Source organism: Strix aluco, chromosome Z (assembly GCF_031877795.1).
Source record: "Strix aluco isolate bStrAlu1 chromosome Z, bStrAlu1.hap1, whole genome shotgun sequence".
Lineage (NCBI taxonomy): Eukaryota > Metazoa > Chordata > Aves > Strigiformes > Strigidae > Strix > Strix aluco.
In genome coordinates this window covers 47,447,798-47,498,614 of record NC_133971.1, presented here as the reverse complement: position 1 = coordinate 47,498,614, position 50,817 = coordinate 47,447,798, and the positions used below count along the sequence as shown (strand labels likewise).

Here is a 50,817-nt window from a genome sequence, read left to right as displayed (position 1 = left end):
TCCCATGTAATTTAATTGTCTATTTTAGTAGGATTGTTGATTTAAATTGCCTATATTGTCTATTTAAATTAGGATTTTAATTGTCTGCTACTTTGTTTTCACTGAAGAATATGTACACAATAAACAACAACAAAACCCCCCACATATCTTTGCATGAGAGAATGTTTTAGAGGTATCAAGGACATTAGAAATACAGTTTGCATTTTGTATTCAAAAATAAATGAGGGAAGAATAGAAACAGATTGATGGGCCAACTTCTCCACAGTGAGATCTACCTCTAGCAGAAGACAGAAACCTACCTGACAAAAGGTATTCTGATAGAGATGCAGGTTCAGATGTATAAAGTACCGTATATTAGCCAAGTTCCCATAGAAAACCAGTATAATTTAGGCATCTATCAGCCCTTAATCCCTCCTAGATGTCCCCATCTGTGTTTTGCTGTATCTGAAGTTGTCAAGGTTTTTTGTGTGGATTACTTAAACAGATGTGTGCATCCTCCTGGACGCTATGTCAACATATATGGATGAGAGAGAGATAATTAAAGACAGCCAACGTGGCTTCACCAAGGGCAAAATCCAAAGAGTTGCAGTCAACAGCTCAATGTCCAAATGGAGATCAGTAACAAGGGGTGACTCTCAGTGGTCTATACTGGAACAAGTACTGTTTAGTATCTTTATTAATGACACAGACAGTGGGATTGAGTTCACCCTCAGAACATGTGGATGACACCAAGCTGAGTGGTGCAGTTGATTTGCTCAAGGGAAGGGATGCCACCCAGAGAGACCTTGGCAGGCTTGAGGAGTAGGCCCATGGGAATCTTGTGAAGTTGAGCAAGGCCAAATGCAAGGGTCAGGGCAAGCCCCAGTATCAGTACAGACTCAGGGATGAATGGATTTAGAGCAGCGCCATGAAGAAGGACATTGGGATAGTGGTACATGGAAAATTGGACATGACCCAGCAACATGCACTTGCAGCCCAGAAAGCCAACCATATCTTGGGCTGCATAAGAAGAAGCATTGCCAGCAGGTCACAGGAGGTGATTCTCCCCTTCTACTCTGCTCTCATGAGACCCTACCTGGAGTACTGTGTTCAGCTCTGGAGTCCCCAGTACAAGAAACACATGGACCTGCTCGAGCAGGTCCAGAGGAGGGCCACGAAAATGATCAGAGGGATGAAACACCTCTCCTATGAGGACAGGCTGACAGAGTAGGCGTTGTTCAGCCTGGAGAAGAGAAAGCTCCAGGGAGACCTTATTGCAGCCTTTGGGTATATAAAGGCAGCTTATAAGAAAGATGGAGAGAGACTTTTTGCTAGGGCTTGTAGTGACAGGACAAGGGGCAATGGTTTTACACTGAAAGAGGGTAGATTTAGGTTAGAAATAAGGAAGAAATTTTTTATGATGGGGGTGGTGAGACAATGGAACAGGTGGCCCAAAGAAGCTGCAGATGCCCCCTCCCTGGAAGTGTTCAAGGCCAAGTTGGACGGGGGCTTTGAGCAACCTGCCCTAGTGAAAGATGTCCCTGCCCGTGTCAGGAACATTGGAACTAGATGACCTTTAAAAGTCACATCAAACCTGAACCATTCTATGATTCTGTGAAGACAGGTATATTTCCAGCCCTGAAACAAATCAGCATACATACAGTATGTCAATACATACATACAGTGGAGATATGCCAGTTTGCCTAAATTGATGGTCTGGACTGGTGAGCATTTCTTGCCTGCTGAGCATTTCTTTCTCTAGGCATAACTAAGTATAACTATTCTAGGAAGACTGAAAAAAAGTAGTGTCTAATTGAATGAGTCTTGGGAAGAACTGACTTTATTTATTTACCTTCCTTATAAGATAAAGAGAACACTAAACCTATTGAGAAATTGTTTGTTGTTCATATTCTCATCTTATCCAAGCACATGATCTTGGTCCCGTTATCTTTCCTCCTTACTACTCTCTTGGTTTTTTCCAATTGTTATGTCCTTTCGCAAGCCAGGTTGTAAACTCTTTAGGGCAAGGACCATGGCTTCCTATGTATAGGTTCAGTGATGCTCACAGCAGGGCACTGAGTCTGACTATTACTTTTGGCCACTGCTGCAATATGAAGAGCAGCAGTGAATACAGAAAGTTGTATTGAACAGATGCAACATTTAGAACATGGGAAAGCCCTCATGCAGCTGTGTTTATTATTGAAAAAAGTTGACAGTAGTTTTGACTCAAGTGAAACACCCATGATGGTTTTCCCTTTGGTCTAAATTTCATATTTTGTCTTACATACCAATATTATGAATGCTTTTACTATACTGCTCTATAGTAATACTTTTTGAAACACATTTCTAATTTAATTCCTATTTTCATCCATAGGTAATTATCAGATTTTACTGTAGGTCTTCTCATTGCTCAGATGATTGGAGAAATTATTTGAAGTAAAACATTAAGTCATGCAGTTAGATTAAAAGGAATGTTTATAAAAAGATGTTGAAGGTATATCAGGGCAATGACTGTAATATTTGCTTCACCACTAAGAGTAGAAGAAACGAGATATAGTTAGAAAGTGGTTGTTTGGCTTTAATGAGCTGAAATAAAAGTTGATTGTAAATATTTTCTCCTCACAGTGAACAGACTCAAGAAGCTACTAACTGAAGACCAGTCTTTGAAGGTAAGCTCGGAAACTGTCATGGTATACCAGGTTGATTTCATTTGGTTTATTCTATCTGAGTTGAAGACTAACACAGTAATTGGTCTAAACTTCACTGCATGTGTGTCATTTCAAAGCATTCAAAATTATCTCAACATTTGATGTCATGTAGCCAAACAGAAACTTTCATGAAAATAGATCCATTATTCAGAAATGTATACACTGAGTTGTGCTAATTTCACTTGAATACTGAGTGACAGAGGTGGCTGCTGCCTTTATCTGAGAAAGTGAGGGGCTCCTTCCCCATCCCTCCAGCTGACCTGTGTTGTGCCCTGTGATATATGTCTGGGCTGTGTGGCTGCATCAGGTCAGGCAATGGGGTGATGCTGCCAATAGGATCTACAAGGGATAGGCAATGGGATGAGGGAGAGAACAGATAACAAACTGTCTTGACCCTGGTGCAACACTGATTTCTCAGTAACTTTGGAGGCACTAGGGAAAAGTTGGGGCCACACAGTGGCTGGGTTTGTATAAGTTATCTGTGTGGTGGCATGGGAGCAGGACATGAAACATGAGATGGGGAAAACCAGGAGCAATTAAACCACTTATCTTCCCCAGTAAATCTACAGCTAAACCCACAGTAGTTTTTCTTTTAGTCTAGTTTTACCATACTAATTTCTTTCCATAATTGTTCTTTTTAGCGCAACTTCCTGTATGTATCTATCTATATATCCTGTATGTATGTATCTATATAATATGGTATATAGCTACAAGCACGATATTCCTGCATAACTTGAACAAAATCAAACTCTTGGATCTATACAAATACACAGATCATCATAAACAAATACATACAATCCTAAGCTTTAGGAGATTTTATATTTCACTGTCCATGCATTGCTATGGGGAACTCAACAGGGGGATAGCTGTTCTGCAGAATGGGGTGTCTCATCAGTCACAGTAGGACAAAAGTACAACTTCTAGCACAAAAATCTGAAAGAACTGTAGGGAGGTGTGCCTGCTCCTAGGTTTTCTGCTTTTCCTAGTGGAAGATTACTGTGACTGCTCCACTGAAGTCAAGATTCATAGAGGAAGCCAGAAAGAGTTTCTCCAATAAGCCCTGAGAAATCAATAAGGAATAAGAAAGTCTTGACTTAGTGGCATTGTTTTACTCAGTGTTATGGACCCCTTGAGAAATAAAGAGCAGAACCTATAGGACTGCTATAGGGCTTCTCTAGGAATTATATCAGTAGAAGACACCCTGTAGGAAGACAGAACCCGAATGAGCATTGGCAAGTTTAAGAAGCAGAGATGCTGCTTGAGGAGGATGAAGCTTACTCAGTGTCTGGCTTCAGAAGCAGCTGTTTCTGTCAGACACGCAAGGAATACGGTGTGTCTGGATTCCCCTTTATTTTGTCGACAATACTCAATTCTAGTGAATGACTCCCATGGAAATCAGCTGAGTTACACCAGCATGGGACTTTTCATCTTGAGAGTAGAGCATTTAACATGTTTGTGTATGTCCTGTGATGTATTTTTTAAAGAATGAAAATTCCTTCAGGTACTGTATTTTTCACATTTTTAATTGCAGCTCTGGCTTCGCATTTCACTTTGCATTAAAATTAGAATGGTTTCCAGCACAACTCCCCTGTTGTAAAACTTTGGTTAGTTAAAACTTAAATTTGACTGTGGTAGGAGGTAGGAGCAGAGCACAATTTAAAATGCATGAGTTAATTAAAAAGGGCAATATACTGTCTTTCTCAAACTGCCATTTGCCTTTCCATCTTTACTGTCCTTACAGGCTGATATTTGCCAGAGACTAAACAATAACAAGTAGTAGCTTTAGTTTGCATTACATCATGGAAGATTCAAAAGAACGTTATAGAAATCTCCCCCATCACTGTTCTTTGCACACCACTAAGGAAGAGCATGTCAGCTGTTAAAGTATTGTTAATGAGTAGTGTTGGACAGGAAGAAAATGAAATATTCTTTTATAGAAACCTCTGGAAATCTGTAAGTAAGATTACATGTGTTAGAATTTGGATTGTAATTTGGATTTACAAAATTTTAAAGCCAAGAAGGACCTACACAGTCTGATCTTCTGCATAGCACAGGCAATGGAATTTCACCCAGTAATTTCTGCATAAAGATCATAATTAGTTGCTGAGCTAAAATATCATTTTTAGAAAGACAGTCTTGGATTAAAGAGGTCAAATGACAGAGAGCTCACCACATCCCAAAGTCAGCTGATGCAATAGTTTTTTCCCTTCACTTCAAACCAAACCAAACCAAACCAAAACTGTGCATTATTTATAATTTGAATTTAACACCTCCACTGAAATTGTCATTCAGGACAGCGCCTGTAGTAAGAAAGCGCCTGCTAACACAAGCATGAACATGTTTTAGTCATGAAAAGCAGTAACTGGAGAAGTAAGAAAATAAAGCACAGTTTTGTTCACTGTCCTTGTTCACTCACCTTTGTAAGGTCCCTCACTTTTCCCTTCTGACAAAGAGGGCCAGGGTTTTGCTGAAGAGCTGCAGCAGCTTTGAAGCACCTTTTGAAATGAACCCTATCATTTTTTGGTCTTTGGAGTGACTGTCCTTCACTGGTTTTCTACCTGTGAGAAAGGAGCATGTTGCTGTAAAGGAGCAGTTTTGGATGCAGCATCTGGTGTGCTGAAGATGTATTTATCTAACTTTGCATTCTTCATGCCAAACAATGGAGTGCTACTGAACTGAGAAAACCACCAGTGAGTGTCAGCTGCATGGGAAGAGACCCGCTTACCCCCCAGAAGCATTTTGGGAAATTTTGATATCCAAGCACCTGAAGACAGTCTGATGCCTTTTTCTCAAGGCTTTGTCAAACACATTAATAAAGAGAAATTGCTAAGTTTTCTCTTTTGTTACATGTTTTTTGCTTTCTACACACTGGGATCAGAATTAATACTGCATCACTTGAAAAAATTCAATTTCCTTCACCACTCAAAATTTATGTTCAGAACACATGATCATAGCTGTGGTTTATAAAACTACATTTAAAATCCACATTCTAAGGAAAAGGTATACTGGGTGGAGGGATTGCTCAAAAAAAGCCTGGTAGCTGGGGACCACATTGCTCCACATAGTCAGTCCTACCTCATGAGTTGCAACTTCTGCTCAGACTTAAAACGTATCAGGTAAACTATATCCCATACCTGAAGAAACTGGACAGGTTCTTTCCTTTGGTGTTAAAAGATATCAGAAGTCAGAAAGAAAAGACAGATTTCCACTGTGGTTACTGTGACCCAGTCAGTCCTGTCTCACCTGTGCAGTCCCAGTGAGTCCTGTGCACTCCAGACTGGTGCACCTCCATGCTCTACATGATCAAATCCTTACCAAGACATACTTCTCCTAAGAAACCTGCAAACAAAATGAGACTACTGGAACATTCATTCCTGTTCTTTTGAACCATTGGTGACTATATAGCATCTATTATCTCTTTAGGTTTTAAAATACCATCGAGATAAATTTGCCTTCATTTTCATTTTGCTTACTGTTGCAGCACCCCGATTATAAAACTAATGCTCTCATAAATAATAATGTTTGTTCTGTTTAAGAATATAAGACTTAATTCAGTTATTTTCTGTGACAGGAAATGGTCATGTTGTTATTCATATCACATGAAATCATGTTTTCATAAACTATGCAGATATTTAAAATATATTATTTCAGAAAGATATTCCAAGCAGTGAACAATGTATGTTAAGTGTGAGACAGTGATATCCTTGAGAAACACAAACTCAACTCATTTGAACCCATAAAAAAACAAGCGCTGAGGTTAAACCATAAAATGCGGTGTGCAGTTTCTCACTACGGTAAACCACTAGTCTATTAGGTATGCAGGCAATATGTGTTTGTTTGCTCCTGTGGATACTGAAAGTATTCTGAAGTCCTCATGACTTTAAATATTATGTTATAAAATGTTAAATCAATACCTTTAGGACAAAAACAGAATCCAACACAGGCCACCTAATTACTAAGGTTGAAAAATAAAAAATCAGGACCTAAGCTTCTGAAGATTTTTTTTTTATGGAACATATTTCCACTGCAGCTATTAAAAAACTCCAGTTTAAACCCCTGCACTTGTTTACACCTGAGAATAATGATGTACCTTATTCAATTGCTTTTGGAAAAGGCTATTTTTGTTTCAGTAAAAGCAACAAGCAACTTTTTTTTCCCTTTTTTTTTTTTTTTTTTGTATTACAGCATCTTTGAAGTTAGAAGTTACCCTGTCTTTTTAAAGGGAGTTTCCTGTTAAAGAAAACTAAGCAAATTATATGCTTCAATCCAGCAGGACAATTTATTGTTGTTTATGTCTGCAGAGGACCTAACAGCAACACATATAGCAGCAAGCTTTCTTTCTGGGAAAACCAAACAAATGCTGTCCTCATTTTGTTAATTGAACAGATAGATTTCTCAGAGTTCACCAAAAGTTAAACATTCTGAAAGAGACCAAAAACACTAAATAGGCTTCTTAAAAATAGTATTCTTTGGGAAAGAAACAACTCAGAGAGAGCATTCATGTGAAGACTGTTGTGAAAGCAATTTCTTAGAACAGATCTTTGCAATGTTTTTTCCACTTATAAATGCTGATTGTTGTGTTTTTTTAATGCAAATTTCTGTGGCATTAATTCTGGGAATTTGTCCAGTTAAACACATTCTTCCATTTAGCCCAAGAGGAAACTCTCAGCAGCAATTCTGAATTGTTTTTTATTTTAGCAAGATTGATGTGGAAACCTTTGTTTTGTCTTGAGAGACCCTCAGACCTATCGTGTGCAATGTGATGATATTTGATCTCAGAAATGCAGCTGCTTCAAAGCTAATGATGGGGCAAATAAATATTTACCCCTTGATTAAAAAGAGGAAAATACCATACCATTCAGAAGCTTGGGACTTTCTAGCTATCAACAATATTCTGTGTGTCCATTGCCCTCTCCTGGTTTCATCTGGTAATTTTTCAGGTTTAAAATATCCAAAACGGATCTCCTAAGAACATTATGCATTCCTCCAACAGTTTTTTTTTTCCTTTTCCACTCCAATATATCACTTGTGAACATGGCTTTTAAGGTAGTACAAACGACTTCTCTCATCAGTGTACTGGAAACAGGCTAAGAGGCAGCAGTCGAGTCAGACCTGGTGAACTACTCCTTGCGGTGTTTGTCTGCAACACATAGAGCAATCCAGGCAATGCCTGAATTTAAAAACCATGCTTTTGACAACGTACTGCCTTAAATACTAAAAAAAAAAAAAAAGGTGTTATGAGATAATAGATCTTTACAGGTAAGGATCTCTCAGAGGGCAGAAGTGTATACTTCTTCATGAAATACATGAGGCCCAGTTAAGCAGTTTGTTCAGGGCAATGCCCAGACAAGTTCTGAATATCTCCAGGAATGAAGATCCCCCATGCTTTCTGGGCCCATTCAACTGTTTCACCACTCTCACGGTATATTATTTTTTTTAATCTGAAGTCAGAGTTTCCCATGTTCTAATTTGATGAGCTTGTTTCTTAGAATAGGACCCTTCATTTCTTAAAGGAGAAGACTGATGAAGGCAGAGGAATGCTAGAGGTTAAAAATCATGACTGGTGCAGAGAAGTGGAATAGGGGTAAATTTTTTTAATACTCAAAAATATAACCACTGCCAAGTTTACATTAAAAAAATTTAAAAAGATAAAATCTTTTTTTCCCCAGGGTATAATTACCTTGTGGACTAACTACTGCTGAACAATCTAGAGGGCACAATGCAGGAGTTCTGACCCAAACTGAGAAAATAATGGAAGACAACCCATAAGCATCTATTAAACCCAGCGGTCTGAAAGCAGCTGTGCTCAGGAAGGCTACAGCCTTCTGACGTCTTCAGGTTAAGAATGTGTTCCCAAGGTGGGTCACCCCCACACAGCCTGTTGGTATATGCTCCTCTGGCCATCCTGTACTGGGTACTAGCAGGGGCATGATACATTGTACAGGTGACATATGTGGCACAGGATTTTGAATTAGGAACCCTATGGCCTGCATTTATTGTCCAGAAGAATGCAAAATTTAAAGTGCAGCTTTAATGGCATGAGACGGAAAAGACATTGAAAGGAGAAGTAGCAGAGTCTGACTCCACGTAAACAGTCTTATGTGGGAACGTGGGATCTGATTTCCCATGTTCATAAGTTTGAAGGAAATCATGTTGGATCCCCATATAGACTGAAGCTTCTTACTGGTATGTATAACCTGTTGTTTGTATCACATGTTTGTCTTCACCTGCACTGCAAACAGATACTATCATGTGGATATTTTTTATATATATATATATAGTGTGTGTGTGTGTGTGTGTGCATGCATGCATGTGTATATGTATGTATAAAATGTAAATAGAATTACTACATTTCATTTAGAAAGCTATTCTCTGACGTGCTGTCCTCTGTTTTTGTGAAATGAGAATGCTGGTGTATTAAAAGAGACTTTAAATGCCCACACCTCAGGAAAGACTCTCCCAGCCAAGGAAGCAGGAGGGACAGCCAGCTAGCCAAGTGTCTTGCAAGGACACCTTCATAAGGGTCACATCAGCAGTAAGCCTGGGGATGCAACTGAGACATAGTACTGAATCATCACAGATTTTCCTGCTTTGAATGTAAGGCCCTGTGTTTTATAATGCAAAATCTAATTCCTCATATATGGCATTTTTAATTTACCAAATCCCCAGTTACTCGATCTGTTAGAACAATTACATGAAGATGTGCAATTATTTAAGCAAAATTTGTAGATTCTCACAAACGTGACCATACAGTGTTGTCCTAAAAGCCATAATACTAGGACATTCTTAAAACTTCACTTTTCCTTTAGCTATGTTATTTATTAATCTTCTACACTGAAGATAATTCCATTCAGATCCCAAATTGTCCAGGAGGAATGCTGGTGGTTCTGGGACTTCCCAGGCATAAGAGAAGTCTTTAACTTGTGATGGGATAAGGCTTAAACTGAATGTTTAGACTAAAGAATTTGTCTAAAATAAATTCATAGTGCTCCCAAAATAATCTGTCTGCCAGATTTAGCAGAATTTCCAGTAGTTTTTAGTGGAAATGTCCACATCCTGGAATATGGCTTTTATATAACACGGTAACACTGAAAGGAGTTAGAACTTTTGGTTGTCCTTACAGCTAAAGAAATAAAAGTGACTGTTAGTATACTGCGTAACATACACTAGTCACTCAGCTTCATATGCTATGGGGTTCTAGGTAGATCTGCAACCAGATTATAAAAGAGGTTACATCATGTATCAGGTAGAGGGAGTGAATATCTAAGGCACATCATTGCTTTTTCCCTTACATATGGGCAAAAGAGGTATAGAGACAGGAAAGCCAGAAAAGCTGAAATGGTCAGTTTTCTTTAAAAGTAGGTGCCACATTATGTCTAAGGCAAGTGAATAAATCATATGGTTTCCCACAGCCAATACAGTTTCCCCACAGCCTCTTTCTAGAGAAACTGATGTGTTACAGTCTAGACAAGTGGTTTGTGCGGTGGGTGGGGAACTGGCTGACAGGCTGCACCCAGAGCATGGTGGTAAATAGCTCCTTTTCAAACTGGCAACCTGTCACAAGTGGAGTCCCCCAGGGATTGATACTGGGCCAAACACTGTTTAATATCTTCATAAGTGATCTGTATGATGGGATCAAGTGTACCTGATGAAATTTGATGATGATACCGAACTGAGTGGGGAAGTGGTCACCTCAGAAGGGAGAGCCACCCTGCAGGAAGACGTGGATAAGCTGGAAGAGTGGGCTAAGAAGAACCTTATGAAATTCCACCAGGACAAGTGTAAGGTCTTGCACCTGGGAAAAAATAATCCAAGAGTGCAGCACAGACTGGGATCTACTCGGCTGGAGAGCAGCTCTGTGAAAAGGGACCTGGGTGTCCTGGTGGACAACAAACTCTATATGAGTGAGCAGTGTGCTGCAGCAGCAAAGAAAGCCAATAGGATGCAGAGATAAAGAAGTCATTATCCCACTTAGCACTTGTCTGCCCACACCTGGAATACTGTGTTCAGTTTTGGTCCCCGCTATACAAAAAAAATTTGGACAGGCTGGAGAGGGTCCAGAGGAGGGCCACAAATATGATCAAAGGACTGAGAAGCCTGCCATATGAGGAAAGGCTGAGAGAACAGCTTTGTTCAGCCTTGAGAAAAGAAGAGTTAAGGGAGACCTTATCACCATCTTCCAGTATTTAAAGGTGGCTACAAAGAAGATGGAGACTCCCTTCTGACAAGGAATTACACAGAAAAGACAAGGGGTGATGGGTACAAGTTACTCCTGGGGAGATTCTGACTGGACACAAGAGGAAAATTTTTCACAGTGAGAACAATCAATCATTGGAATAATCTCCCCAGGGAAGTGGTGGATTCCCCACATTGGACACTTTTAAGATCTGGCTGGACAGGGTGCTGTGCCGTCTGTCCAAACCTTGCTTTTGCCAAGAAAGGTTGGACCAGATGAGCCTTGAAGTCCCTTCCAACCTGGTATTCTATGATTCTATGATCATTCTATACAATACATAGTAATTCAGTTGCTAAGTAAAAGTACTACTTAGAAATTTAATTATTTGTATGTATTTGGAAAGTGTTTCTGTTACGGTTTCAGTAAGAGTTGAAGGCACAAAAATGCCTGACCTAAGGATTGTCACTGTATTTTAATAAAGTAAATTCTTTTGATTGTAAACATTCTGGCAAAACAGACAAATAGCAACTGTACTGCTATGAAATGTAAAATGTTGACAGCCATACAAATTGTTTTTTCCTCCAGTAGAAGAACTCATAGCAGCATCCTCTCAATGCTTAGGCTATTCACCCCTGTCCTGACCTGCAGACACTCTCTAAATCTGAATTAAAATAGTTTGTACTTGATTGACTGCATCTCTCTTTGTGTGCCAATAAGTACTAAAAATGGGGGAGGTTTTATTTCATATATACATTGAGTGACCCCATACAAATCATGGGTCAGTAGGAAACTGTCAGACAAATTTCTCTAGGGTGGCACCACTCTTGAAACATATCAGCTACAAATATCCCCTTTTTTTCTTTCAAAAATACCTTTTTCTCATTTCTTCCTAACAGTAATTTTTACTCTAGACATGTTCTGAGAAATAATGAAGTTTTGAAAAGGCAATAAAAAAAGAGACTAGGTAAAATAAATATATCCTAGAATCTAATAGATGAGGACTGGAAGCCGCTTCTTATGAAAGCATTAATGTGCTTCAAAAAAGCAATTAAATGTGAAAGCATTTCCCTGTTTACTTCACCATACTTCATGGTCCAGTGCAGCCACAATGTGTTTGCATTGCGTATATGATTTTTAACTTTCAGAAGTTTCCCAATAGCAGATTTTTCTGCTTCCTTGCCCACATGATACACTGCATTTTATTGCTCATAGTTTATGTAAAGCTCAGGCCATTAAGTATTAAGGGGCTGTTACAGGAAGGATTACTAGTCCCAAGAGTTCAGAACTTGTTTTAAAGTCTGTAGTTTCTGTAGCTGCCTTCAGAATCCCTTTCTTTAAAATAACTTGTTATAGGTGTAATCTCAAACAGATGCTGATTTTTCTGTCATGTGTTATAACAGATTGAATCCAATATGCTTTAACCACCACTGTCCACAACCGATTGCTTTTTTTCAGCCAGGATCTGACACTGTAAATTGCCTTCCATGCCTGAAATGCAGTACAACTCCCTTAATCCTTTTTATTTTACCTCTATGTTCCTTCCAGTTTTGGCACTCCAGAAGAGAAATGGAGGGATCTTTTATGGTATAGATTGACTGGTTAAGTTACAGGCAGGTGACCACTGTGTAAGCCTAGGTCAGTCTGCACCAATGCATATATTTTCTTTTGCCATAAATAACTGCACCTGTGGCTGTTTGCATTGCCTTGTAATGTCAGGAGCGTGCAAGTTCCCAAGTTACCCTTCCTCCTTCTCCTCATGCTCTTACCCTCTCCCGTTTTTTTTCTTCATCTTTCTCTTCTTCATATACACAAGCGCACACACATGCATATCCATACATATCTGGCTGCCATCTTTGTTTAGATTATTAAATTGCTGTAGATACGGTATTTGTTTTCTTTATATTTCCTTTCTAGTTTAATCTTCACACCTGGTTCAATCTATGAGTTTGCATAATGTTTTCTGGAAGGTGAGATAGGGATGCGGAGAAATTTGCTGGAAAAGAACATGAAGAGTATCTTTACAAATCTTCAGCACTAGTAAACTGTAAGTTTTATACCACATCCCAATCACAAATTGTTGTCACTTTGCATGACATACTGTCACAGCACACAGTAAAATAACCAAATGGGCATTATGGCAAGGACTTCTTTGTACAGGCAGGAAATATAATAGTGTACATTTATACGGGGTGTCCCTGGCAAGGTTTTTGCAAGGACAGGGCTGCAGGGGTGGCCTCTGCGTGAAGAGACCAGGGGCTGCCCCATGCTGGCCACAGCCATTCCAGCCAGCTCCAATGGGCCCACCACAGGACACAGTTGAGACCCTCAACCATGCCGGTGGTGCCTCTGGGAAACTGTACTTAAGAAAGGGCAGTAGATGCCAGAGAGAGAAAAGGAGAGGAAAAAAAGATTGAGCAACAGCACAGGCAAACACCAGGGTCAGACAAGGAGGAGGAGGTGCTCCATGGCAGAGTAGATATTCGTCACAGCCCATGGAGAATGCATGCTGGAGCAAGTTTACCCTGAAGAACTGGAGCCTATGAAGAGAACCCACACTGGAGCAGGGGAACAGTGTGAGGAGGAAGAAGCAGCAGAGAGGCAACTGCTGTGTACTGACTGCAACCCCCCTGCGCCACTCAGTGTGAGATAGAGGAGTCAGGAATGAAGGAGTGAATGTAGGCCTGGGAAAGAGGGTAGAAAGGTTTTATCGACTGTTTCTCACCATCTGCATATATTTTACTTAGCAATAAAATAAATTAATTTTCCTCAAGGCAAGTCTGTTTTGCCCATGGCAGCAACTAGTAAGCCGTCCCCCTGCCTTTATCTCAACCCATGAATTTTCTCAACCTATTTTCTCTCCCAGTCCTGCTGGAGGCAGGTGGTGAGCAGCTGGGTGGGAGTTTGGCTGTTAGCCAAGGCTAACCCACCGCAACATGTTACTGTGTTATGGTGGCATGCAGAGGTCTCAGTTGTCATTTGGCAAGGAATGACCCTTGACTGTAAAGATTATACAGGAAGACCACCCAGGAGCAAGACCCAGAACTCCTGTGCCACACACTTACAAACCAGCTACAAAGTCAACCAGTCTTTCTGATGGTCTAACACATGTCATTGGGGAAAAGTGAAACCTTGACATAAAGAAATATGAAAGTTTAATTGACACTTCATGTAAGGAGTAATTACTGATTTACACTGCAGCTTTCAAAAAACTGGACTCCATAGAGTTTCTGTGGTGAGACACTGCAGTCAAGATAACTTTGGCAGAAATGAGCATTCATCAGTGTGTTTAAAAATCAGTGCAGGGAGGGTTCCTTTCTCTTCAATTTTCTCTAGTGAATAGCAGCACATCACAAGAAAATTTGATTCCACTGAGATCATGACAATGTGAGTGAAAGCTGGATTTGGTTTGAAGAGGATTTCAGGGCTATGCAACAAGTCAAATGAGGTCTTTCCTCTGTATTGTCAACTTATTTTCAGCTTTATGTTCTTAAAAAAGAGGGGGGGGAACCTGAGCTTCTGAGGCCAATCCATAAACAGCAGCACTCTTCCCATGCCCACCCTGCCACACATCTTGGTCAGGAACAGGGTTTCTTTTCCTTAACATCAAATGGAGTCCAATTCAGCTTTAAACAAAATCTACTTAAAGCACCAAAGAAAGAAGAATGGCTCATACTGAGTTTGTTTCCTTGGATTTTATGTTTCTAATTAAAAAAAACCAAAAACCCAAAGTCTATGCTTAAAGCTTCATTCTAAGCGTATTCAAAGTGCATGCCCTCAACAGCTGGGGATGAAAAGAGTTTTCTCTTAGGGGGCACTGGGTTGGCTGCCTATGTTGCTACTTGTTTGGAAATAGCTGTGCACTCAGGAAATCTGGTCATTGACTTTGGTAATGATTTGTGTTTAATCTGCTGAAAAAGAGAACAAGATAAGATACCATGTACTCTCATCTTTCTGACAGGTGTATCAGCATGAGAAGTTCATCTTTTTGTTCAATCAGTATTTATTGTATCAGAGACATGTTGCCTTGTAAGTCCATTAAACTGTGTTGCATATTAATACCCTATTTTCATATGACCTTGCAAGTTCATTACCCCAGGATGTTTTTTTTTTTAACTTCTGCTGTGACAGTAAGAGCACCTATACCTCAGTTTAAGTATGTAAATAATTATTCGTCTGAGTAGTGATGAGTTTTGGCAAGAGGTGTTGCGTTAATATTTCACGATAAAAAAGTAAAAAATGCTCAATGAAATATATGTAAAATCTTTTTGTTTACCCAGCTGGACAAGGCCTTTGTTAGAAATTGTTTGAAGTGGATGGATACTGATGTAATTTTGGAAAATGCATTAAGCAGGGAAAAATGTTTTTCTTTTATTATAAGTCAATACCAGGAGGGAAGGAAACACAGTAAAATTTGCCGTAAGCAGTCTCTTAGGGGAACAACAAAAATTGACTGCTTAATGGCCACAGTCTTCTAATAAATTTGGAGAAGAATTTATTGGATTTTTTAAGGGATATTCAGAGGCTGTTTGTTGACAGAGCTGTCTGATAAAGTTTGCATTCTGTGTAGGTCTTATGTGTAATTTTATTAAGGAGAACATTTAGTCATAAAAGAAGTTTCTCTCTTAATAATCAACACTTTGATTTAGTAATTGTTCTGTAACAAAAAATCTTGCATAGAGTAATGTGCTGAAATATGTGGTTTCCCATGTGATTAGTTACTGTTTTCGAAATATGTTTGTTATTAAACCTTCAGTATACTTTTCCCTTCAGCTGTAGTTCACAGTGAGGCTACTTGAAGGGACTACTAGGGTCTCTGCTTGTACTTTGAATAGCCAAGTGTTTTCCAAAACAGGAAAATGTTTTATTAAGCAATAGTGAAGTCAGGCATAAAATGACAGTGCCTTCTGACTGACTGGCTTTATGTGGTTGAGGGAAACTGGACCCTATTCTTCATGAGAAGAAGATGTGGAAGTGATAACCTACACAAAAGTTTTCCTGTAGAGTATTGCCAGGAGCTATCATGCTGCACTCTGTAGGATAAATAGCTCAAAGATACTGAGTATAATTAATCTTAAACTGTGGATTTTGATCTGTTAATAATATGGAATATGTTTGTAAATAAAACTCTCCATAGTTACACAGTATATGTCAGGTTCCCCCATGATGCATGGGTGGATTAGGCTTCCAGAGGATCCGTGATGCACCAAAGTGAGTCCAGATTTCATGGATTTAGTCAGGCAGACAATTGCACAGGAGGTTGCCCTTACTGATAGCCTTTTAATATTTTACTAATCTGCAGTATATCACTACCATCAGCAAGTTTCAACTGAGGAATAGGTCCCTGTATGCCCTGGTCATAGCAGAGAGAAAACTTGCCCTGTCAAGCTTATAGTTCAGGTGTGTGATTAGAGACAAAAGGTATGAGCAGAGGATTCTCATCAGAGGTAATGTTCTTCTTAAAACTCCAGCTATCTGAGTGTGTGAGGATCTCTGCTTGTATTGAAAAATCATATAACTTCTGACCCTAGCACTCTGCTGAATCTGGCCTGTTAGCTCACTGTAGGCCTGCAAAATGCTGAAGCAATAGGGAGTATGAAACAATGACCGTTGCTTGAATTTACACAGTGAATCTGGGACTGTATTTGTACCTCCCCTTAGTGGCCAGCAAGGAGTGCTCTTCCACTCAGAAGGCAAGTAAGGAGAGCTCAACACTGATACTTTGCTAGAGTTAAATCCCATGATTTTTAAACTATGAAGGGAAGTCATCACATTGAGATAAAAATGGCACTAACTAGAGTAAGAAGTTATTTTCAAATGTTTGCCTCCAGCAAGGAGTTGCCCTCTGTAAAAACAGTGAAGATGTTTTTGTGCAGCTGGTTCTGCGGGGAGGTTGCACCTTACATGGACTCAACATTTAATAAATGTGATGTTTTATGTTTAGGCTTTAGACAGTTGCTGTATGTCAGGGGGTACATGAAAGGAGAAAAAAGGCTGTCATTTAACAAGAGCTGATTGGGAATCGGAGGAGGTAGGATATAGCAAGTGGCAGGAAGTTATGGCCCAGTGTTGCTTTAGACACTAATACAACATGTTCATTACATTGGGTTTGACTTCAAGCAAGATTTCTTGTGTGTATTTCACTATTCTGTTTGCAACCATGCAGTTATGGATTACATATAGGAAATCCAGACTCTGAAACAGCTTGACTTTCAGAAATCAACTGTGGAAAGATTATGAAAACAGGATATAATGCAAAACTGAAATTAGCATGAGAAAAGAACTCCTAAGAAACAGTGTGAAACCCGTGGTGCCGTTAAGTACCTCCAGTGGCTACACTGGAGCTGCAGCAGTTTGACCCATGGAGGATAGTGCCCACAACTTTTAACTTGGTAATTTTCCTTTAAGGATCAGATAAACAAAAATGTCAATGACCTTGGCAACATGACGCGAGTGTCTTAGTTTCACTAGGATGAACTGTTCTTGGAAAAAATTCTCCCATCTGAGTCACAATCAGGTTTTTCCTTCTAGAGTAGGAATGTGTGCTGTTCTTCCCCTTCTCCCTTCCCAGTCAGCAACACAGGCAAATTCCAGCTCGCTAGTCTGGCATTTCAGTTTCTGTAGGGTCCTCTCATGTTATGCCAGTGTAGAAGGTTTCACATTTTTTGTAGCATTCTTTTGAAACAGAACTGCTCCAGAGCGCCTTGCTAGAATCCAGTGGCTTGACATTGGAAAGGGTGAATTTTGCCTTTGTTCACAAAATGGATGAAAGAAGTCATTATATGTAGGCTTAAGAATACACTCACATGGGTTTTCATGTGAGAAAAAAAGATGATGGCTACCGTGCCATTTAAATATTAATAATATTGTGAACAATAGATGTTTTTACCTTCTGTTGAACAAAAGAATTAAAAATGTATGTATTGTTCAGTTCAAACTGCATTTAGTGACTTTCTGTTTGTTTCTTTTTCTTTCCACAGGCATATAAACTCGCCACCAGGAAAGAAATCATGCAGGCCTTTTACATACTTTTGAGACAGTGAATGTGGATGGCAGTGCATTTAATCATTAGTGAAGTGTCCAGAGCAGTCAGTGATATGGAAGATGCAGATCTGATGCCTCCCTCAGGTTACAGGAGCTGTGGTTTGAACACTCTGAAGCAAAGAAGAGCTCCCTGCTTAGCAGGCTAGGAAGTATTGAACTGGATCTGCTCTCAACCCCTTGTCTTGACACTGCTTTTTTACAGAAGCTAATCATGTTCATTGCCAGGGTGGAAAGTCCTTCTGTCCCAGTAGTTGTTGATGCATTTTGAGCAGAGTAGGTTAAGTGCGAATAGACAGAGGTCCTTCAGATTTGTCTGCCCCAGTGGCAGGACACTGGTGTGACAAGTAGATAACGTTGTTTCAAGCTTTTGTTCTGCATCAGGGTGAAAGGATTTTTACTGGGGTTTCTGATCTCTTAGTCTGACCTTCAGCAACACTATTTTCTCCAGAACAAAGAAACCATACACTGGCATGAGCCTATTCTGTATTACACCACTTTGAAATAGCTCTTAGCAGCAGTACACCAGCCAAAAATAATTACGGTGAATTCACCATTATCTGATGGAAAGAAACAAGCATTTTCCCAATAGCAGAAACACATGGATGATGCAAGTACTGGGAGCAGTCATGGAACCACTTCTCATAAGACTGGCCAGACCTAGGAGTATCTCTGCACGGCAACCCCCTGACACTCCAAACTGGAGGAGGATTTACTCATTCAGATACAGCACCCAGCCTGAACTGACTTTCTGAGTTTACCACATTGCAACAGAGCTATCAAGCTTTCTAGGAATCCAGAGTGCTTTGCAGCATAGCAGGAACCAGATCATGCTTGATATGACATGAACACGAGTGCATAAAATCTGCTGGCCTTGTGCTGGCAAAGAGAGGCCCCTTGGATGCACCTCCAGAGGGTTCCACAGTACTGGCTCAGCATGCATGGTACAGAGACAACAGGTCTAGCTCTCTTATCTCTCAACTGAGATAATCCCAGTCCAAGCCTATGCTATATTCTGTGTAAAAAATGCTACACTACTCCTGCATTCTGCCTCAAGATAATAACTCAAGGAGACTGGATAAGTTCTTGCAGGACCAGCTGCACTGTTTTGTCTTCTGTGGCACAGTTAATTAGTGGTACAGATCCATTACTCACCAATAGTCAAGTGAGTAATATATGGAGAAATGTGTTATGCTTATGCCACTTGGTTTCTTGATGGCTTGCTATCTTGCCACCTGCAAGGATGATATGGGAGTCAAACAGCACTGTGGTGTCCATGAAACATTGATACGATGCTATTGCTCTCTTTTTACCTGTTACAACATCCTCAAGCATCTTGAAAGCAAAGTTGCAAGAGTCTACAACTGGCAATCCATGCTCAAAGAGAAGTAGCAGAGAGAATGATAGGAGGTGAGAAGAAGAAAACAGATGTGAAAGGAAGGTAAAAGTAATCTAGCTTGAGTGTATACCCAAAAGTGCCAAACTTACACACTGTCTTTAGCATTCAAAGAACTTCCATGTTTTATTAATAGACTCAAAACTTTTCATCATGGTATTGTACTTGTAGTATAACTGATGCCAAGCCAATAAGAACACAAACCTTATTCTCACCTCTAAAAAAATACTGAAGTTGAAAATGTAAATAAGTCATAGTCTTTTCACAGTTGGCAGCTACCTATTACAAGGTGGTTATTAATATTTTTGTTCTTTGTAATACAAACAACCTCAACATGAAGTAATAGTAATGAGTTACAATGAGGTCTGAGCTATGCTGCAAGTTTCTTTAGTCACACAATTAAAAGAAAAAAACAAATGCAGTATTTGCCATTTAAAAATTATAAAACAAACCATGGAGATATGATTTGCAAAATTTTCAGCTGGATTTCTAAACAGTGTAAACTTTTCTACATTATTTGAACACACATGCTGTTTAATCTGTATTGACAGCAATCAGATTACAGTGCACAGTGAACCTAAAATGAAATTGTGGAGCAAACAACTCATATTCTCAGTTCTCAGAAAACAGAAGGATTGAGCACAGTCTTGCATTTTTCCTGAATATATGTAATTGTAAAAAATAAGTTTCATTTATAGGCAGTATCTCCCTTTTCCTTTCTGAAGCCGGTAAGAAAAATTCCACTCTTCTAAGGGCTCATGGAAGTTTCTGTTTAATTCTGGTAATACCCGAAAGTACTGTTCATATACGGTCAGAAGCAGAGTGTAGAAGCCTGCCATAGAGTTAAGGATGAGAAAAACTGCAAGGAGATAAAGACACTCAGAAATATGGGGTCCATACAGCTTGTGAACAATTCAACAAAAGGCAACTATAAATTCCTGTCTGGAGTGTCTAGATAATACTACAGGTACCTGGAGCCAAGTCCAGAAAAAAAGAAGAGAAAACAAACAAAATACCCAAACCGCCTGCAAAGTGAAGTGAAATACTGTTCTAAATCCTTTATTTTTTATTATTAATATTACTGTTTGTGTCTCCCTCCTGCAGCTCTTGGCAAACACTGAACTTAAAATATTTGGAAAAACAGTTGGTTCTTCCCACCTCATCCGTGCCTTTTCTTAACCCCCCGAAATCATTAAGCATTGTGGTGTTCACTGAAATCCTGTTTACTAATGCTGCTTTGTTACGTGGGTATTTTCAAGTTTTTAAAGGAACTTTTTGTTCCTGCAGAGTGAAATCTCCTCCTGTCATGCTGCAGCCAAGTTAGCCAAGGTGCTGATAGCCCCCTGCAGTGAAGGAACATGAGCAGAGAGAAAAACTGGGGGAAACAGAGCAGTCTTTTCAACCGTCAACATTTATTTAAATGTAATCATGAAATCTGGCTGTTCCTTGGGCCATGTGGTGTCTGCCCATTCTGCAGGGTGGGGCTGGAATTACTGCTGGCATGAATTTGTTTGGCCTCTTATTTTCATAACCCTTCAGAGCCACACAAGGGGAAAACAAGAGGCCACATAAGTACATTCAAGGGCTAAATGTTTGTCTGGCATGCTTGCATCATACAGGACTTAGAGGGCCAAGGAAATCCTCTGAGTTTAGGGAATGTGAAGTTAGCTGCTGAGCTTGATATTCAGACAGAGGGCTGAGTAGGACACAGGAAGGGAAAATATTCATGCAGGTACTGAGAGGGGTCAGTATGTGGGGATCAGCTTCAGAGGAGAGAGTGGGTAAAAGATTAACTTTGTTGACTTCCATTATTACAGCTTTAAATCCACTTACAGTAAGAAGATTAAGGGCGCTCTTTGTACCCTCTTTCAGGGATGAACGAGGCTTCCCCTCTTTCATGACAGGGTTGTGCCCCTTCATTTCATCCAGCTCTCTGATTTTCAGAAGACTTTTGTGGCCACTTTTATTCCCCTGCAGACCCTCTGGTTTCTCCTGTAGTATCTTGGCCCCTACCTTCTCAGAAACCTCATTGTGCTTTCCTTACCACATCTCCTTACAGCTCCCTTCCTCATGCTCAGCCAAATCTGTCATGTTCCCCACTTCTCCTGATCAGGCTGTAAGAAACAGGGGGATGCAGCTACTGTCCCTGCCTCTCAGCAGGCAGGAAGGATGCCTTAAGCAGGTGATGCCAATGGGAAATGGTTCCCATCTGTCTCTTCAACTCCTCTGCTTCTCTCCTGCAGCAAAAAGTGAGTACAAAATCATGAAAAGGATGAAAAATCCTAGAGAATTTGGGTTGTGGTGGTATCTAGAGAGGCTGAGAGAAATCTAGAAGATGACTGAGAGGAAATAACAGAAATACTGAAGGAGAACTGGAAGTGGTTTTTGCATGGGTGAATTAGGAGCTCAACACAGTGCTTCCAGTTACAGGTTACTCACAATATATTGAATAATAAATGGATATGTGCCTGAAGAAAACAGGCATCGAGAAGAGCATCCCTGACAAAGATGGATGGTAAGCGTAGATGTTTGGGAACATGAACATAAGACTGAAACAGATGAGTGGCTGAGAAAGGAGAGAGAAAATGCTCAAGTACAGCTCGGTAATGAAGACAAAAGGGAGAGCGTGCTGAAAAGTGAAATGAAAGGGAAGGCAAACTGGGGGAAAAGAGAAAAGAAGATGAAGAAATAAGTTGGCACTGGCAGGTTTGCCATGGGAGAAGAAAACAGCATTAGAAAAGTCAAGTGTTAGGAGAATATGGAGTATAAACAGAAAGTGATACAGAAAAAAGTAAGAGACAAGGAAAGATTACAAAATGGAAAAGGAAAGTGGAGGCAGACAGAATAAAGGGAGTTAGTGACCAGTGTGACAGTGACAGATGCTTACACTTAATACAAAGGGACTGCTGATCTTGCAGTGCCCTCTGTATGCTTCTCAGACCAAGACTTTGCTTGGTCTCTTTCAGAATATAAATCCATGTTCTCAGGAAGGGCCTCCATGGATCTTTTACATGTTTAGTGTATGTTTACTCCGATGCTTTGACAGACTGTACACTGGAGGACTTCAAGTGTTTTAGAGACCCATCTCAAGACTGAAGCATTTCTTCACTGCTTGGTTGAGTGCAGAGAGATTTTAGATCCCATGTCACATTTATAATATGCAGCTGTTTTAGTGACATCTTGGCTTAGAAGTACATGATAAAAACTGGTCTAAGTGCAGTTCTTGTCTTTTTTGGCTGTAATTAAATTCTGGATCTTGTTTAAGAGGGATTTTTAAGGAAGAACTGGAAATCAGTCCTTTCTGCTGGCATTATTCCTGGCTTATTTAATTTCCAATGCAGTTAATGGATGGAAAAAGGCAATGGATAGGGAATCACTTGTGACTGTTCCACTTGGAGACCTATTTTGGGGGGGATACTGTGAAGAAATTGGAAGTGAGAGGCTGGTAGGTAAAAAAAATAAAATTCTTTTAACATGTAACTGCGAATAGAAATTACTTAAAAATTTAAGTTATTGAGGCTTAAATCCCTGTGGGGACTACTTAGGAAGAATTACTTGACTCATAGATTTTAGAGCCAGAAGGGATCAACAGATTGTTAGTTTGACCTACTGTTTAACATGAGCCATAGTAATTTATCCAGCTAATTTTGCAGCTGGCCTAAAGCTTGTCTTTCCTAAAGTCAGGTGGACTTGATTTGGAGATTTGAAGGGATGAAGAACTCAATGCATCAGTTAAGAGTTTGTCCTCTGGTAGTTTATTCCTTGTTGTTTTTAAATCTGTTGGGTTTACATTTAACTCCACTTTATACAGCTTCAGCCTCTTTTTTGTTGTTGTTTTGTTAAGCTTTTTCTGCTTTATTGGAAGCCTTCATTACCTATTATTATCTTGATGTGAAATATGCTTATGAAGTGAATGATGTATGCTAGGTACAAAAGATGTGTGAAAGACAGGACGTCCTCTGTCTGGATTGTAGTAATAGCAGTGACTGGAAGGCTGAATATCTGTTCTCAAGAAAATTGCCTCATTTTGAAGTATACTGTGTGTAGCTGGACTCCCCTGCAGCTGATGTGTTACTGTTCCAGTCTGCATCTAGGTACTGGTGCTAGTAGGCTAGGGTCACTGCATCAATAGCCCTGCAGTACGACAGCAGGGTAGAGCAGGCTGCCGCAGAGACAAGGTGATTCCAGCTCTTGGGACAGCTTTTGGCAATGGTGACTGCCTGTGTGGGATGTAATGAGAAGTAAGAGAGTGAAATGGCAGACTGCGTGAGGCTGCAATGAGTCAACCACTCCGAGGATGCTGGAAGAAATGTATAGTCTGTATAGAGGAGCATTGGGCTGCCCTGAGCTGGAGGCAAGGAGTTTGTATTTCTGCAAATCCAACTCGTCTGATGTTCTTGGCAGTCAGGGGAGGAAACTCACAGCAGAGAGCTCTGGTGCGTGAGGAGTGATGACTCTCAGACTGTCTTCTGGGAAGGCAGGCCAATAAATGTGGTTACCATGTACTGCAACAACAGTACTGAAGAGGGAGCATAAACTAATAGTAGTATCCAAGGCAATAGAAATTGCCTCCTTTGTGATGAAGTGAGCAGCCTATGACTAAAGGCTAAAGAACTGCACAACCATTCACAGGAAAATTTTACATATGGGTGTCTCACATAACTAATGATTTTACCCCTTTTTGCCAAAAGAGAGAAATTCAATGCGTTAATTAAAATTCTTCTTCAAGCAAGATTTTTTCCATTAAGTTCATCATCTCAGGATCTTCATACTGCAATTTATTCTTCTGTTGCTTCTGCTAAATACTGGGTTTGTTCTTCTTCTGTCCAAACATGAGGATCTTTTCCACACCCTTATTGCATTTTAGAGTTTCAAAATTCAGTCTCAGAATTTGTCTTTTCTTTTGTTAATGGTACTAATTCAGAGGGTTTGACATTTCTCCTACCAATCTCTGCTGCTGAGAAGTATTATCAGAGGTATTGTAGAAGCGAAACTATGAAGTAATAGTTTTGGGGAAAAAATCCACTAGGTATTTTCAGGTAGTCACACAGTGAAATGTCATTAACGCTGTGTAATTTGCTTGGAGTAGTCCAGCCTTGGAACGTCTGGCAGTATTTCACTGCATGAAAAACTATTGTTGCTTCAGCTGCAGCCATATCCATCTCCCCGGGAAGACTTCCAGCTTCAAAGGAAATCTGGTTGTACATGTCTGAACTGTGTTTTTAGCTGCAACATAATCTTTTCTGTCTTCTGGCTGTCCATTAGAAATGGCAATGAAAATATGGCATGCGGTCCTTTCAGCCTCGGTGTAACCTTTCTTTTTCTCAGGAAAGAGAAGTTCCTCAACCCAGAGGGTATTTCAGTTACTGACATCCTTTCAGATGCTTTGAAGGTATGCTTTTGTTGGGTGTCTGCATGCTAATCTGTAAAGCAAAAGGATGGCACCTACCAAGGCAATGTCAAAAAATAAATACATTGGTCTTCTAACTAATGCCTTCATAACAACTGAATTATATTAAACATTGGTTGATTTCATGACCTGAATGGTCAAGTTCTTAGATCTTCAGTTACCGCAACATAAGAAAGTCTTCAGTGAACCTAACATTACTGCTTAACATACAGGAGAAAAGAAACACATATAACATACATTTCTGAACTTTCAGAAAAGCAAGCTAAAAAGTAAAAATGATGTATAATGAAATGAACTTCCCTCATTTATTTTCTCTCCATGAGCAAATGAGCTACATTAAACAGTAAAAATAAAGAAGTCCTAGCAATTAACGACCTCTCGCCTTCACCCCATCCAAGATACTTTTTAAGGCACTTTTCATATTCTTGGTTTGCTTATTTTTCCTCTGCTGCTTCCAAGTTGACCTTCAGATAGGATCCCACCCAGTTATTCAGGAAGCAAAATAGGGCAACAGAAGGAAAGAGTTATTAGCTGGAATGATGGTTACAAAAATATGTGCAAAGTAATTATATCAGGGCTGTTCCTGTCTTGCTCAGATACAAATATTTTCATTGATGTTTGTTTCAGACCCTTTGGGAAATTTTCAGACACATTGATATCCTATGATAAATTTCTGCATTTCTTATATTTTCTCATGGCTTCTCTATGACCCTTCATGTTGTTCCAGGAAAATACGTTTGGAAAATATTAAGACCATCCTCATTATTATTGATTAAGTAATAAGGAAAAATTAAAAAACAAAAGAGTAGACTATATTCTTCTCCATATAAAATCTCCCTTATTGCATATATACATGAAATGTAAATTACTTCATATAATAAAGCCTGTCTAGAGACTATCTTCTCCATTGTGTAATTTAGTCTGGCTTAAAGAAAATAAAGATACACAATGGAAAGTAATTCACTTCTGCTGTTTTTCTTCCTCTGGCAAAAGTAATTCCTGTGTGTTTTGTTTGTATTTTATCTAGTCAGCAAGTTGATGATGGAGTACTGAAAACTTACAAACCAAAAGAGATTAAAGGCAATTCGGTACCATGTAATTTCAAGTAGCACACAGATCTGTACCAGTCAGCAGCAGTAAAGCACATGTATGGCATATGTAATATAGCAAACATTTTTCAGGGTTGTCCATTTATATTTATAAAATATCTAAACATCTACACACATACAAGCATGCATACATACATAAAATGCCAGCCAGGAGTTTACCTGGAACACTGTCATAAACTTTTAATGTATTGTTGGTATGAGTGGATTTATGCAAAAATCTACCAAGTTTTATATCCATAGTAACTTATTCAAAGATTAGTCTATTTTATTGACTGTTTTTGCAACATAAAATATATTTCATCACCTTGATAACTTTTTTAAGGTTGGGTGGGGGGCTGTTAAATTGGAGTTGAAGTATTGCTTAATTTGTTTCATATTTCTAATGATCTGAAGAGACTTTTGGTTTTTTAAAGGGAAAAAAATGGTAAATTGGTGTTTTTCTTCCTAATAATCTTGTACTGTGAATACTTCCCTTGCCACTTCCAGACATTTGCACTGATATCTGGGACAGCTCATGTGGAAACAATAGTCTTATCTGTCTACCACTAACACAGGTTCCAATGAAAATCTTACAATGGTGAAACATGTTTTTGTATCTCCTGAAGACACATAGGTAAATGTGTTTACAAAATTCAATCATACTTTATTTCTTTTTATTACTTTTTTGTTAGATCTATGAAGCAAAGGGTAACTTTAACCTTAGTGCTTCCTGAATTTCCAATCTATAACTGCAGTATTATTCTTTAATATTTATTTACCTGTCTGTCACATGTAGTCATCACAGTTTTGTATACCTCAAATAACTTGAAGCTAATGGTCTTGGGTGACAGAATCAATGCTGAAGGCAAAATATTTTTTCATGTATTTTTCCAGGCATCAAAGCATCCTGCAAATATTGGTAAAAAGCCAGTCTGCATCTAAATTGCATTAAAAGGTGGGAGCTCTGTGTCATGCTGAGAATAAAATTTGTGCAATACGAATTGTGTTTAACCCCTAAGGCTAGGTGAAGGTTAAATGCCATTTGCTTGCAATCCAAGTGTTACTCATTTGATAAATACCTTTTGCCATATGATGAAGGGAAAATGTTAATAACTAATCTGTACCTTTAAGACTTTGAGCCCTTTTGCCTACCTAGCTGCAGAGAACTGATAAAAACAGCAGGTCCTCGAAGATAAGGAAAATATAGCCAGTTTAGAAGACAATGGGATTATAGAGACGGGTTCTGACCACCTGAAGCACACAGCTCAGCAGAAACGAGCAAAAGGTCAGAAGTTTACCTGCGAGGAAGACTTCGAGGCTTCATCAAACGACCATCAGAGAACACGCAATGACCACCACCACATTTTACAGAGCATAGTGGTTGGGGCGGGAACTATGTAAATGATTTCTGGGAAACTATTTGAATACTCTGGCCTTTTCTCAGAAAACTCATGCATATGTATGTATACTGTCTATATAGCCTGAGGGCTTTTAACTCTTGTGTGTGTGCATTAGGAGGAGAGATCACACACACACCTGGTGCCGTACTAAAGGAATACTTGCTTAATAACTCTGGTTATTGAGCTTTCATTACGTCAATATATAGCATAAAGTTTGAACTGATTGTTTGACACACTGGTACTGCAGTGTCAGAAGGCCTAGGCTACTATCACTTTTCTTGTTTACACACTGGTGTTTTGCAATGCAACTTGTTCAGATTGGACAACACAATTTTACTTCTCTGAAAGCCTTTTGTCATTTTCCTTTTTGTATCTCAGACTTAGGAATTAATGTGATTTAGGGAACTTGATAAAACTGCTAGGGGAGATGGTCAAAGAATGCGATGTTGTAAAAACCCATTTGACAGGTTTGCTTCATGTCTGCCTTAGCGGTATACCTGTCACACCAAAAATTTCAGTGTGAAACAGACACTAGAGTTTGTTTGCAGTACTTGTCTGTTGCTTAGCAGAATACAAGACATTGCACTTGCCAGGACTCTAAGCAGATGATGCCCATTGTGCATTTTAAGGTTTCCAGTAACTGACAACTGAAGTGCAATAAAAGGGGTAGAATGGAAGCAGCATTGAGTTTGGGGCTTGCACTTGAGGCTGCCAGCAGAGAATGCTTGCTATGGGAATGTTTGAACCAGTGGTGTTTTCTGGTAGATTTATCATTTTTTCTGTAGAATCAATTTACATGGAAAATATGAAGCTTGAAAAAATGTTGAAACAATCTGGCCAAAAACTGTGAATTTTTGAACGGCAGCAGTGCCTATGTAGGAGATGGAATTATGACTCCTTATGCTCTTATTCTTCCCTGTGGCTTGGGCTGCCCAACGAGGCCATTTGTCGCTTTTCACCTGGACAAGAGAGGAAAAGGTTTGAGAGAGAAGACCCTGCCCATAGATGCAGAGCCTGACTGGAGACCCTTCCTACACAACAACTCGCAAGTGTTAGGTTGATCAAATAGATTCCCCCCGCTGCCCCCCATACTTCTGCTGCTTGCCCGGCAGGAAAAGACACGTTTTGCCCCAAAAGCTGGCCAGTCGAGGAGCTCCCCATGGCCTTCCAAAACAGCCAGGAGCGGGGGGACAGGGGCCCGCCCGCCCCTCGCGGCCCGAACAATGGCGTCGGGGGATGGGCGCCCGCGCGGCCGGCAGCCTATTGGCATGTGTTCAAGCGTTGCCGTGGCAACGGTGGGGCGCTGGGGCCGACGGGTGCCGCTGCCCTGGGCCGGTCCCCAGCGAGACCCCTGCAGGGCTCCGGCCGGGAGGGCGGGGGGAAACCCGGATTAAGAAGTAAAGCAAGGGGGGGGGAAATACGGTGGGGCGGGGAAATGTGATCCAGGGGTGTGCGCCTAACTTTGCTGTTCAACTCTTTTCTTCCATAAAGGGCAAACTGAATCAAAAGGCAACATCAGAGGAGCCCAGGTCTTGTGAAAATTAGGAATTTTCGAGCTACACTTTGGAGCAAAGGTAATGTTTAGGAAGACATTAATAATGCAGTGCCTTGCACGGTCTCTTGAGCGTTGAATCTGAATAAGCCAGTGAACTTTCTTAAGACAGGAAGGTGGAGGAATGGTTGGGTGAGGACGCACTGTGGTTTTCCTTCAGTCCTGAAGCCCAAGCACCTCTTCTGCCAAGCCAACAGGCACGGGCAGTTGGGATCCTCAGAGTTTGGATCCCAGTGTTTCTGTTTTTCACCTGATTTCATTGTGAAACTCAGGTGGTGGTACTGTTAACACACCTGGCTTGAACCTTAGTAAGCCAAGGATAAAATAATGCAGTCCTGTGTCCGGTTCTCATCCCATTGCATCAGTGCTTGACACTGAACTACCAGATGGCCAGATTCCTGCAGAGTTTAGGCACCCAGTTATACATAAGTAAAAAGATCCATGAGCAAAACTTTGAGTGACTTTCTCCCCTCAGACCAGCTAGCTGGTAATAAATGAGTGTGAAATAGTGCTTACTGCAAGGATAATGCATCTATTCTCTAGAATTTGTTTCTGTGTTGCATGGCAAAAACAGTGTATAACTAAACAGCACTTACCAGGTGAGATGTTCTGATTTTCTAATTCCCCACTTCACTCTTCTTGGGAAGTGGGCTGAGGTGTTTTATGTGTGTGTTTCAAGGGGTGGGAGAATACAATTGAAATCATCGTGGGAAACTATTTGGATATTGAAAGCTAGAAATGTTACTCTGTGTAGAAGATAACACTTCCTGGCACATAATTACTTATTGTTCTATATAACAGAAATTACCCCTTTCAGTTCTATTCCTGGAAATTATGTGGTCCTCAACAGTAATGAGAAGATTTACTCTAAAAGCCAGAATTTTTCTGGGGGGTTGGAAAGCACAAGGGAAACAGAAAACTGTTGTCGCTTCCAAGCGGTTTATCTTCAAGATGATTACAAAATTTCTTCTTAAGATACTCTCAGTGAACTGATTGTTCAAGTTATAAATTAACATCATTGAGTTCACTACAAATTTATTTTTTACATTAAATTTACTTTTCTACTTACTTAATTCCCCAGGACATTGACCTATAATAGGATGTACTGGTTTCTAGCCAGGTGAAATTACAGTTGCACAGTAAAAAGCTCAGACATACATGAGTTATTACATGTTTCTTCATTTAACTCACATTATCTGGGAATATTTTGGGCTTCTATTCCATATGTATTTCTATTGGCTCATGGAATTTAATAATATTCCATTAACTGAAGAATTATAAAACAGGAAACAGGACAATATAGACAGATACATAGATAACAACTTCAAATGTAAAGTGAGAAAAAGACCACCATTAAGCATAACAAATTACAGAATCACCAGGGCCCAGTGGTACCAGGTAAAACTTCATCAAGCCTGTCCTCTCACACCAATTAGAAATTACTATTGATCTAGTCTGGAGGACAAAAAAAATAATGTAAAATAATAATGTTTTTAAGATTTGTTGCCAACAAGACCCTTAAAAATGAGTGTTCTCCTACCAGTAGTCATCATCAGCCTTGTGCTATAATGCCCTCAAAGTCTCATGCTGGATATGATGAGTGTTTTGATAGTCCTTCTAGCACACTGATTTCTGTAACAGAGATTTAGTAAGTGGTCGTTTTCTTTTTTTGTGTCACTACATCATGAATATTCTGCAAAGTATTAGGATGTGCTGTATTGTTCATGCAAGATACAACAATAAGTATGTAATAACTTCTTGTTAGGTTTACCAACATTTCACAAAAGAAATGGGATGTCCAGAGTTTTGTTCTAGCCATTTTCCACTTCAGTTCATTTCATCTGCTTGTCCAGTTTCCCTCTGTTGGTTTTCTGTTATTGTGGTTTTCTTCTTATCCTTTAGTTTCCATATTACTTTTAATAGCTGGTGTATCTTACTGAGCGTAGGAATTGCCATGGTAATCAGATTATCTAGCTGAATATCCTGTTCATAACAAAAGTGCCATAAACCTTAGTTATGGGTCACTTGTCAGCAGGTGCACTTTCTTTCTATTGAAAAATTAACATTGTTTTATACTGTAAAAGATGAGAACATTTACCCCTTCTGATTATTTTATCCTGTATAATGTAACTGGGTTAATGCAGATTGTTGAGAAAAGTGTCTTTCCTGTACTGAATCACTCTATACTTCTAGTGACAGGTTCTCAGCACATGTACATTGTCATCTGTCTTCAAATTTCCACTGACTTGTACTGACTTGTATCAGTACAAGCTGACATACCTGGCTTCTATATTTTGTATCAAACAGACTCATAACCAATTACACATTTATCCATCCACATATTTTTCCCCCTAAAAGATCAGACTACTTTCTTGAAATTTTTGCACAAATTGCATACTCACCATCAATATCACTGGGAATCAGCCAGATTCTGCACACATCAGTCCCAGGAATAGAAATGTTGAACAAAGCCACCTGAGCTAGGACGTACATGCAGCTCACTTTGAGCTGTGTAAACTTACCTGCTTCTATGTCTGTGTGCTCTCATACTCCTCTGCTGTGGGTGGGGTGAACACACCCAGTCTGTTCATTATTTGATGCATATCTGATATGCCCTCTATGATTTGCACAGTCTTAAATAACACAGATCTACTGCAGTAACTGATGATGATTATGGTGATGGTGATGCATATTATCCCCAGTGTCACCCAAATTTGGAATACAGTTATGCTTATTTTTGCATGAGAGTGTGGAGGCAGGGTAACATTGTTCATTTAAAATATGAGATGAGTGCATTAAATAATTGTATGGGAGTAAAACTAATGTAATCGTCACTCTGATAAGTTGTAATGCATCACTAAATAAAATATGGAAAGCAAGAACCTTGTTTGTGGACCATAAAAGATACCTGAGAGAGAATGGCATAACCACAGCAGGTCCAGAATTTTGAACTTTGAAATTCTGACAAATTAAATTTTTTCAACTACAAATGTTTCACCTTTTCTAGATATTTTAACTAGTAGCAGCCATAATTCTTTCATATAAAGTTATGGTTTCAGTTAAATCAAAGGAATTATTTCTTATGTTAGGGTAGAGGAGGACATAGTAATGCAAAAGAACTGCTGGTTCACTAGAACCAGTCTCCAGCTTTCTCTGGCAACACTATTATAAACTTAAATCAAAGAAATTTAATTAAATAAAATAAAATAAACTTAATTACTACATAATTATACGTAGGGTCTCCTCAAATGCTAAGTATGCAATGACTGCTGTTGACATCAGTGAATTTTGGATTGACCCGTAAAATTTTAGGTAGAAAGAGAATCAGATCCAAAGGTAGACATGGGCATTTTAATAGATCAGAGGAAAATTATAAAAACCTTTGACAAGATTGATTGTCTCATCATGGCAAATACCTTAAATAGTTCTTTATCAGAATCATGTAGAAACCTCAGGGTCATGTATTTTCTTTCTCTTACATTCTAATAAACCTTTGCGCACGCGCACACTCACAGACACAGACACACACATGTGATTTCTCTCTTACTCTTGTGTAATTGATACTGGTACATCTTTGAAGAAAGTTTAAACTGAGACTTTAAACAGGGGGAAAAAATGTTTTTTAGAAAGCTCCTAGGCAGTTCTAGCCCATTTGTACACATCAGAAAACAGTGGCTTTTTAACCTGGAGTATTTGGTTTGGAGTATCCTTGCCTTGTCCTTTCAGCTGGCTGCATCCATGATTAATGAAGATTTAACCAACAGCCTCTGGGCTGCAGACAGGATGGAGGAGAAGGTACTGCTATACGTGCAGCTGATCCTCTGATGGAACAAACTTCATACTTGGATGTTTCTGAGTGTGCATTACTCATAAGATATTTAAGCCAGGCTGCTGTGATGTTAGATTTTACAGAATTACAAAGTCTTGGAGCTGCCAGAAGTGGGGGTACATGCCAATATTTCTATGTTCAGAATTTGCAAATTGCTTCTTGAGATAGAAGGATGCACAAAACCATGGGTCGTTGTGATAAGATAGCAGAGATAATGCATCCTGATGTAGAAAACTATGGCTTTCCTACATCTCAGTGGTCTTTAGTTAAGTTTAAATCAAATAATAGATTATGCTTTTCACATGACCAAAAGAAGAGATTAGTCTCTAGGACTAATCATAGGAGGCTCCTCCAGCCAGGAAAATGTGGAGAAAATGCAGCGCTGAGCTGGAAAAATGCGAGGGTTTTAATGTGTGGTTAATTTGCTAAAAATGTTGTTGGAAACATAAGAATGTTTTTTCCTTTTATCTTTCAGTGAAAAACCGATCTGACAGTAAGATACTATAAATTATCCAATATTTTTGTCCAACTTATGTTTAAAACCTTTGTCTTAACAGATTTCTAAAATGATTTATAATTGAGCAGTACAAAACAATATTTAGCACAAGAGAAAATACAGCTTAAGATGTTGGTTTAATTTCATTTGTTTTCCCCTAAAAAATAATGGGAAGCTTCACAGAAAACATTTTATTTGGAAAAAGCCTGAAGCAACGCTTTTTGGCACTCAACACAGGATGTCAGTTTGGTCCTTTCTGACACCTTTTTTATATGCTAATATAATGAAAACCCAGTAAAATGGAGAGAAAGACTTACCTTTACCTTGACTGTAAAATTAGGAATCAGCCTTAGAAAATCCTGTGACTGGACAGATTTAGTGTTGGGGCACTAGAAAATCTAGATTAATTTCCTTCTCTTTCTGACTCACTGTGTTATGCTCAGCAGATCACTCATCTCTCTCTATCTTTTGTCCTCTTAGACTGAGTTGTTCTCCTTTGTCTTTTTATACAGTCCAGCCCAGATTGAGAAACTAGGATCTCTGGGTACTATTATAGTGCAAGAGGGCATTTAAAACTGGTTGAGACATTTTAAATTTATGTAACAATGAAGTTAGGTATTACAACTGAAATAACTTTGATTTTAGAATACTTGTGAATTTAGTCCAATTTACATGAATCACCTTTATTAAATGACCCACATAACAACAAACAGAAAGTTTATGACTTCAAGCACCAAGTGATGAACAGGCAGAATGAGTATACAGCATCAAGTGTGGTATTGAAGGCAAACAAAGGGAAAACTTCTTGGAGTGAAGTGGGGGTTTGCATAAATAAGGCTTACACAGCTAGGAACTCTTGAATCTGAGATACTGGACTAACAAGTATCTTTTTGCAAGCTAAAATTAGTTTATTCTTTTTTGACACTGACAGCCTGATCTGTAGCTGGGCTTCCACCAGGCTGTTGTATTTGGATGCCACCGTTTTGGAGCCATATGTTTCCTCCTTCATTTAATGTATCTCTGTGGTCTGTCATACACTTCCTCAGGCACAGCAACCCACGCAGATATCCTCATAACTGTTATGCGAGTCCTAATTTTGTAAGCACTTCCCAATTATAGATGACATCTCCAAAGAGCTTCCTGGATGTAAGCCGCTGCCACCTCAAGCAAGCACTTTATATAGTTCCTTTTCATAGCTTTATCAGGCACTGTTTTAAAAAAAGTAAAGAAATCAGTTATTCCCACTATTTATTTTGCTTGTTTGTGGTTCTCCCTTCTAAATCCAGATGTGCAAATTGTCTCTGCTTTTAGAGGGAGTCAAGCATGTCCAAGGAGTATTTCTCTGAGATGTATGTGCTTGAAAGCTCTGTGACCTTTGTTTTAGCTCTGTGTTTATCTCGTACAAGGATTCGTCTTGTCCCTTTCTATGCTGGCAGATGGGATCAGTGACAGTAAGCCAGCCATATAGTTTAAATGGAGTTTACAGTCTGATACAGCTGCACATGAAGAGGCTGTGGTATCAGTCAGCATTCATAAACTGTACATAAACAGATTCCCCGAATTGTCACAACTGTTCCTGTATTTTGTCCATTGAACGGTTGTGTCCTGACAGCAGAAGGCTTCATGCAATGTGTTCTTTCATAAGGTAGACTCTGTTTTTTTCAACTGAGTGGTCTCCTTGTGGAATTCTAGCTAAGTCAAAAGCAGTAGTGTTGAGGATTCACTGGAAACAGCCAATTTAATCCCCCAGCTAGTGCAAGTATGTTTTGTTCAAATCGGTCAAGGGATCCAGGCTTATAAAATGACCTTATAATGGGTTTTGAGGAATTGTTTATATGAGAGAATCAAGAGAGATGAAAAACAGAGAGGGTCACTCCTCAGAAATGGGATGCATACAGGAAATAGGAAACGTATGTGTCAAATTTTCTTCCAAGTTCCAACACTGACATGAAAGAAGACATAAAAAAGCCATTTCAGGGAAGAATTTTCCACTTGCCTGTATAGGTTAAATCACACATGGCACCTAAGGGCAGGCAGCATTACTGAAGCATGTATAACAATGCTATTGTTGCAATTTCTGGTTAGTATAAGCTTAAAAAACAGTGTGCAAGGTTCCAGTTCCCTCTTCAGGACAAGAAGGTAAGAGATGTACTGAGCTATTTGCACTCCTGTCATTCTGTTCTATTTTGGATGAAATGAAGCTCTCAGCCTGATGCTTAACTAGACATAGTATTTCACTCGCTTTTAACTAACTTCAACTCACCCATTAGTTGTAAGTGCCCTGTCACTGCAGTTCATGAGATTGTTTTTTAAGTATTGTACTCAGTGGAACCTCAGAGGAGAGGAATGTTTTCCTACAGCTATATGCAATGATGAACTGTACCTTCCCACTTTATTAAATAACATGTTGCAACATTTTTAAAAGACAAAAAGTAAGGAAGTTTTATGTTTTGAAAAGAAATATCAAATCGCAGTCCTGATTTACTTCCACATCTTTACCACTGAGCTTGAGAAAAGAAGATTTGAACTGCTCATATGCCTTTTCATTTCACACTAAATTTATAGGAAGTTTCCAAATAATAATGGTCAACTTGGCAGGAATAAATGTAGACCAAGTGGTGTAATCCCCACAAGGAAGCATAATTCTCTTATGAAGTATTTACAATAGCAAGCTTGGAAGTCCAACAATAGGTTATACTGTTAATAGGTTGTTTATAGCATCTTTTACTGACTGATTCATTCGTAAGGGTAACAGATTTAGTCACCTAACATTCTTCATGTGGCAGGCAGTTCAATATTCACTGTTTCTTTAAGAATCCTCTCAGGTAGCAGAAAGTATCGTTCTGACATAAATCAATAAATAGGACATAAATAGGACCTTGCAAAGTTCAGAAGTTCCCAGAAACATAGCTGAACTTTCTGATGTTCCCTTTCCGTGACCCTCCAATAACCCTTATCTCCCCTGACTTCACGACCCTTTAATGTTTCCCTGGCTCTCTGTTCCCTTCATCATCCTAAAGAGCTTGGCTACTTCCCAACTTAGATTCATGCAACAGGCCACCCTCCTTGGAAAATCTCCCAGTCTTTGAAAGGGCCTTGCAGTAGAGTAGCCTCAATGCTAGTTTGCAATTAAAATTTCACATACTGTTGAACCATGCACCTAACTGAATGCATGACCTGGTCAAAACTGGCAAACTCCTTCAGTGGCAAGTTGTGGTACAGAGTGATCAGCTTTCTGTAAAGTTACGATCAGAAAATTTAGGCCTTCTAAAAGGAAAACAAGGGAAAGGCTTTGGGATTTGTTGTACAAATAGCTTTTGTAATACTTTCTACACAGTTAGCAAAGTTTTCTGTATTAAGGGAACATTGCTGGTGAGGGCAAAAGTTATTTCGTTAAAATGGGATAGCACTAATTTGATGCCAGCTAGCTGCCCAAGTATTATTAATTGTTACTTTCCAAATTGCTTATAATCTTTGATTTTTTGTTAGTTTGTAGTATGCTTTTCTACTGGATATTTCACAATTATACACTGTATAAGTCAGACAAAAAAAGATTTCTTGATTCCTGACACTAAAATTCCAGTGCTACAGTTTTGTGTATCCTTTAACACGCACTATACACACGCTTCAGACATAAGAGGATCTACAGCCTTGTACTTTACTATATTTTTCCACAGACTGCAGTTATCTAATAGAGTTTTAGAGGAGGTGTTAATTTTGAGTGCAAAGTATAATGTCCCTCAAGAATTCTATTCTTAACAGCTAACAACAACATACTTCTTTGCAGAGATTTATTCCAGTACAAATCACAGATTGGCTCTGATGGTCTTCACATCTTCCAATTTGCATACAAACAAATCTGAGCTTCAGGAGAGATTTTGTAAAACGAGTGTCACAAGTGTCGCTGGAATATGCAACTCTGTGAATAATTAAGCAAGCAGTGTGAATGCAGCAATCTAAACATCTTTCTGTAGCTGGAAAGAGGAGGATTAATCATGTGAACCTACTGACAAATTGCTTTTTCATGGTTGCCTATGTCCTTAAAGTATCCCCTAGAATATTTATGAGAGAATCAGCTCAATGCTTCTTAGTGGCACAGGCAAAGTTTAAGTTTGTCATCTGAAGGGTGATGCTAAAACTGTCCTCACCCTTAGGTCTAGTAAAATTCAGCCCCTGGATTCAGAGGCGGTGACATGACAGAAGAGTAGTTCAGAGCAGATCCAGGTTGGTTGGCAGCAGCAGCAAAGTGACCTGAGATGGGACAGTGGGATCTCTGGGCAGATAAATTTGGGAGATAGGAACCCCCTAAAAGCGTGGCAGGGTTGAGATAATGTTTGGAATATTCGGTAAGAGCAAGGTGACTTTTAAGTCAAAGGAAGAGCAGTGGCCATTTTACCTTTATCCTATCCTTGGTGGCAAAATAAGCAATAATCAGTTCTTTCTTCTATTATAGATAAAGTAGACAACGGTGACCTTGCTGTCCTTGGCAGTCACCTGTCTATGCAGCCTCTTGCTTGCTTATGACCAAAGATAGCCTGCTAGTTATTTTGTATTCTTGCAATAAAACGATAGCCTCTACCATAACATGCTTACAGTCTGAATTTTATTTTCTGATCCTTGGAGGACCTGCACAAAAGATTGTCTCTGTGAGAAGTGAACTTTTAAGTGATACAACACAAAGTTGTCTGTATACAGGGATAAACTGCAAATTGAAAAACTGAAATATATTTAGCAATGTGTTTTTGAGACTAAACAAACACAGTGCCCTTAACTTCTCCTCATATGGCATGTGCTTCAGCCCCCAAAGTAGCCCCTATTGATAAACTTATTGATCCATTTTATTAATATCTCTCCTGTACTGGGAGAATCAAAACAGGTCAGAGAATTTGAGACATCACCTCACGAGTGCTGTGTAAAGAGATCTAATCATTTCCTTTAACCTACAGACCAGAAACATTTTCCTTGCTGATTGTCCCTTTGGACATTAATATCCCTCTAGTAAGGGACTTATTTTCATTACTCTTGAGACAGGAAAATTATATTTAACTATCAACATAAATGGCTTAGAAATTAAAGACTGTGTCAGAAATATCAGTTCTTGTCAATAACTGAAAATAAAGCATATTGATTGTACTCAAAATTGCACGTATTTCAGCAGCTTCAGTTCACGCAAACCTATCTTCTTTCATGTCCTTCATGACTTTACACCCTGTGAGACTAAAATTTTTCAGATTTACATTGTTGAGCTGATCGTTAGGGGTAGGATATATTTGATGTTATTTGTCTGCTATTTAAAAATATAACAAAGTAGTAAGGTAAACTGATTCTTGTGATAAACCATTGGTTGGTAACCTTAACAAGAGAGATAGTGTTTATTAATATGTACTGATTTAATTTGTTGCAGGATCATGTAAAACCAAAAGGCAAAACAGAACCACACAGAAACCCTCTTTCCCTACTGAAATGGCCATTAGGTGCAGTTTTCCAGCTTTGAAGCCCCTGGTATATTCTGGCCCATGAAACTGAATTAAGAAGATGGAGTGTCATGCTGAATAACAGACTTTCCCAAGCCCTTTATGTGTAGGAGAGAGAGAAGTTTCTTGAAATGTTGTACCCTTCATGGAAACAAATGTCAGGAAAAAGAGTGTGAACAAAACCTGTTTGCCAAATGCTGCAGAGGTCCCTGCTAGCATTTTGCCTTCAGAGCAGGTTTCACCATCTAATGTGTCAGATCTTCCCAGAATTTTAACCGAGGTAGTAGATCTAGAAGTTGGACTGCAGAAAAGGTGACCGAGAACTGCAATAATGTCAAAACAGTCAGATTCTTCAAACATGTCTCGGACACCACTGAATCGGCCCATCATCCCACCAAGAAGACCTTGCTTCAGGGTATGCTATATCTGTGGCAGAGAATTTGGGTCACAGTCTATTTCTATACATGAACCCCAGTGCCTAGAGAAGTGGCATACTGAAAACAGTCAGCTGCCAAGGCATCTGAGAAGAGCGGAGCCCAGGAAACCTGAGGTCCTTACTGGTGGTTCCTGTACACTTACAGCTGAAAATGAGGCAGCTTATCACAGTGCTCAAGCCCAGCTCCTGCCCTGTGGAAACTGTGGCCGAACCTTCCTTCCTGATTGTCTTATTGTGCACCAAAAGTGTTGCAGTAGAGGTAGCAGCAGGGTGGGGCTGTCAAGCTCTAGCCCTCATAAATTTGGTAAAGGCCCAAGCTCTGGGTCTGGATCAGCAAGTGATCATGCATCTAGGACCCGCCAAGGAAAGAGTGGGCTGCACCAGCTGTATTAGACAAGGTGAATTGCTAGGCATGTGTTGTATGAAAGGGTGTGGATGCATTTTGATGCTAGGCACTCCAGGGGAGACTGGGTTCCCATCAAATTTAAAATCACTTTCCATCAGAAGGATCTTTTGGCTCCATGCAAATGTTTCTCTGCTGCATAGTAGGTAAAGGAAAGGATAATACTCTGTGCATAAGAGAAACCAATATTCCTATTTCCTTTGAGTTTCCTGTTGCAAGGCAGTGGTTGAGTTCTCATACTCTGTGGTCCTGTGAGAGTTATGTTCTGAAAAGGAACCATTGTGTGCTATAGTTCCCTAGGAGATTCTGTTGAGCAGCTTAGGCAAGCTTTGAATGTTATATGTTTTACCAGGTATTAGGTATTTTTATTTAGATAACATGAAACACAATGTTTCATTATCTTGTAAGCATGACAGTGATTTTCATTTTTTACCATTATTCTTAACCTTGGCATGGAACATGAGTTTACTGAGGACTGCATGTTCAAATGCAGTAACTCAGAGTATAACATCAACAAAATAAAGAAGACTGCACATTTCTTTCCACTGAATTTGATTCAAGATCCAAGAATAAAGAAGCTGATTCACATTATCCAAAAGCTACACAAAGTTTTGGAAAATGGCATATTTTTTCTCCATTTCTTTCTGCACAAGATGTCTTTTGGCCAGGAGTTTTGTAAAAAGATGTCTAAATTTAGGCGCAGTGTCTGAAATAAAAGGCTTTTTTTTTTTTTTTCTCAGTGAGGGTTGGACTCCTGATTGCCTACATTACTTTTGAAAATGGGATTTAGCTTTCTTAGTCACCAAAGGAATGCAGTGCTATGCAGAGTATTTCTAAAACATTTTAAAAGTCAAAGCATGGAGGTAATAGAATTACCCTAACAGACATGATAATAAAGACAATGTGAGGCATTTTAATATAATGCTATTTGAGGCCACTAATTGATAGATACTGACAAATTATGTCCACTCCTCAGGTCTTTTACCAACAAATTTCAAATAACCCACAAACTGTTCAGTTCAAAGTGCTGAATAGGTGCATCTATAGCTAAAGGAAAGGAGATTTTCTTCTTGGGTTACTATATTGTACCATTTACCAAAGAACTGGCATTGCTCTAAAGGTTCAGTGAAAGGCATGGGTGTGAAGCAAAAAGTTTTGTCCTTCACACATAATTCTGTATGTTTGAAAAAAAGGCAGGAGGAGAGAATGTCTGTAGTTATAATGTCATAAAAAAAATGACTTTAGAGTGTGGTTTGGCATTGAGAGTGACTCTGTAAAAATGTTGCCCTCTTGCACAACATATCTGCTCCCTGTGTAGATTCAGTCACATCTGCTGACTTGTTGAACAACAACATTATTACTACTTTTTACTTCTGTGAGCTCTGCAGAGCCAGAGTGAAACGTGTTAGGATCTGTTCTTCCTTCCGTAGGAACAACAGGTTTCCTCATTTACTTCCAGTTACAGTTCATCAGTTGCAGCAGAACTAATGAGGCTGTACAGCTTGTAGTTTGTAATCGACTCTGAAGGACTTTATTATTAACTTTTAGAAAGGGATGATGGATTTTACCTCTCTGAGGTCCTTTATTTTATTATGTTTAGAGCTGTCCTTTTGTACAGAGGTACACATTAAAGGCAGAGATAGGAATGGAAAAAGTGAAAGAAATATCCTGTGATCCCAGAGGCTGTTCAGGACTGGAAGACTGCTTCTAAGAAGTGGTCAAAGGAAGCATCTTTTCCATAGGTTTAAATTCTCTGAATGAGGGTCTCCACCTCTAATTGAAAGTTTTGAAAGGTCCACACACTGAAGGATGTTGAAAGGCATTAAGCTCACAGAAGGACTGCAGATTCGCCATGGGACAAGGTCTGGGTCTCCTCTACAGTCATCTTTTTCTAGCATATGGTTTTAATTTTGCTCACCTCACTAGCTACTCAGATGCTTATTAATTCTGTTAAAAATTACCAGTAGTGGAGTGAAATGGCAATCTGCTTTTGTCCTGGCAGGAAAGCATTTGGGCAGTCCCTGTCTCACTTAGACCTACTCACTGTGACAGTGAATTATTTAAGTACCTGTTTAAAGTACTGATTCAGCAAAAAATCAAAGGGAAGGAATAACAAAAAAAAACCCAACCCTTATATAAATGTATTTAAGAACTGTAATGCTACTGTCAAATTAATTTATGCAATGAAAGATGTCCTAAATTAAAAAGCTGTGTTTTCCTAATTAAAAAAAAAAAAAAAAAAAAGATCTGTCTGCTTTGGATCACCATGTGAAGGGCAAGCACTTTGCCTGCATGCCTCTGTCCTGGAGCTCTCTCTCCCTTACCAAGTGCAGGATCAACTAGACCAGTATCATTACTGACAAACACTCAGTTTGGCATTAAATGCCTTTAGAGCTGGACACTCAACAGCCTTCGTAAGCCATCTCTTCCACTAACTGTCCTTGTTCCCAGAATGCATGAATACATCTGAGTTAATTATACCTGGCTGTGCAAAACAAACAGTCTATACTTAAGAGACTCTCAAGGATCACGTCAGCTCAAAAATTCTGGTTTGAATTCTGCTGTGATATCCCAGACAATGGAAGTGATGTCTGAAACTACTGAAACTCAGACTTGCACTAGAGCAGAGTGTGTTTTTTATTCTTTCATAGAGCAAGATGTCTGCTACATGTAACTGAGTATTAATGACTTGCTGTGGGTAGATGTGTTACAGTTTTTTTGACAACAGATAAGGCTGCTCCTAAAATCCTATCAGATGTGTCACTAGCATCTGGTGCTGCCATCTGCTGTTTTCTTCTTATCAAGTTTACTACCTAAAAATAAGATTTCAGTGATCTTCCTTTACAGTATTGTAATGCATTTTAACACAGCATAAGTCTTGAAAACTTGTGTAACAACAAAGTGGTGATGTTGAATCTTGCTCTAGTGTAAAGTCATCTAGTCACTTGGTAAAATGAAAACTCCTCCAGATGCTATGTAATTCTAATGAAGGCATGAAGTCAATGATAAACTTTGTTTACCTTGGTTGCAGCAGTTTTGATCATCTTCTTAGGACAATATTGACAAATATATTTGTAAATATAGAAAGTTAGATGAGAATGCACAGTGAATGAATGGTTTGAGTGAAACATTATTATTGTTATGGATGACTGAGCTTCCTGAATTTCTGCTTTTACACAAATGCCATGTTCATTATACTGATGCATTTCTTTTAAAAGACAACACATCAGGAGTAAAATGGGATATTCTAGTGCTTCCAGTGGAGTAACATCTTTAATTACCTGCATCATCTGGCAGTAACTTCATATACAGGCATATGACTAATCCTAATGTTAGTCTGCTGTTGTGTTGGGTCGGTGGCTGAAAGCACTCCAGAAGACCATGAAGTGCACCTTTGGATGGTCCTGAGACCCATGCCACAGCTTGTCCCTGTCTCTTATGCAAAATGCCTCTTACTTTCCAGAGAGGAATGTGTGGAAAGGGCTGCTTTCATACAACACGATGCTGTTGCCACGTGTTTGTACCAATCTTTTCCTGAACCTCTGTTCCTTGAGCAATTCAAGCCTATGAACTCTGGAATAGAGCAGGAAGCCTCCCCTCCTCCCATTAAAATGGATAATTAAACAATAAAGGTGGGGGTGTGTGCAGTCCTGGATAATACATATTTATGGAGGTGAGTTTGGGAGTCTTATCGGGTGTACTTAAGACGAAATTAAAAGTTTCATGCAGTATGGGAGCATTTGACCTCATGTGACACTGTAACAGCAGCCTGGGGCGAACCTCAAGTAATGTCAGGTCTATTGAAAATACATGGTTGCGTAGCCCTCTGAGTTAAATAACTTCATTCATGGTCATGCAGACATACTTAGCAGTCTTGGGGAAAAAAGAAAATACTGAGACACCAGAGGAAAGCCTAACTGCACTGTTAGGTATTTGTACGTATTTTTATAATAACACATAACCTCAGGAACAGACCTTCCCTACAACCCTTTTTAAAAGTGAAAAACAAAGCAGTGAGCAGACAGCCTAGCCACTGGCCTGTGAGTAGTTTGGGTTGGAAAACTGTGGTGATTCCAAAAATAGTTTCAAACTGCAGGCTTCCAGATGTGACATTTGGGATAGCCACACTCTGAAGACAAAAAGAAATTAAGGATAAATATCATCAGCTGTAGAAATTCCAAATAAAGCTTATCATACCTCAGATTCCACAGTTAAGCAACAAAAGAGCTGTTACTACCAATTGTAAGGATATCCTGCTCCAGGTTTTATTTTTCAGCTCTTTTACATCTGAGTATTTGCAGAGAAGGATTTGTGTGTATAATTTGATTGTGGTGATGGTTCAAACTCGCTACATTTCTGGAAAAAAGAATTCCATCCTTAGAGTGATCTGATTCCTTTTAATTAATTCTGGTCTCTGCTATTGTTTCTGTACAGTTTTTAATTGTTACAAAAAGTTACAAAACAGAGACATTTCTACATGAACAGAATTCTTAAACACTTTTTTCACCAAATAGGATTTAGTATGAATCAATTCCAATTGATAACTCTGGAAAACAGAATCGTCTATTTAGCTGCAGGCCTGCTTTTGCACAGTCACAACAAAACCCACCTATAAATGCTCTGGTAGGATCTGGAGGTATCAGAGTACTGCTCATTCAGTCTTCAGGTTTTCAGGTGAGACTACCAAAAAGACCATCACAGAACTGTGGAAATGTATCCAGATTGCACTTGGATGGAGATCACTAACTCTTGTCTTGCAGGTCTCTGGCAGCTGTTCAATAGTAAGACATCACAATGGCTTTAGAACAAATTTAATGGATTTGATCGAAGCTGTCCAAGATAAAAGGCTATCTCCATTCACTAGGGAAATATTTATAAGACAAAAAGCTATTTGATTCTAACAATGATATTTCTATGCATCTGTTAAATTTATTTGAAGTATTTAATTTTTTAAGTGATTTTTGACCTGTCTTATATCAGGACTATAAGTCTCCTCAAAGCTATACATGTGTTTTTATTATACTACCCCATATAGTAGAAATGATTGTGACAGTGCAGGCTAAGCAAGCGTGATTTTCATTTGTACTAGGATTCCTTTTTCTCATTCTGGTAGTATATAAAGAGTGCCTACAAACTGAATGTACATCAAATTGCTCTGTCCCAGTTTTCAGCCAATTAATAATCTGTTTTACTGAATAGCAGGAACCTAGCCAATGAAGACTAGAGTGGAAAATGTGTTCCCAGTGGTTTTACACCTAACATTTTTTTAGAAAATCATTTCTAAAATGCTAGAAATATACCCATAACAAGCATGCACACTGAAATGAGTCCCCTAACATCAAGAGTTTAGACTATATTATCCTTATCTAAAGCTCTCCAGAGCCTGCAAAGAAACATACACCACCTTCAGAAGACTATATCTAGACCTACAGTCTTATCTCCAAATCAGACAAGGTCTGGCTCAATAGCTGAAGTAAGGAAGTAGGTGAAAACTGATAATGAAAAATCAGAGGGCATTCTTAAAACAGCTGTTGCTATATTCAGCTATGAGTAGGAAGAGATGGTTTTTTACATATATATATTAAAAATACCTTGTTATCAAAGATGGCTAAGGAAATGGTAAGAAGATGAAAATGTCCTTGGAAAGACTGTCTTTGGGTAAGTTATGTTTCAATTAACTGTGAGAACTTTCCAGATGAAGTCCAACTTTTCCCATCAAAAATACACTTTGTAGAGTAGTATTTCTTCATGTAATTGAGTTTACATGTGTGATTCAGGAAAGAAAGCTTATGCAGACTGTTCACTAATGACATTTTCAGACTGTAGTATAAATGCGAGAAGACCTGCCCGGAATTTCTTGAATACACTGATGGGCTGACAGAGAGAGTCATAAGTACTAGAACAGGTTACACTTTGTCTTACACAGCAGCAGAGGGAAAAATGAAATCCCCACATCCCTTGTTTGAGTGGAAAGGCTTCCCATGTTTGAGTGAGAAAGGCTTTCCATGTTTGGTCTGGCATGGCTGTCCTCGACCATTAGGAGGGCAGGGAATAGCTTGTCTCTTACTGGTATTCTGCAGTCAGGAGTGCAGGAAGTGCTGGTGCTTGTGAGACCCATCAGTGTGCCTCAAAGTGCTGTCTCTGCAATATGTTTTTACACTGCTACTGGAGCAGGGCTAGTACTGACACCACGCCTAGCCCAGGACATGCCTAAGGACACAATGGAGTCCATAATCTGCAATACCACAGTAATTATATATTTTTCAAGCTGAGAATATGTATTTGTGGGGTGTGGGGTTGAGGCATTTTTTTCTTCTGTAGAGCTGTTTATGAACAAAAGCAGATCTGCAGTACAGAAACAATTACTTGTTTAGAGTCCAGTTCTGCCCTCACTGCAGTCACTGGCAAAATTCACCCTGAGGCCTTCAGGATAAACAAGCAACAATTCCTATTTTGCACTCCTATCCTGAAATATCCTGGATATGTTTTAATCCTTCAAGGACAAGAATTCTGTCAGTTAATTGATCTGTGGCAGAAGTAACATGGGGTTAGGGACCACAATCACAAGCTTGAGACAGCTGCCGTCACTGCCCAACTTGAGAGATGCTAAGGCTGGACACAGTGCTTTAACAGTGTTCTGCCTGGAGATGGGGTCTTTCTGCTACAGCACCAGACATCAGCAGTTGATGTGAGGAAGCTTTTGTTGCTGCTTTCCATGTTGCTTCTGTTTGGTAGATAAAAAAAGGGCTTCAACATTTAAGATAGACACTGTGCTACAGCAGCCTGATCAATCAGAGGATTTGTTTCTGCACATGAAGACTCGACATTTCCATTAACTTAATGGTGTGAAAGTAAAAGAGCTAAAACCTACATAGCTAGGTATTAATTAGATGACACATATGAATTTTCAGCCCAGTATCTGCAGAAGGAGCCTACCTGTTCCAGGTGGCCACTTAACGAGGCAATAACTCTTACATGCTACAAGACTGAATCCACACAAAACAAAACTGTTAGAAACTGTTACACTGATTACACAGATATGAATTGGTTTCTTAATCTACATGATTGTTTTAATCCAAAGTTGTTCTGATTCAAAATTAATGTTGAAAACAATATTTATTATTCTTCACAATTGTTTGCAGGCACAAGTGATAAGACGGCCACCAGCAGTGATTTGTTACATATGTGGCTGTGAGTATGGAACAAAATCTGTTAGTATCCATGAGCCACAATGCCTGAAAAAATGACACCAGGAGAATGACATGCTACGCAAGCACTTGAGAAGGCCAGAGCCAAAAAAGCCTGAAGTCAGTCCCATACAAGGTAAGCTACAGACCAAGTGAGGAAATGGGAGGAAGAAAGTGGGAGGAAGAGAAAAAAATAATTTTAAGCAGTAGCTTAACAGTTTGCAAGTACTTCTCCATTTTATTCCAAAGAAAAGGTAGCCATCATGGCTTGTTTTAAGCTTTCTGTTAAGTATCCTGTTCTCCTTTTGTGCTGTATCCATGAGAAGAGCCCTGTGGGACATGCCTCCTGGGACAGTCCTCTTTATGTGTCAGTATGTTCTGGATCAAAACACAGATTAGCAACCTGCTTCACAGCTACATCACTACCTTTTGACTACTTTCAATGCTGTAGACAGGCATACTTTAAAATGGGCAAAAGCATCCAAGAATAATGTGGGGACTTGACACATACAGTCATTAAAATAAAACACCCTTCAGGCAATGTAGGGATAGACACTTTAGCCAGGTTTTACACCTATAGTGTTGGTTATGAAAAAAAAATAAATAACACTAGTACTTAGCAGTAGTAAACAGTGAGTGGCCTCAAAAATAGGAGTTCTGTGGTAAAATAAGAAATATGATACTAGATGCATGATGACTGGTAGAAAATAAGGTATTCTGTATATAGTATACATATACTGTAGTTTCAGGTTTTTATTAAAATATATTTATAGATAAAAATGCAGTATCTTCTACAATGAACATCCAATGGATGTTATTGATCCCTTTTTACAAGCTTTAGAAACTTTCTTTGTGAGACATTATAATATAAACAGTAGAAAAAAAAATACGTAGTATAAACCAAACATTTTATTTCTGCCAGTTATGTGTGTTTGTGCTGTGGGTTCTGTTTTGTAAGATGCCTAGATCCCACTTCTTCAAATCAGTGAAAACTGACAGTCCTCAGCACCCACCAGAGCTGGGCTCCCATATGTATCCCAGGGGTGTGTGCTCACTGTAGGACCAAAAGGAGGTCTTATCTGTGCTTTGCCTAGAAGCTGCTCACAAGACTTACCCATTCCCACATAAAGTTAATTCACCATTTCAGCTGGATGCTTTCTTTGGCCCTGCCAGCTGCTCTGAGCTACTTTGAGCCAGGTTTGGACCACTTGCTCACAGGCAGTTAGTTCACCCACTTTTTTTTTTTTTTTTTTATATTGCCCATAATTTCCCACAGCTTCCCCTAATGTCTGGAAAAGTAGATAATTCTCCTACAACTCACTGTGAAAGAGTCATACACTAGACAATTTACAGCAGTACAAAGAAACAGACACACAGAGAAAAGGCAGGATCACTGAGAACACTAACCAGCTGTTCAAAATAATAATAATCACAGTACAAATAATATCAGATCAGGACTTGGTTGACAGATGCTAAGGAACAGAGTTGAATCTGCAGTAAAGATATGTTCAAAAGACATTTTTATTGTATTTGCTCTTTTTGTTGTTAAGATCTTTAATTATTACACGTTGCGTGATAAAAAAAGATGGAGAAAATGAGAATTCCATTTGAAAGAGGAGGATGCAAAAGGACAAGTCAGGTTATTTTGAAATACACTATTCTTATTTTGAAGGAGTGGAAGCGGAAAGACAACCACTCTTTGAGAGAACAATCCAGCAGAAGGCTCCCAGATATGAATCAGAAAATTGTCTCATTTATGCAATGAGTCATACCAGGCGCCGTGCATCTCCTATGAGGTGTTGTGTGGCCACAGTTCCCCAGGGAACACTGACCTGCTTCCAGCATCTGTCCCTAAATGCCTGCTGATGCAAGTCTGATCAGTTCTGTAGCTTTAGCTAAAACTGTTGTTCCCCCTGAAGTTGCCTCATGTTCCTGGCCTCAAGAAAATAATCTCAGTGTTGTTCTTTTTCCGTAAGACTTACTGTTGATCATCTGGTAAATGCTATAACTGACCTTGAGACCACATACACATAACTGCATGCCTCACAGTTTCTCAGTTTAGGGAGGAGGGATTACCCCTGTTGTTGAATGGAACAGGAAATGTTCAAAAAAAGCTCAGAAATATTAACTGCTTACATAAAACTTTTGTAACTTACATAAATCTTCTTCTGAAAACTCAAGTGTCACGGGAAGACAACCGCTGCCCTGATTACACAGTGTTTTGTTTGTGGAATGCTTAACACATGCCTGCAAGGAGAAAGTCATCTCTCTTTCTCTTTTTTTTTAATATTCCATAAACTTTCCAAAGTACAGAAAATACACATTCATTTCCTGCAAGCAAAGGGGATATTTGTCTCAGCCAAGAAAAGAAACACTGCTTGGTTGCTCTTCTAACAAAAAGAACATTAGGAACAGGCATATTAAGAGATCTAAGGCTTATTGTGGTTATGTGAACCATTGGATATGAATCATATTAAAACTGTATGGGCCTTTAATGAAGAGCTCTATCATGTGCCAATGACAGAAACCATGGAATATTTTTAAATGCACAAATCCTTTTCTTTTAAAAATTGCTGTTAACAGTTCAAAGCAAAACAGTTTTTTAGTCTTCTTCTGTATTGTCATACCTTTTGAGAAGGGTGAAGCAAATACATCTTCAAGTCAAGCCATGTAGATTTTTTTATGCCTGCACTTCAGATGAAAACTCTTAAGATCAAATCCAGGTATTAAGCAACCTACCTGGCCTTTTTAGAAATCACTTTGACACAACACTATGTGAAAGTCCATTTCAAGATGAAAGTGAACAAGAGGGTTTTTTATACTCAAATAAAATTTTGAAAATACTTCTGATGTGAATGTTTGAAGAATGCTCCTGAGCTTTCAGAGCAGTCACTCTTCCTGCAGTGGAAAATAAATGAGAGTAAGACTGAATTAGTGTTTAGATGACAATAGATGCATCTATGACCTCACTAGAAATTGTGCTTAAAAGAACTGTAGGTTTTGTCTGTACAGTTATAGGCTTACCTAAACTTTATTCCACTTACTGGCAAAACTTGCATAGTCTTCAACAGGAAGAAAATTGGGCCCCTTGTTCAGAGCAATACAAAGAGCATATTCTCAAGTATGATACACTCCTGCCCATTGCCACGGTCAGATAGCACATGCTTATTAAACTGAACTTGAAGTAAAGCCAAAAAGTGAAATTTGCTGATAATAGTATGTATGCAAAGATGTTAATAATTAGCTGAAAATGCATATCATAACACACAGCATGATGTTTTCTCTGTACTCTCATACAATACAAAATAATTCAGTTTGAAGTTAATTTAATTCAACCCCCGGGACAAAAAGCAGATTCTTTTTTATATATTTTTTACTCTTTGCTTCTTTCTTTTTCATTTGCAAAAGCAATATGGTTTGGTTAAACTGAAAGGCTCAGTCAACAGGTATTTCCTGAAAATATTTTCCATAAAGAGTTGAATGTGGGTCTCCAGAATGAAAGCTGATACTTTCTTTTTTTAATTTTCCAGCCAAAGGTTTCTATGATCTTGATTCTTTAAATGAGGCTGCCTGGATCAGCGCCCAGAACCAGCTAGTTCCATGTGATATTTGTGGGCGTACTTTTCTTCCAGACAGACTGATCGTCCACCAGAACTCCTGTAAACCGAAACCTGCAATGTGAAGTGGATGTAACACACATATGCATGCATGCTCACACGCGCGTGTGTGTGCGTGTGTGTATGAATACACACACATATACCCATACCTTTCAGCCAAACCATGAGAGAAATAAAATCCAGATGGAGAGCCATGAACATCAAAACTGCAGTGTGTCATCAGATCACATGATCCAAAAGCCTCTAGAGTAAAATCAGCAGTTGCTACTGTAGTGTAAGGTCAAATATGGTGACTTATTAGCTCAGCAGTAGCAAAAATGTCTCCTCATTTCTGTCGTTCAGGTAGTGTCACCTAGAAACCACAGTTTGGGATGGATGGCATAAGAATACTTGAAAGTAATGTTAACTGTCATCTTCCTTCTCCTGATCCTGTGCTTTGCTGGGTTCAGGAGAACCCAAATGAAGAATCCTCCCAGGCTGTTTTCTGAATCACTGTGCTGTCTTCATCTCTGTTTGTCAAATGCGGGATGTTCTTCAGCCCCACTCCTTTCACAGCCTTTCAGATTTAGCTATCTGGACCTTTGAAAGAAGTTGGGCCTTCTGTATGCATTTCCCATTTTACATGCCA

The 50,817-nt window shown here is 39.1% G+C and overlaps 1 protein-coding gene across 1 annotated transcript; it reads left to right on the top strand.

The window, feature by feature from the left end:
- The first annotated feature begins 38,691 nt into the window (after positions 1–38,691).
- ZNF475 (zinc finger protein 475) lies at positions 38,692–50,254 on the top strand. The gene is given in 3 exon segments (XM_074813655.1): positions 38,692–39,252; positions 46,528–46,708; positions 50,103–50,254. Coding segments are annotated over 3 exon segments (894 nt in total).
- Positions 50,255–50,817: the final 563 nt, after the last annotated feature.